The following is a 72089-nucleotide window of genomic DNA, read 5'->3' on the forward strand; positions in this document are numbered from 1 at the left end:
CTTTACGATTAAATTGTGCGTATAAAAATTAAATAACAATTAAATTTTTACCTTGAATCTCGAAACGAGATTATGGACACCAACAGATAACTCTGCTCTTGTTGTATATCCCAGGAACTGATGGACGAACAATTCTTCAATCAGGTCCACGAACAGAAGTTTAATCCCTCTGATAGACTGCACTAGAAAGTCTATCAGAAGTTTCTACGATGAGATAGAACAGATATGATCTGTTAAATCAGTCTGCAAATTCAAAAATTCACAGACTGGATTTTCGAACTCTGTAGGGGAGGGGGGCGGCCGAATTCTCAAGAGAGGAGGCTCTCTAGGTTTTCGAAATAATGACCTATGTTGTATAATTTATGTACTGCAATAACTTATTTATAATGTGGGCTGCTAACAGCTTAGGGCCCATTAGTCATAAGTTCAAGCCTGACAAGAAAAGCCCGCATGTTCAGAAATTAATATAAAATTCATCGTGACTCAGATTGATAAACCAATTTCACCAATGTGCACATAAACCATTTCTGCATCTTTTAGAGTCAAGATAAATTTTCTGAATTCGAATTCAGTGGTTTCCAAAAATGTCCATCACTATGTCATTTTAGGAAATCTTACTCCCTCTACTCTTAAATAAGAAGTCCCACTTCTTTATTCACTAAATTTAACTCTTTAAATTTAATTATCTCAACGGGGATTAAAAATCCATTAATTGTGTGACCCTCAATGGTTCAGGGATACAGCTAGCCGTGGGCTCACAACTCCTTGTGACTCGGAACAACAATTTCCGACTTGCCCATCGAATAATGGTAAGAGCACCTAGAAACATCGCCCCATGATTCCCTAGGTATCACTGATAGTGCCTGCAAGAACCAATAGATTTTGGTTAGCGTACAGTACGGTCCCTTCATCCATATATCCCGATCGAATCAACAACTATTGGTAAATCGAGAGTCGTTCGAGATTCGATAACTATGCAATGCATCTTGAAGATCAAATAGTGACATCGCATGTGCTACTAAGAAACCATTTCTTAAAACACATCATGTACTCTGTCCAGAGATTCGTCACACTAATATCTCCTCAGATTGCATAGGATATCCACACTAGCAAGTATGTGGTGAATCCTTGACAACAAAGCATCGACTCCTATATGTGTCATAACTGTACCCAATCCCGACACCTGATGACCCCAATAGAGTCGGTAAACGAGTCAAAGTACAGTACTAGTATATAGAGTCTCAATGATGTTTCAAGTAGTAAGGACTAATGGTGTACAACCAAAACCATGGACTTTATCCACTCGATAAGTGATAACCACTTGGAAAGTCCGGATAGGGTAGTTCGATCATTCATCGTATGAATATCCATTTGCATGCTTTGAACATATCTATGTTCCATACCAATGAAACGTGGTACTCGGCATCGCAAATGCTAGTCTCAATCTCGAGCGATCCTTATCCTTATTAACGGACGGCTCAATCGACTAGGAACTGTTTGGAATATACAGTGACTATAAGATGTGTTTCATGATAGCCATCCCCATGTGCCACCACATCTTACATACACTATAGTATATTCAAGGTCTTCATCTAAACATCTTATAGTATGTCACAACATAATAATATGATAAAAGATAAAGTAAATGCCATTATAAAAGTGTAAATTATATTAAACAAAAGATTGTTTATACATAGAGTCATAAAAGCCCTTAGCCACAAGTTGGCTCACCGGGCACCCACTCTTTCAATCTCCCACTTGCCCTAAAGCCAACTAGTCATACTACGTAGTCCCATTGCTTCGCGATGTTTGTCAAATAATGGTCCTGGCAAGGGCTTAGTAAGTGGATCAGCGATATTGTCTGCAGAGGCCACTCTCTCGACAGTGATGTCTCCTCTTTCCACGATCTCCCGGATGATGTGGTATTTCCTCAGTACGTGTTTGGATCTTTGATGAGACCTTGGTTCCTTTTCCTGAGCAACGGCACCCGTGTTGTCACAGTACACCGGGACTGGACCAACAGCTTCAGGAATAATGCCCAACTCTTGGACGAAATTCCTCATCCAAACGGCCTCTTTAGCAGCAGCTGATGCTGCAATGTATTCTGCCTCAGTGGTGGAATCCGCTGTGGTGTCCTGCTTGGAACTCTTCCAAGAGACAGCACCGCCATTGAGCATGAACACAAATCCAGAGGTTGACTTCGAGTCATCCACGTCACTTTGGAAGCTAGAGTCGGTATAGCCTTCTAATTTCAGTTCTCTTCCTCCATAAACCATGAATACATTCTTAGTTCTTCTCAAGTACTTAAGAATATCCTTCACGGCTTTCCAATGCATTTGACCGGGATTGGCTTGATATCTGCTCGTGACACTCAGAGCATAGGCCACATCCGGTCTAGTAGATATCATCCCATACATGATACTACCTATGGCTGACGCATATGGTATATGTGTCATTTTCTCTATCTCTTCGTCAGTCTTGGGACACATAGATTTGGATAGAGAAACTCCATGACACATAGGTAGATGTCCTCTCTTGGACTCATCCATTGAAAACCTTTTCAATATAGTGTCTATGTAGGTAGCTTGAGTAAGTTCTATCATTCTCTTAGATCTATCTCTATAGATCTGTATCCCTAGAATATAGGACGCCTCACCCAAATCCTTCATCTAGAATCTACCTGATAACCATATCTTTGTTGACTGCAACATCCCTACATCATTTCCAATGAGTAAGATGTCATCAACATAACGTACTAAGAATGTCACAGCATCCTTAACTACTTTCTTGTACACGCACGGTTTCTCCGGGTTCTTGATGAAACCAAAATCCTTTATTGTTTTATCAAATTTCTGGTTCCAACTTCTTGATGCTTGTTTGAGACCATAGATCGATCTCTGAAGCTTGCATACCTTATGCTCGCTTCCCATGGATGTGAATCCCTCGGGCTGCATCATATAGATTTCTTCCTTAATGTTTCCATTAAGAAATGCAGTCTTCACATCCATTTGCCATATCTCATAGTCATACCATGCTGCTATGGCAATAAGAATTCTTATGGACTTGAACATTGCGACTGGTGAAAAAGTTTCATCATAGTCAACTCCTTGTCTTTGAATATAACCTTTTGCCACCAATCGTGCCTTGTAGGTCAGTACCTTTCCATCAGGCCCAAGTTTTCTCTTATAGATCCATTTACACCCTATTGGAACAATTCCATCGGGAGGATCTACTAAAGTCCAAACTTGGTTTGTATGCATCGAATCTATTTCCGACTGCATAGCTTCAAGACATAAATTTGAATCCGCATCAGAAATTGCTTCCTTGAAGTTTCTTGGATCACATCCAACGTCGGGTTCATCTTGATCCCCTTCAAGAAGAAGACCATATCAAATAGGAGATCTAGAAGTCCTCTCGGATCTTCTAGGTATAGGCGTGTCCTCTGAAGATTCTTGAGGTATGGGATCATTATTTTGTATTTCGGGTTCTTCTCGAATTTCTTTGAGTTCCATCATCTTGCCTTTTTTATCCAATAAGAACTCCTTCTCCAAGAAGGTGGCATTCCTTGAAACAAATACTTTTGTTTCAGTAGGATGATAGAAATAATATCCGATTGAATTCTTCGGATACCCTACAAAATAACATAAGGTGGATCGACTATCCAACTTATCTCCCACTGTCTGCTTCACGTAAGCAGGACATCCCCAAATCCTCAAGTACGAATACTTAGGAGCTTTGCCATTCCATAACTCGTATGGTGTTTTGTTCACTGCTTTAGTGTGAACGTTGTTCAACAACAATACCGCCGTTTCAAGAGCATAGCCCCAAAACGAAGGTGGGAGCTCAGTGAAGCTCATCATGGATCGAACCATGTCCAACAAAGTTCGATTGCGACGCTCCGAAACACCATTAAGTTGAGGTGTCATAGGAGGAGTCCACTGAGAGAGAATCCCATTCTCTTTTAGATAGCTCAAAAACTCGGTACTCAAGTATTCTCCACCTCGATCAGATCGAAGTGTTTTAATCCTCTTACCTAGTTTGTTTTCTACTTCAGCCTTGAATTCTTTGAACTTTTCAAATGATTCAGACTTATATTTCATCAAATATAAGTACCCATACCTAGAATAATCATCAGTAAAGGTAATGAAGTAGGTGTGACCAAATTTTGTACCAATACTAAATGGTCCGCAAACATCCGTATGGATCAAATCCAATAGATTTTGACTACGCTCAGGTTTTCCTTTGAAAGGAGATTTAGTCATTTTTCCTTTCAGGCAGGACTCACAAGTAGGTAGAGAGTTAATATCAGACATATCAAACATGCCCTCTCCCACTAGCTTGTTCATCCTCCTTGATGAAATATGACCTAGCCTAGCATGCCAAAGGTTTGCCTGGTTTTGACTATCGATTTTCCTTTTGTTCGTTGTTACCGGTTTATCAACATAATTTATTGGAACGTCTTTTAATTTTAAGTTATATAGATCGTTTTCAAGTTGTTCATTTCCAATCAAACATTCATTCTTGTAAATATTGCAAATCTCATTCACAAAATTGCAAGAAAAAACCATCTCTATCAAGCATAGAAACAGAAATAATGTTTTTAATCAAGTCTGGAACAAATAAAACATCTCTCAAAAGTAACTTAAAATCGTTCTGCAAAATTAAATAAACGTCTCCCACAGCTTTGGCTTCAACTCTAGAACCATTTCCGAGCCTCAGCTGGGTCTCACCCATTCTAAGCTTGTGACTTCTTGTCATCACCTGCAAATCATTGCAAATGTGAGATCCACATCCGGTATCCAATACCCAAGAAGTAGTATTAAGTGAAACATTTATTTCAATATAAAACATACCCTTCGCAGTTCGCAACTGCTCTAGATATTCCTTGCAGTTACGTTTCCAATGACCGGGTTTCTTGCAGTGATGGCAAACATCCTTGGACTTTTCCATGTTTGAAGCCTTTGTCTTGTTCTTCTTCTCGGGTCCGGTTTTCTTGGATGGGACAGAACGTTTCTTACCCTTTGTACTTGGCCCCTTCTTAGCAGAAGAAGAGGAGCCCACCAAGAGAACGGTTTATCCTTCTTTAAAGTGGCTTCATAAGTTAAAAGCATATTGACCATCTCTTCAAGGGAGGCCTCTATCTTGTTCATATTGAAATTCACCACAAAACCGTCAAACGATGAAGGAAGAGAGAGAAGTAATAAGTCCACATTGAGTTCATGCTCCAATACCAAATCAAGCGTTACCAACTTCTGAATGAGCCAAATCACGCGTACCCCATGATCACGGACCGAAGTCCCTTCACGCATGCGACACGTCATTAACTCTTTTACAGTAGCGAACCTTTCAGCTCTTGATTGAGCCCCAAAAAGTTCCTTGAGTTGTACGTGAATGTCAGCAGCATTCACGGTATCCTCAAATCGCCTCTGGAGTTCATCAGACATCGAAGCTTGCATATAGCATTTGGCCTTGATATCATGGTCCCACCATTTATCAAGTTTGGCCAACTCTTCTGGACTTATATCAGCTGGTGCTTCCTTCGAAGGAGATTTTTCTAACACGTAGAACATCTTCTCCGAGGTCAAGACAATCTTCAACTTACGGAACCATTCCGTATAGTTTGCGCCAGTCAGTTTATTTTGTTCGAGAATAGAGAATAGTGGATTGCGTGAATTCATCTTAATGAAATACTGAAAAGAAACAGACAATAATCAGTGATTGTTTAATTAATTTACTAAGACATAAAATAGGCGAAATTTATTTTATGAATCTCACTCCCACTATTTTAATGATTTCACTACCCTCTAGTGAAAACGGAAAACTGTTTTCCTTAGTGGGAACATGGAGTCCAATTGACAAACTATGGTCCCGAATAATATCAGCCAACCATAATTTTCAAAAGGTAGAGCCCAATTGCTTCCAAAGCAACCTCCACGTTTTTACCTCATGTCCAATAAGGGCCCAATAATATGACGCCGTTTATTGTGACACGTCAAGATGACCCATCAATATTAAGTTGTGATGGACGGTCGCCATGTGGATCCCCAATAATATGAGCAAATCCCATGGGAGTTCCACCCAACTTACAACATGTGTCGATCCAATGTACAGCTTTCCGACGAACGGGCCCCCCCAATAATATGAGCCGGACCGTATCCGCGGGTAGCATCTCATACATTGATCGTTGATGGAAGGTAGGAACATTTAAACAATATTTAAATTCCCTTTTAATCTTGATATCAATTTTAAATCATATTTAAAATGAGGGATTTTAATTTTGAAAATTTGTCTCATCATTTAAAATTTGTATGCTTGCGGGATTCATACAATTTAGTCTAAACATGCATACAACGATAATATCATATATTATATTTTAGGATGATCGATTCCATTACTAATCGACCCGTGGTTGCCAATCACGAGTCTAAGTCCAATCCTAGGTGATATGCAAGTATGCAATGCAATCCTATTACATTGTGCTTCCAATTTACATTTTTTCAGTCTTTATTGTCTGCTGGGCCCACCTTCGTCTTCAAATCTTCATCTCCCACTAAGTATAATGTATTTACAATAAATAACTATGACAAGTAGGGGATACATTTTAAGGGGTGGGAACGGGACATAAACCAAGCCCACTTTTATTACATATGACAATTCATATTGGGCCATAAACCAGGCCCATTAATAAATTCAACAACAATAAAAACAAATGTAAATTCCCTAACATACACCTACAAAATTGGTCATGGTAATCGATCATCCTTATCCAATAATATTTAATTCAAAATTAATTTATTGGATAACATGCAATGACAATTAAATTAAAAAGGATAAAATCATATTCTATATATAAAATCTTATTTTACATACAAAATCATATTTTACCTTTTTATCAAATAAAATCATATTTTACATATAAAATCCAATTTTATACATAAAATCATATTTTACTCAATATTTCCATAAGATCATATCTTATCATCAATTGTACCAAAAATAATTAATTTCATAAAATCTGATTTAACGGATAAAATCTATAAATTTTTCAAAAATTCAAATTTATCCAAAAATCAATTTTAAAATTTTCGGACTCAAACAATTCGATCCGACGCCTCGTGGACCAATCAAAAACAATTTTCGATCGGACCAAAAATAGAATTTTAACATATTAAAATTTTAATTAAAAATAAAAATTAATTTTCCCGGGCCGCCCGGGACGATCTCGGGCAGCCCGCGCCCCAAAAGGGGCTCGGGCAGGGCAGCCCATCGCTGCCCCTTGGGCAATGATCAAATCGCTGCCCATGGGCAGCGATCCAATCGCTGCCCTTGGGCAGCGACGTTCGCTGCCCCGGGTTTGCCCATTAATTTTAAATTTTTAAAATCCTTTTGTTTCAAAAAACCAAGGCTTAAAAATTTTTTTACAATCTATTAATTTAATCGCTTGATCTGAGCAACCTGGCTCTGATACCACTGTTGGAAAACTGTGTTCAGATCAATCAGAATTGATACCCGGTGCAGCGGAAGTTTTAAAAATTTTATATGGAACGATTCCATATCATGGGTATCAAAACTTTACGATTAAATTGTGCGTGTAAAAATTAAATAACAATTAAATTTTTACCTTGAATCTCGAAACGAGATTATGGACACCAACAGATAACTCTGCTCTTGTTGTATATCCCAGGAACTGATGGACGAACAATTCTTCAATCAGGTCCACGAACAGAAGTTTAATCCCTCTGATAGACTGCACTAGAAAGTCTATCAGAAGTTTCTACGATGAGATAGAACAGATATGATCTGTTAAATCAGTCTGCAAATTCAAAAATTCACAGACTGGATTTTCGAACTCTGTAGGGGAGGGGGGCGGCCGAATTCTCAAGAGAGGAGGCTCTCTAGGTTTTCGAAATTATGACCTCTGTTGTATAATTTCTGTACTGCAATAACTTATTTATAATGTGGGCTGCTAACAGCTTAGGGCCCATTAGTCATAAGTTCAAGCCTGACAAGCAAAGCCCGCATGTTCAAAAATTAATATAAAATTCATCGTGACTCAGATTCATAAATAAATTTCACCAATGTGCACAGAAACCATTTCTGCATCTTTTAGAGTCAAGATAAATTTTCTGAATCCGAATTCAGTGGTTTCCAAAAATGTCCATCACTATGTCATTTTAGGAAATCTTACTCCCTCTACTCTTAAATAAGAAGTCCCACTTCTTTATTCACTAAATTTAACTCTTTAAATTTAATTATCTCAACGGGGATTAAAAATCCATTACTTGTGTGACCCTCAATGGTTCAGGGATACAGCTAGCCGTGGGCTCACAACTCCTTGTGACTCGGAACAACAATTTCCGACTTGCCCATAGAATCATGGTAAGAGCGCCTAGCAACATCGCCCCATGATTCCCTAGGTATCACTGATAGTGCCTGCAAGAACCAATAAATTTTGGTTAGCGTACAGTACGGTCCCTTCATCCATATATCCTGATCGAATCAACAACTATTGGTAAATCGAGAGTCGTTCGAGATTCGATAACTATGCAATGCATCTTGAAGATCAAATAGTGACATCGCATGTGCTACTAAGAAACCATTTCTTAAAACACATCATGTACTCTGGCCAGAGATTCGTCACACTAATATCTCCTCAGATTGCATAGGATATCCACACTAGCAAGTATGTGGTGAATCCTTGACAACAAAGCATCGACTCCTATATGTGTCGTAATTGTACCCAATCCCGACACCTGATGACCCCAATAGAGTCGGTAAACGAGTCAAAGTACAGTACTAGTATATAGAGTCTCAATGATGTTTCAAGTAGTAAGGACTAATGGTGTACAACCAAAACTGCGGACTTTATCCACTCGATAAGTGATAACCACTTGGAAAGTTCGGATAGGGTAGTTCGATCATTCATCGTATGAATATCCATTTGCATGCTTTGAACATCTCTATGTTCCATACCAATGAAACGTGGTACTCGGCATCGCAAATGCTAGTCTCAATCTCGAGCGATCCTTATCCTTATTAATGGACGGCTCAATCGACTAGGAACTGTTTGGAATATACAGTGACTATAAGATGTGTTTCATGATAGCCATCCCCATGTGCCACCACATCTTACATACACTATAGTATATTCAAGGTCTTCATCTAAACATCTTATAGTATGTCACAACATAATAATATGATAAAAGATAAAGTAAATGCCATTATAAAAGTGTAAATTATATTAAACAAAAGATTGTTTATACATAGAGTCATAAAAGCCCTTAGCCACAAGTTGGCTCACCGGGCACCCACTCTTTCAATTCCCGTTCACCTCAAATTACATTGGAGGAGCTTCTCCCTTCGCGATATTTAAGAACAAGTTGGAACTCTCCAGTACGTTGATGTCTTTGTTGCATCCTGGCACACCGAAATATGCATGCCAAATCCATAAATCTTTTGATGCAACCGCTTGTAGTATTATTGAAGGTTCTTTTTTATATCCACCTTGATATTGCTCTGCCCAAGCTATCGGACAATTTTTTCCTAGCCCAATGCATGCAATCAACATCCTCATGTGTTGGTTGCGTCAAATAATGTTCAAAAAAATATATCATACACCTCCCTAAAAAATATTTTCAAACACTCCAACGCTGTCGACACACCTATCCTCAAAGATTCATCAACAGCATCGCCTGCAACATCATATGCAAGCATCCGGACCACAGCCGTATCCTTTTAATGACAACCCGATTTTTACCGATTGCGTCCCTCCGTTGGACAAAGTAAGACACATTGGTTTGTAGAGCCTCCACAATTCTCAAAAACAAAGGTCTCCTCATACGGAATCGCCTTCTAAAATCATGCTCGTTGTAGATGGGACTTTAGGCGAAGTAATACTTAACTAATTTTTGAACCCCGAAAACACGTTCTCGGTTTTTTATTTCCGTTTGTAGCCACGTACACGACTTAACTCCCTCGATTAAAGCTCACAGACGTTCATTAATATTTTCTGGGTTAGTGAACGTGTTGGTGGACAGAGAAAGCCGTCCATCATCGGATCATGTGACATAATTTCATCATCCAATGATGAAGAACTCATGTATGCCAGAAAAAATATTTAAGATTGTGTGTGAAAATATGCAAACAAATTTGAGAGTGTGCGTAAAATGAAAAAAAATGAATGTATTTATAGAAAATTTTAATGAATTTTGAAAAATATAATCATTGGACTTTTTATTTTATTATTATTTATTATTATTTTTTTTGAATATTTTTAAAATTTATTTAATTTATTTTAAATTAAAAACATTTTTAAAAATTAAAATAATGGTTGAGATGATCTGAACTGTCAGATCATCTCAACCGTCCATTTATTATTTTAAAAAATAATAAAAAAGATTGGTGAGCTTCTCTGCACGGAACCTACCACATCCTCACATGCGGAAGGCTTGACCGCTAGTCTTACTCTCCCCTTGGGTGTGCTCTAAGGAGAGAATGAAGATACCGAGAGAATGCAATTGTGTTTTGATGGAGTAAGAAGAAAAAAAACCGGCCCGAGACATTTACTTCACTAATTAGAAATTAGAAATTTAATTTTAGCCTCTTTTACTTCATCAAATACATGCTCCGAAGTAAAATGTGACTTAAAAATTTAAATGAAGCTCATGTTTTTTTAATTGATGAAGTCTAAAATACACTTTACTTTATTAATTTTATTACCGCAATAAATATATATTACTTCGGAAATACTGTTCGCCGAAATAAAAACTGACGAAGTATATTGCATATTTTCTACTAGTGTATAGTCCATTTTTTATATTCGGTGTTCTCCAACTATTTTACCAATTTACCTGTATTAAACATAAGAGTTTTGCTATGTTGTTCACGTACCGTTTTCATCTAATGTGCCCATCATGAGGTGACACTCAACTATTTGATGTACAATTCATTATACCAATAGTTGAGTATCACCTCATGGTGGATAAATTGAGTGGGCACGGTGAGTGGGCAGCATAGCAAAATTGATATAATTAACTACTTATATAATTTTTTCACCATTACAATCTTCATTAAATAAGGATAAAATTTAAAATTTATTTTATAAAATGTACATTTTCAAACTCTTTGTTAATCTGTGTGAAAACATGTATAAGTCTAAATAAGCAAGACAAATAGAGTACTTGATAATGGATTCCTACTTTTGAATTAATTTTTTGTAATTTTGGATGTTCTTGCTAATTTACTTTTCATGTATTGCAAATATATAATCTGTGTTTCATGCAATAAACTGGCAGAGATCCGACGACAAATCCCTCGATCGCCACGACACTAATTGTTGTGGGAGGAAAAATCAAAGAGAGTATGTGCAAATTAAATAAACAGACATAAAATATGCATACATAATTTCATTGTAATTCAAGTAATAAATGAATGTTATAATCTAGGTCACATCAATGCTACTTATTGTTATTTCAAATTGAATTTATATTAAAATATGACCTGGTCCATTAAAAATCAGTTGCCAATACAATTATGATCACCTCAACTCGAAAAGAATTATTTAGTGTCTTGAAGGCAATTTTGTGAAGTTCCTCGTGGATTTGAAACGAAAATGATCTGGTGTGTGTTTTGTACATGTGTGATGCACACACAAATTAAGTGATACAAACATGCACGTAAATTAAGAAGAATATTGATCAGTTAGAGAGTGATAATACTGAGAGATCCACTTTGATATGATATTGACTTCTCTTTTCCTCACATGTTCAAGCCACTCTGGATCTTCACTTGTAGAGAATCTAAGGTCCACATGATGCGCACCTAATCAATGTAATGATAGCGCCAATCAATTTTTTTCTTTTTTTTTTTGGATGAATAATCACATTTTAATATTATATAGTATTTTTATATAGAAATTACATAAACTTAATTATTCTTTTGAGATTTATTACTTTTTTGCCAATTATTGTTTGACTGCAAAACCATTTTGGCTCCTCTCATCGGTGGTGTGTCAAAAATGTTTTTGATCACTCGACATTAATTCATCGCTAAAAACTAAAGAAATATTAAGAAATATGTTCTCCACCTTAATCTTAATACTTTGGTGAACAGGATAATTATAGTTTTTCGTCGCCATCGTTTGGGGTAAAAGCCTTTTTTGGTCCCTATTCATGTTGACGATCATAAGTCTAAAGGTTTGGTAAATAATTAAGTGTGACCAAAACCAATGATATATGAAAAAAGTAATTAATCCAAAGTGTGATTATCAAAATTAATATTCAAAACCATATATATGTGTAAGTACACTTACCTTCTTTAGCTACAATGGCAACTATGGTCTTCGATATATCCTTCAACACCCTGTCAAATAGGAGAGAATGGATTTATTTATTTTATTCAATATGATGCAGGATGGTTTTAAAAAGAGAAATGATTTTTTGGTCCAATAACTTATTCTATTTTTTTTGGTTAACTTTAAAAATTTTGATCTTAGTACAATAGCTTTTGAATTTTGGTTATTTTGGTCCATCTAATATCGGAATGTTCATTTTTTCGTCATAAAACAAAGATTAGACTGTTCTTAAAGCTAATGTTGCAAACAATTTTGCGAATTTCTTGATTTTATAGAAAATCAATTTATTTGAAAGCAAGTCAATATAAAAAAATGTTGAACAAACTAATCAAACTTTACAAGTTAATTTTATACATTTTATCAGAATCATTCCATGATTATGGCACCAAAATGTGCTTTACTCATCACCAAATAGAGTTTTTTTGGTACAAATTGAACATTCCGATGGAAGATGAACCAAAATAGTCAAAATTCAGTAGTTATTGCACTAAGACCAGAAATTGAAAAACCAGTAGTGAACAAAACAAAAAAACAGACAAATTATTGGACCAAAGAAAATATTCTCTCTTTTCAAATTAACCATCCATCCACAACGTTTTTGCAAAATAAATGTAACACCGATCATGTTTTTTTAATGAAATTGAGGTGATATATTTACAAAGTTGAGGGAATATAATTAATGTAATTTTTCAAAATGAACCCACAATGCAATGCATATAACAGTTAAAATCAGTCGCCTAGAGCACATGTATGCACAAATAGAGTTCGAGAGAAACAAATTTACCCTCCACCACTCCATGGATCCCTAAGTCCATTAAAGAAGATGATATTGCTTCCAAATCGCTTCAGAACTCTATGAATATGCTATACAATGCATCACATGCATAAGTTAGCAACACACAAAACGAAAAACCCAAAATAGACGACCATTTTTTTCATTGAGTTAGGGAAGGATACTCACGTGGCCTCCGAATTCGAGGGGAGCCCAGTCCGGCCTGGGATCGATATCGTACTTATAATTGCAGTATTCCATTCGATCAATGTAGCTGTAGTTTGAGGCTGGAAATATACTATCTTCCGTGTTCCCATCTGTTAGCAAAATCATCTCTGTACATGCCTGGAGTTGAACAAGACAACATCAAAATTATTTTAATTGTATTTGACACTTTCAAATAAAATAGGACTTTTCAAGCTACAACCTTCTCCAATCGCGTGCGTGCGTTACTGGTATATATAAAATAAGAGAGGCATATAGAAATTGTATGACGTTTTGATATGCCAACCTCAAACTACAGCTTCCCTCTATTGGAATATATATATTTTAAATATATTGTGCATATCTCTGGTATATTTTTATGTATTTGTAATTTTTTTTTTATCTTGATCTCTTAGGTTGTATATAAATATATATTGTATCATTATTTCAGAAATATATGAAATTATATTATCTCCATACATTTCTACATAGTATCAGAGCCTCTGGAATATGCCAAGTGATAAGTGTATTTTATACACTTAATTTATATATGATTTTAATAGTTAAATATTTGTTTCGAGCAGATTTATGTGGGTATTTTAGTGTTTTTGTGTTTACAGTGAATTATGTAATTTTGTGGAGAAAAGAAAAAATTGAAGAATAAAAGAAAGGAAAAAGAAAAGAAGAGAACTTGAGAGAAAAGAAAATAAAAAGAAAGAGAAAAGCAAAAGGAAAAGAAACGATCAGACAAAAGAAATGAGATTTGTTAATGGGCCTTTTTTATTTGGGCCAAGGTTCAGCGCTTGTTGTTAGCGCTTAATCTAGAGCAATCGCGCAATGCTATGTTTCTGAGAGAATTAAAATCGAGATTAAGGGGCGCCCGCGCCTTCACTAGAGCGCCTGCCCCGTCGCTGTGATTTGAAAATTTTATTATATCGGGAAATAATTTTCTTGGGCTTTTTGTGGGCTTTTGCTGAGCGATATAAAAGAGATTCTTTATCAGACAAATTGGAGGGGGAGCCGCCACAACAAATCATACGCATATCAGAGAAAGGGATTTGATCGTGAACGTTTGGGGAAGGATTTCTGGAGCTTAACTTGAAGAACGAAGACGGAGTTCGATAGACCGGACACGGCGTCGACGACGGATTTGTTTCTTTTATCTTTATTTATTTAATTCTGAATTTATGTTTGGATTTTTGAACATGTTTTGGTTTATTCATAATTTTATTATGAACTAAATTTTTAGAGTCTAGAGGTCGGATGGAACCTGGTGTAGACACTTTCATGAATTTTTGATTTTATTGAATTGAGTTTCTTCTAGATTAATTGTTTTTTCTAGAATTGATTGTCTTTTCAATTATCTGATCAATAATTGATTTGTTATATTTATTTGAAATCATTTCTCGGGAGAGGGGATTTTGAATAGGACATTAGAAACTACACAGTTAATTATTTATACAGCTTGGGAGAGTGTATGATTTTAACAGAGCTTTTAAAAAAAACATTGTTTTGTGATAGATCACTACGATAAATTCTTAATAGGAATATTGGAATTGAATTGTAGTTGATAAACATTATTTGTTGCTTGGGAGAGGGAAATAATATACGTAAGTGTTCTTGGCTATTAATTGATTGGAATTCATGAAGATTAATCATTTAGAATTGACTGTTGTTGAAACCAGGTGATATCTATATCTCTAGACCATTTTTCTCTGATTGATTTTTCCTGAAAGTTGTGTGCGTGCTATCAAAACTTCACTGATTATTTATTTTTATTGCAAAATTCTTGATTATTGATTTTCTAGATAAAGTTTAGACTATTTTAATTACAAGTACTAAATATTTTCATTTTACTCCCTGTGGGATCGATATCTGATTTAATCACTATATTAAAACTTGACACTCGTACGCTTGCGAGTAAATTTTCACAACAAGTTTTTGGCGCCGTTGCCGGGGAGTAATTATGATTATTTTTTTTTTAGTCTTGTTACCAATTAGTCTAAATTTTAATTTAGAGTTTTTTTTATTTTATTTTGAAGTTACTAATTAAATTCTTATTAATTTAATTGCAGTTTATGTGACGATCTCAAAGTGTGAATTCTCTATTTTTTGATCCGGAGATCGAACGAACTGCACGTGCTTTGAGAAGAGCGAGAAAAGAAGAAATTAATAACATGGCTGAAGAGAATGTGAATCAAGCTCCCCTGGTGCCTATCAGAGTTCACTTCAGGCCGACGATCCAGGCTCACTACTTTGGAATAGCTCGAGGAACAATCAATGCCAACAATTTTGAGCTAAAGCCGGCCTTGATCAATATGGTTCAATCGAACCAATTTAATGGGAGTGCCATAGCTGATCCTCACTTGCATCTCAGGACCTTTTTAGAAATTACTGATACGGTAAAATTTAACGGTGTTCCTGAGGATATTATTCGTTTACGCTTGTTTCTGTTTTCACTCAGGGATCAAGCCAGAAGTTAGTTGCAATCACTGCCGCTTGGAAGCATCACTACTTGGGAGGGGATGACAGAAAAATTTCTTGCTAAATATTTTCCACCTGCCAAATCCACCCAGTTGAAGATCGAGATCAGTACTTTCAGGCAGATGGATTCTGAACAGCTTTACGAGGCATGGGAAAGGTACAAAGAACTACTTAGACGTTGTCCTAACCATAAGTTTGCAGATTGGGAACAGATCGAGTGGTTTTACAACGGACTGAATGCGCCTACGAGGATGAACGTGGATTCTGCTTCTGGAGGAACTATTTTTACAAAGGACCCCGCTCAAGCCTATGATATGCTGGAACAGATGACGATAAACAGTTTTCAATGGCCATCTGAGCGAGTGGGAGTCAAGAAGCCAGCTGGAGTGTATGCAGTAGATCCTCTCACATCTATCACGGCCCAATTATCTGCACTGACTACACAGGTAGCTTCTTTGAATAAGATCACCGTTGCAGATTCCATTGGAGTTGAGGGATCACATAACCAAGAGGAAGTTAATTATATCCATCCTAATGGCTACCGAGGTTATGGAGCTTACAGAGGTAATTCTATTCCCAATACTTTTCACCCTAATTTGCGGAATAATGAAAATTTTTCATATGCTAACAATACTAATAAGGGTGATGGTAAGTTGTCTTTGGAGGATGTGGTTAGTAATTTTGTGCAGGAATCAGGTAAGAGGATGGCAAGAACTGAGTCTCGTCTTGACAGTTTGGAGACGCACATGGCCAACATGGGTGAGGTGTTGCAATCCATGGAGACTAGCATTGGGCAGTTGGCGAACGCACTAAAGGATAACAACCGCGGCCAGTTCCCTAGCAACACTGAGGTAAATACCAAAGAGCAGTGCAATGCTATCACGTTGAGGAGTGGAAAAGAATTTGAAGTCCAAGAACCTGCGGTTGAAGAGAAGGAAGTCGAGAAGAAGGAGCCTGAACTGGAGGCGAAACCGATGTACAAGCCTCCACTTCCCTACCCGCAAAGGTTCAAGAAGAAGGCGTTGGATGAGCAGTTCTCTAAGTTCTTGGAGATTTTCAAGAAAATTCACATCAACATCCCCTTTACTGATGCGTTGGAACAGATGTCAAACTATGCAAAGTTCATCAAAGAGGTGATGTCCAAGAAGAGGAGGCTGCTAGAGAACGAGGTGGTGAGCTTAACTGAAGAGTGCAGTGCCGTGCTTCAAAAGAAGATGCTACAAAAGTTGAACGATCCAGGGAGTTTTACTATTCCTTGCACAATTGGTTCTTCTTATTTTAATAATGCACTTTGCGATTTAGGAGCTAGCATTAATCTCATGCCTTTGTCTGTTTTCAGGAGCTTAGGACTTGGTGAGGTGAAGCCAACAATGATTGCGTTGCAGTTGGCTGATATATCTATCACATATCCGCTTGGAATCATTGAAGATGTTTTGGTAAAAGTAGATAAATTTATTTTTCTTGCGGATTTTTTTGTGTTTGATATGAAGGAGGATGCAAATATGCCCCTAATATTGGGGAGACCTTTCTTGGCCACTGCCGATGCCAAGATAGAGGTGAAGAATGGTTCGTTGTCGATGGGTGTGGACGGTGAGAGTGTAATTTTTAATATATTCATGAAGTCATCTAACACCCCTATTGAAAAATTGTGCTTGATAGAGCCGATTATGAAACTAGAGGGAGGTCAAAGAGCCGATATTAAGGTTGCAGCAAAGAGTAAAGCGCCAAGTTCAACAAAGAAGACCACGAAAAAGAGAGCAAAATTTAAAAGGCGGTTCGTAGAATTTATTTGGCGCGTGAAAGAGAAAGGGAAGATTTAAGACCGGTGAAAGTCGGGCTGACGACTTTACACCAAGCGCTACTTGGGAGGCAACCCAAGAATTTTATTTTATTTTCTTTTATTTTATTTTCAGTTTAATTAATTTTTGTTTTTAGTATTTTTAATTCCAATTTTTTAGCTTAATTTTGATTTTTTTAAAAATAAAAAATAAAAAATTTGCAGGCTCCAGAAATCTCAAATTAGAGCAGATGGCGCGCCCGCTCTTTGTTTGGCAGAAATTTTGGGTTGAGTTGTGAACTAAAGGCGCGCCCACGCCACTTGTCTTGCGCGCCCGCGCATACACTACGGTTCACTGAATTAAGAACAACCCAATCCATGCGCGATAGCGCCACTAAACCGCGCCAATTCAAGCGCAAATGCGCTCCCAAGCCGCGCTAAACAAGCGCAATCGCCCCTCACCATTAGCGCTAGACTAAGCGCTATCGCGCTTCCAATGTCTCCCATCTGCGCTTATCCTAGCGCTAACGCGCAAAGCCTTCCCCCCCAACCAGCGTAGCTCCATCACCCAGCCATCATGCGCAATCCTACAGCTCTTATTCCATGTAGCATCGAACAACATACAACACACACTCCTTGCATGATAGCAACCATGCGAAGTCACGCTTAACCTTCTCCCATCTGCGCCTTCTCTTGAGCGACTACTGATCTGCCTAATTCCAAGAGCCAAAAATTCCCACCTGCTGTGAGCATACAACATGTCACCAACAGCTCCAAGTACGCATGATCTTGAGCAAACGCGCAGGACCCCAGCTAGAAATTAAGCGCAAACGAGACCACCTTACCTGCACTTCTCATGCTCTTACACAACAACTTCTAGCAGCTTTCTCAATTCCATGCGCCATCAAAGCTCCGGAACAGCGCATGATGCCTCGCACTCTTCTTATTACCCCATACATTAAGCGAGTTATTTTGTTTTGATTGCTTTGGGCTTTACGTTTGTGTTTTAATCGTGTGCATGTCTTATTTTCAGGTTGAATTGGATGCTCAGTCGTATATCTCCACCACCTTCTCCAATGATTGCGGTTGCGAATTATTTTACATGAAATTTGATGACGCCGAGTCCTGATGCTCGGTGTCAAAGGTACGTGTCCCTTGTTCTTTTTATTGTTTTTAATCATTAGGGACAATGATTACATTAAGTTTGGGGGGTGAATCAATGTTTGATTTAGTTGTTTGGTTGAAAGTTGAGTTTTGAATTTCATAGATAAAATTTTTGTTGAGTTTAGTTGTTGTTGTTAGTTGAGTTGAATTGAGTCGAGAAAGAATTGGATGCATGGCTGTTGATGAAAAAATATTTTTTGTGCTATAACTGAAATCCATGATTGTCTTCTTATCTGACAAATATTTTTGAAAAAAATGGAACCAATTAGATGAATAATTTCCTATATACTCTGTGATGAATACTTGAATCTGATTTTTGAGACATACAGACATAGATATGATTGAGGCATTGTTTGAAATTTTTGGGCCTGATTTTCATTGAATTATTTTATCCTTAGTTGCCTATTTGAGCCTACACGTATATTAGTACATTGAGGTACGAGAAAATCTGAATTTTTTGTGAAAATCATCGTTTACTGCTGATGCTTATTTTTTCTGCATTGATTGAATTTGTATGATTTAATTGTGGATTGAGACTTGTCTAGAACTAGTTCGAACACTCTTCGAGGCGAAATACAGGCAATACTGAGATTAGGAATGATTTAGGCGATTTTTTTGAATTTGTTTGAGCCTTTTAAGCTACCTATTATATATGTTATCACTAGTACCTTGTTTGAGCTTTATTAAAAATCGAATGGCATGCATGTAAACGTGTGATTAAACCCCCATTCGTTATTATTTCAAGATCCTACATTGACTACCTGAATAACTTATACACTATTTTCTACCTTTAAGGAAGTAAGTTGAATGCTAAATTATTATATGCTCCTAGTTGATATTTGTGAAAAATGGAATGGTGTGGTGGATGAATTGAAAATATGAAAAGGGTAGTAGAAGAAAAAAAAAATGTGGTTGGAAAAGTTGTAAAAGAGAGTTGAAAGAAGTTGTAAGAAAAAGTTGAATCAGTGAAGTGAATTGAATTGAAAAAAAAGAATTAAGTGTGAAAGTGTGAAAGAAAAGGAGTTGAAATTAGAGCATAAATATAAATTACTCCTTATTTTGAATTCTTATCCTTTATTTGTAGCCATGAGCCAGGCCTTACACTACAAGCTGATTAAGTCCTATTGATCGAGTCTCAGTTGCCCAATATACTAGTGGAGAAGAGTTGCGAGAATTTAGCTTATGGACTGTTGATTGATGCTTTTAATGATTATGAATTTTGATTGAAACACGCACACACTATTATTCTTTGCATTTACCTAATTGTGAGTGTTTTTTATTTATATCCTAAATTTGATCCTATGTTATCCCTGAAAAGTCCTCATGATCTATGAATGTTTGAATTGAATTTGGAGAATGGTGTTTTGAACTTGAGTTGCGGAGATTGTGAGTTTATGCGGTTATTTTGTTATGACTGAAGCTTTCAAGTATTAGTAGGTTGGATGAGATTGGATTTGAAAATTCTTTGAAATCATTGTCGAGGCCATTGCTCCATAATATTTCTTGACTATTCTTGTGAGTTTATGATGAGTAGTAGTTTTTGAAGTAATTTGGTTTTGAATAGTTTTGCTCGGGACTAGCAAAAGTCTAAGTTTGGGGGTATTTGATAAGTGTATTTTATACACTTAATTTATATATGATTTTAATAGTTAAATATTTGTTTCGAGTAGATTTATGTGGGTATTTTAGTGTTTTTGTGTTTACAGTGAATTATGTAATTTTGTGGAGAAAAGAAGAAATTGAAGAATAAAAGAAAGGAAAAAGAAAAGAAGAGAAACTGAAGAGAGAAAAGAAAATAAAAAGAAAGAGAAAAGCAAAAGAAAAAGAAATGATCAGACAAAAGAAATGAGATTTGTTAATGGGCCTTTCTTATTTGGGCCAAGGTTCAGCGCTTGTTGTTAGCGCTTAATCTAGAGCAATCGCGCAATGCTATGTTTCTGAGAGAATTGAAATCGAGATTAAGGGGCGCCCGTGCCTTCACTAGAGCGCCCGCCCCGTCGCTGTGATTTGGAAATTTTATTATATCGGGAAATAATTTTCTTGGGCTTTTTGTGGGCTTTTGCTGAGCGATATAAAAGAGATTCTTTATCAGACAAATTGGAGGGGGAGCCGCCACAACAAATCATACGCATATCAGAGAAAGGGATTTGATCGTGAACTTTTGGGGAAGGATTTCTGGAGCTTAACTTGAAGAACGAAGACGGAGTTCGATAGACCGGACACGGCGTCGACGACGGATTTGTTTCTTTTATCTTTATTTATTTAATTCTGAATTTATGTTTGGATTTTTTAACATGTTTTGGTTTATTCAGAATTTTATTATGAACTAAATTTTTAGAGTCTAGAGGTCGGATGGAACCTGGTGTAGACACTTTCATGAATTTTTGATTTTATTGAATTGAGTTTCTTCTAGATTAATTGTTTTTTCTAGAATTGATTGTCTTTTCAATTATCTGATCAATAATTGATTTGTTATATTTATTTTAAATCATTGCTCGGGAGAGGAGATTTTGAATAGGACATTAGAAACTACACTGTTAATTATTTATATAGCTTGGGAGAGTGTATGATTTTAACAGAGCTTTTAAAAAGAACATTGTTTTGTGATAGATCACTGCGATAAATTCTTAATAGGAATATTGGAATTGAATTGTAGTTGATAAACATTATTTGTTACTCGGGAGAGGGAAATAATATATGTAAGTGTTCTTGGCTATTAATTGATTGGAATTCATAAAGATTAATCATTTAGGATTGACTGTTGTTGAAACCAGGTGAAATCTATACCTCTAGACCATTTTTCTCTGATTGATTTTTCCTGAAAGTTGTGTGCGTGCTATCAAAACTTCACTGATTATTTATTTTTATTGCAAAATTCTTGATTATTGATTTTCTAGATAAAGTTTAGACTATTTTAATTACAATTACTAAATATTTTTATTTTACTCCCTGTGGGATCGATATCTGATTTAATCACTATATTAAAACTTGACACTCGTACGCTTGCGAGTAAATTTTCACAACACCAAGAAACCTAACCCTAACCCTAACACAAAAAGTCGTTGCCGCCCTCGCTCTTCTGTCGAGCCGCCGCCGCTGCATCTATGGCTGCCACCACCACTCCAGCCGCCACCCCTACTACTCCGATCTCCTTCAATGCTGGTGCTCATGCACCCTTGAAGCTCACCTCTTCCAACTATCTCTCATGGCGTCAGCAGTTCACGACCCTCCTTACTGGTCATGATCTACTTGGATTTGTTGGTTCTCATCCTTGTCCGGCCAAATTCGTCACAACCGCCATCACTCAAATCCTGCGAACACCGCCTGGATCCTTCAGGATTAACTGATACTGAAAATCATCATTGGACCGTTGTCTCCATCCTTGATCCCGTTTATTTCTACTGCCACCACATCCGCCAATGCATGGAACACTCTTGCTCTCACCTATGGCAAGCTCTCTCATGGCCACATAACTCAGTTAAAGACGTAACTTCACAATCTGGTCAAGGGCTCTCAGTCCATCACCGAATTCATGCAGTTTGTCAAATCCAAAGTTGATGAACTGGCTCTCATGAATGCTACTATTGATATTGAGGATCTCATTATCAAAGTTCTTCATGGTTTAGATGATGACTATAAATAACTTGCATGTTATGTTCAAGCCTGAGATAATGCAATCTCGTTGGAGGAGTTACACGATAAGCTTCTCAATCATGAAGCTCATCTTTCTGACACGTCTCTTTTTATTTATCGTTCTAGCGACCTTACTATGTATCTACTTGTCAATGTTGATGATTTGATTCTCACAGGGAATGATTCTAGTGCTCTCCAGGGCTTCATTGATCGATTGAGCAGTCAATTTTCTGTCAAGGATCTAATTCCTTGTCTTACTTTCTAGGTGTTGAAGTTGATTACTATGTAGTGGACCTTTGTCTGTCGCAAAAAAATATCTTATTGATGTTCTTAATAGTATGAAAATGGTTGACTCAAACCTGCTCAGTCTCCTCTGGCCACGTCTTCGGCCCTGCATTTGCTAGATGGCTCACCCCCTGTGGATGCCACCTTGTATCGCCAAACGTTGGGTAGTCTGCAGTATCTGTCGTTTTACTCGTCCTGATATTGCATTTGCTTTTAACAAGTTATCTCAGTTTATGCACTCTTCTTCTCTCCACTAGGGTGTTGTTAAACGTCTCTTCTGCGCTATTTAAATGGTACGCGCTCTTCTTCTTCTTCTTTTTCTTCTTCTTCTTCTTCTTCTTCTTCTTCGACGGCATCGCTCTCCATCCCTGCAAGCCTATTGTGATGCGGATTGGGCAATTATCCATCAGGGTTCACTTAAGGATGGTGTCGTTTCTTGGTCTGCATCCATGCCATCTTCACCATTGGCTCTTTCTTCCTCTATCGTGTCACTGTCAGTCTGGCATAGTAGTCTGGGTCATCCGTCTGATCAAGTATTACGTTAGTTATTTGTGTCTAATCCGTTATCGCCCTTTAGTTCTCCATTGCGTCGTTTTAATTGTAAATCTTGACAGTGCAAGAAAAGTCATAAATTACCTTTTCATTATTCGACATCTCCCCTTGAACATATTTTCTTTAAAGTCTGGACTTCCCCAGTTCTCTCATGTTATGGATATAAATATTATGTTATCTTTATTGATCATTATAGTAAATACATTTGGCTATATCCTTTAAAAAATAATTCGGATTTTCCCACTGTCTTTCGATATTTCAAGTCGCTTGTGTAAAACGATTTGATCATCCTATTGTCACCCTATACACTGATAATGGTGGTGAATTCCTTGTTCTAAAAGAATTTCTTATTCGGCATGGGATTTCTCACCTGAACACCCCTCCCCAAAATCCTGAACATAATTGCTTCTCTGAACATCGTCATCGTCATCTTGTCGAGTATGGTCTGGCGCTTCTACATCATGCATCTGTCCCCCACCATGTTTTGGCCATTTTCCTTTTCTACAACATGTTACCTTATAAATTGGCTACCTAAGCGCAATCTATTCTACAAGTCATCCTTCGGATGCCTGTTCAATGTCCTACCGAATCTCTCCAAACTTCGTATCTTTTGCCGTCTTTTCTACCCTTGGCTTCGCCCATACTCCTCCCACAATCTTACACAACGCTCGTCCCTTTTTGTCTTCCTTGGCTACTCACTTACACAGAGTGCCTACCTGTGTTCATCATCTGGAAAAATCTTCGTCTCATGTCATTTTGTCTTTGTTGAGTCTGAATTTCCTTTCGCCAGTGGTGGTTATGATGTTGGTTCCTCTCCAGGAGTGTGGTCTGGTGTGCCGTTGGAGGATTCCCTATCTGCTGCTCCTTCACCTATCTGTTTCCCTGAGCAGTGCCCTATCCCACACACCATTCTTGTGCAACCACCTCTCGACCCGCAAATTGGTATGGCCACATCACCTCTCCCACCTGAGTCCATGGTCGTCCAACATCCCTCATCGTCCGACTCATGAACCAGCACACATCCTATGGATACCCAATCCAAAAATAATATTCAAGGTCAACCCTCGCTTTGTCCTCACCGTTTTCACTGACTCTACTCCATCTGAACCCACCACACATACTTCAGCTCTCAAGGATCCTTGCCGGCGTGCAGCCATATCTGAGGAGTTTGATTCTCTGCTTCCTAATAACACCTGGGATCTTGTTCCCTCTGAAATATCTCAGAATTTAGTTGGCTGCAAATGGGTGTTTCGAATTAAACGCAAACCGGATGGCTCTATTGACCGCTACAAGGTTCGTCTTGTTGCGAATGACTTTCATCAGTGTCTGGGTCTTGACTACACTGAGACTTTCAGTCCTGTGGCGAAGCCTACTACATTTCATATTATCTTATCGCTTGCGACAATGAGTGGTCTATTCATCATATTGATATGAGTAATGCTTTTCTTCAGGGTCAACTGGATGATTGTGTTTATATGGCTCAACCTCCAGGTTTTCTTGATATGTTTGTAATTTGAAAAAAGCGATCTATGTCCTTAAACAGGCGCTGCGTACCTGGTACACTGCAATTCATTAGTTTGTAATTTATGTTGGCTTTACTTGCTCTCTAGTTGACATATCTCTATTTATTTACCGTTCTGGAGGAATTACTATGTATCTAATTGTCTATGTTGATGATTTGATTCTCACAGGGAATGATTCTGGTGCTCTCCAGGGATTCATTGATCGATTGAGAAGTCGATTTTATGTCAAGGATCTGGGTTCCTTGTCTTACTTTCTAGGTGTTGAAGTTGATTACTATGAAGGGGGCCTTTTTCTGTCGCAGAAAAATTATCTTCTTGATGTTCTTAACAGGACGAACATGGCTGACTCAAAACTTGTTCAGTCTCCTCTGGCCACGTCCTCGGCCCTGCACTTTCTTGATGGCTCACCCCCTGTGGATGCCACCTTGTATCGACAAACTTTGGGTAGTCTGTAGTATCTATCATTTACTCGTCCTGATATTACATTTGTTGTTAACAAGTTATCTCAGTTTATGCACTCTCCTTCTTCTCTCCACTGGGGTGCTGTCAAACATCTCTTGCGCTATCTAAACAGTATGCGCTCCTATGTTATTCTTCGACGACATCTCTCTCTGTCCCTACATTCCTATTGTGATACGGATTGGGCTGGTGATCTTGATGATCGCACTTTCACTGGTGCCTATATTGTGTTCTTGGGTCCAAATCCCATCTCGTGGAGCTCCAAAAAGAAGGGCTATGTTGCTCTCTCTTCTACTGAAACGGAATATCGTGTCATTGCTTCTATGGTTGCTGAATTGTAATGGGTTCGCTCGCTCCTTGCTGAACTTAGAGTTGTTGTTGAGCCTTCACCAGTTTCTATCTACTGCGACAACATTGGAGCTACCTATTTATGTGCAAATCATGTATTCCATTCCCGCAGTAAACATATTTCCCTGGATTGTCATTTTGTTCATGAGTTGGTTCAGATTAACAAAATTCGCATCTCTCATGTCTTGTCGTTTGACCAGCTAGCTGATGCTTTGACAAATTCGCTCCCTAGTGCTCGTCTGCGTCTACTCTGTTAAGATTAGTGTCTCCTCGAGCTCACCATATTAATTAAGGGAGCCTATTGAAAAATATATTTAAATATATTGTGCATATATCTTGTATATTTTTGTATATTTATTTTTTTTTTTTATCTTGATCTCTTAGGTTGTATATAAATATACATTTTATCATTATTTCATAGATGTATGAAATCATATTCTCTCCATATGTTTCTACACCATCTATCACAATTTCAATGTTTGGACGGCAAATCAAACTACTCAATCAAGTGGAGAAAATGAAATCAATGGGAATAGTTTTCTTCTACATCCTATGATTCTGTTTGGACATGTACTTTAAAAATATTTTTAGTGTTTGATACCTAAAAAAAATTAAAGTATGTGTTTATATAATATTTTTTGCAAAATGTACGTTTTATAAAAATATTTTTAAAAAGTGTCTCCAAGTATAGGATTTAAAGAACAGTTGGGGGATGTTTTTAGAATGGAAGACAATGGTGCATGAAAATTTAAACACATTACTTTTGAAATGTTAAAATGTGTTTATAGAATAGTTATCCAAATACATATTTAATATTCAAACAAATTTTAAAATATTTTAGAAATTTTTTTGAAAAACACTTTCATAAAAATATTTTATAAATAGTTGTCCAAAAGGAACTTAAAACAACATTTTCCTACTTCACATATCATATACATATTCATGTTGCTGAAATTTCACAGTGAGAAGAAATTCTAAATTCAGTCATATTTGTCTTATCTATCGATCAAGGAATATTCTTTTTCGATGTACTTTTATTTGTTGATCTAGGAATTCATACTTTTTGTATCTAATTTTTTTTGCCATTTACATAACACCTAAAATTTATTTTGGGATTCGGAACGAGATTGTTTCATTATTTGTTGCATATTATTCCTCAATTAATTATGTAAATTGTAGTTTTGAGTGCTTACAGGTCTTTTGACGGTGAGATTTGGGTCCACATAATGTCGGTGCTTACAGTTAATTGGATTCCTTAATTTGCTTTGTAGTTAAAAGAATTTAATTTTTAATGTTGTGCTTGGATTGATGAATTTTAAATATATTCAAAAATATTTTTTGTTATTTAGATAAGTAATATCATAAACTTCTAGTCCACCTCTTACATTTTTATATAGTATGTCATGTTGATCACAATGGATTTCAAATTCACCCTATATATAATAGTGTCATTGATATTCATTCTAATTTGCATTTTTTATTTGTAAATATATAATTAAGGTTTGGATTTAAAATTTAATCTTATTTCATTGTAAAAAAATAAAACTATAATCGAAATATATGGATTGCAAGTTCATGATCTCCATAAATATGGATATCCTAATATAATTGTGTTGTTTGGTGGATTTCTTTCTTGAATCCACCAAACAAAGATTTCATGGTAAGCCTTTGACATAAGTTGATGATATTGAAGGAATTTCGTTTTCGGATAAATCCTGAAAATTCTTCTCCGTCAACATATTCTATTGTTAAAATGAAAAGAAATCCACAAAGCTTTTAGTGCAGGCCTTTGACACAAGTTGATGATATCGAAAGAATTTCTTTTTTGGATAGATTCTGAAAATTCTTCTCCTTGAACAAATTATAATTGTTACAATGCATTCAGAACCTATTAATAAAATTAAAAAAAAAATACTTATCCCTTTTTTTGAAAGTACTTTTGCCATATAAAAAGTCAATTTTTTCATCACCCTCCATATCGTTTTATAATGATTGTGTTTTTAATAAAGTTTGATGTTTTAAGTCTACTTTCCTATTATGAAATTAAACAGTACATCATTCCTTCTTTCTGATTTAGTTGGGTTCTAATGTATAGTCGTGTCTTTCTATTTCACCCCAAATACATTGATGTCATGATTGATTCGAATTATGAGTGATTCGAATTATGAGAGTATTTGTAGTAACTCGTATTCCATTTTACAAGCTTAAATTGTAAAAATTTGATTAAAAAATTTTCATATGATTAATCAGACCTAGAAATCACTTTAGGATGTCAGAAAATGGTTCAAGAGTCAAGGTTGACTCGTGTAGTTCGGAAGGTACGAAAGTGAACCAGAGGAGATCGGAAGATCTGAAGTGATCAGGGATTTTTGGGATTATTTAGATAAGTTAATTTTGGTGTTTATCAACGATATTTTGATTTACTCGCACAGTGTTGATGAGCATGCACAACATTTGAGGAATGTACTGCAGACTCTCTGAGAGAAACAGTTGTATGCAAAACTTAGCAAGTGCGAGTTCTGGATTGACAGAGTGGTGATCCTTGGTCATGTCATTTCTCAAGATGGTGTTTCTGCTGGTCCTAGTAAGACAAAGGCTATCCTAAATTTGTCACGTCCGATGATAAATTCAGAGATTCATAGTTTTCTGGGCTAAGTCGTGTACTATCAGAGGTTTATCAAGAATTTCTTGCAGATTTCTAAACCACTGACACAGTTGACAAGGAAAGAAGTTCCTTTTTTTTGGTCAGCTAAATGTGAGCAGAGCTTCCTTGAGTTAAGACAACTACTGACTATCGCGCTTGTACTAGCTTTGCCATCTGGATTCGATGGTTTTGTGGTTTATACATATGCTTTTATCCAGGGTTTGGAATGTGTGCTAACATATAATGGGCATGTTATTGCTTATCCTTCCCGACAGCTGAAATTTCATGAGGATAATTACCCAATGCATGATTTGGAGCTTGCAGCGATTGTCTTCGCACTCAAGATCTGACGACATTACTTGCACGGAGAGCGTTTTGAAATATACTCTGATCACAAGAGTTTTAAATACTTGTTCACTCAGGCTGAGGTGAACATGAGGCAGTGCCATTGGATGTATATTTTCAAGGATTATGACTGTGAAATCAAGTATCATCCAAGTTCGCGAATCCGGTAGCAGACGCGCTTAGCCGTAAAGTGTATGTGATTTCTCTTTGCACCAGTCTAGTATGAAAGTGGTGTTCTTTAGGTTTCACTTTCCGCCATAAGAAAGAACATAATAGAATTCGAGTCTTTTCGGTATTTTCTGAGCCAACATTGTATGCCTGTGTTCGGCAAGTTCGACATTCAGATCCGAAGACGTAGAAGTTGGCCCAGCTTGTACAGGGAAATAGAACTTCTGGTTTTCATCTTCAGGCATATGGGTTTTGGTGTTTTCTGATAGGGTAGTTATACCCGATGATCTAACGTTGCGTGAGGAGATTATATCTTAGGCCTATTGTAGTAGATTCACCTTACACACAGGCAGTACAAAGATATATGTACAAGATTCTGGTGGAAGAGATTGAAGCGCAGTGTGTGTCAGTTTGTTTCCAGGTGACTTTTTCCAGCAAGTCAAGGCTGAGCATTGCCAACCTGGGGTTTGATTTAGAGTTTGGAGATTCCCGAATGGAAGTGGGAGCATGTGATTATGGATTTCGTCACCCACTTGCCTACGTTCTCCAGACATTATGATTCCATTTGGGTTATTGTGGACTGGTTGTCCAATTCAGCGCATTTTCGTCCGTATAACTAGGATTTCACTTTTAAACATATGGCCCGATTGTACATTCAAGAGATTGTACGGCTTCATGGGATACCGTTGAGTATAGACATTGACAATGATCCGAGGTTCACATCACGGTTCTGGGGTAGCTTTCAATGAGCCTTGGGAACCACCTTGAGTATGAGTACATCATTTCACCTAGAGACTGACGGGTAGTCGAAGAGGACCATTCATACACTTGAGGATATGCTGAGGGTTCAATTATGGATTTTGGTTTATCCTGGCCAGATCATTTGTTGATAATAGAATTTGCATATAATAATAGTTATCATCATAGTATTGGCATGACATCGTTTGAGGCTCTTTATGGTCTTTGTTGTCGTACATCCCTATTCTAGGATAAAGTGCGAGAGCGACAAGTTGAGGGACTAGATTTGATTCAATAGATTTCCAATAAATTTGATTTGATCAAGAAAAGAGTCAGAACCACACAATACAAATAAGCCAATTATGCCAGAACCAAGTGCAGACCTTTGCATTTTGAGCCAGGAGAGCATGTTTTCTTGCATTTTCACTTTTTCTAAAGGTGATGAGGTTTGGTCTGAAGGAAAAGTTAGCACTGAGATTCATTGGCCTGTTTCAAACTCTAGAGAAGGTCGGAGATGTTGCTTACTGTAAGAGTGGGTGCCCAGTGAGCCAACTGTGTGGCTATGGGCTTTGATGACTCTTTGTATAAACAATCTTTTGTTTAATATTATTTACACTTTTATGGCAATGACTTTATATTACTTCATATTGTTATATTGTGATATACTATTGTTGTTTTGATAAAGACCTTGAATATACTATAGTGTATGTAAGATGTGGTAGAACATGGAGATGTCTATCATGAAATACATCTTATAGTCACTGTATATTCTAAAAACCGGTCCTAGTCGATTGAGCCGTCCGATAATAAGGATAAGGATCGCTCGAGTTTGAGACTAGCATTTGCGATGCGGAGTACCACGTTTCATTGGTAGGGAACATGGAGATGTTCGAAGCATGCAAATGGATATTCATAGGATGAATAATCGAACTACCCTATCCGGACTTTCCAAGTGGTTATCACTTATCGAGTGGATAAAGTCCGCGGTTTTGGTTGTACACCATTAGTCCTTACGACTTGAAACATCATGGAGACTCTATATGCTAGTGCTGTGCTTTGACTCGTTTACCGACTCTATGGGGGTCATCAGGTGTCGAGATTGGGTACAGTTACGACACATATAGGAGTCAATGCATTGTTGTCAAGGATTCACCACATACTTGCGAGTGTGGATATCCTATGCAATCTGAGGAGATATTAGTGTGACAAATCTCTGGCCAGAGTACTTGATGTGATTTAAGAAATGGTTTCTTAGTAGCACATGCGATGTCACTAATTTGATCTTCAAGATGTATTGCATAGTTATCGAATCTTGAGCGACTCTCGATATACCAATGGTTGTTGATTCGATCGGGATATATGGATGAAGGGACCGTACTGTACGCTAACCAAAATCTACTGGTTCTTGTAGGCACTATCAGTGATACCTAGGGAATCATGGGGCGATGTTGCTAGGCGCTTTACCATGATTCGTTGGGCAAGTCGGAAAGTGTTGTTCCGAGTCACAAGGAGTTGTGAGCCCACGGCTAGCTGTATCCCTGAACCATTGAGGGTCACACAGTGTAATGGAGTTTTAATCCCCGTTGAGATAGTTAAATTTAAAGAGTTAAATTTAATGAACTAAGGAGTTGGACTTCTTAAATAAGAGTAAGGGAGTAGGATTTCCTAAAATGACATAGGGATGGACATTTTAGGAAACCAATGAATTCGGATTCAGGAAAATTTATTTTGACTTTAAAATGTGCAGAAATGGTTTCTGTGCACATTGGTAAAATCGGTTTATCAATCGGAGTCACGATGAATTTTATATTAATTTCTGAACAAGCGGGCTTTGCTTGTCGGGCCTCAACTTATGACTAATGGGCCCTAAGGTGTTAGTGGCCTGCATTATAAATAAGTTATTGCAGTACAGAAATTAAAAACAACAGCTCATAATTTTTGAGACAGAAAATCGAAACCCTCCTCTCTCTCAAAAGTTTTCGGCCGTCCCCTCCCTGTTCTCTGCCCGAGAAATTTCGGTCTGTGATTTTGAATCGCAGTCAGGAATAACGAATCAGATTCGTTTAATCTCTTCGCAGAAAAACTTCTGATAGATTTTCTAGTGCAATCTATCAGAGGGATTTAAACCCCATTCGTGGACCTGATTGAAGGAGTTCATCAGTTCCTGGGAGATACAAGAAGCGCAGAGAAATCTGTGTGGTGTCCATTAATCTCGATTCGAGATTGAAGGTAAAATTTAATTAATTGTTATTTGAATTTTACACACACAATAATTTAATCGTTGAATGGTTGATACCCACACCATGGAATTGTTCCATGATAAAATTTTTAAACTTCCGCTGCACCGGGTATCAATCGTGATTGATCTGACCGCCAGATTTTTTCCAACAGTGGTATCAAAGCCAGGTTGCTCAGATCAAACGATTGAATTAATCAATTGTACAAAATTTTTGAGTCTCGGTTTTTGAAACAAAATAAATATTTTTAAATAAAATTTTTTTTTTTTTTTCGGGGCAAAACCCGGGCAGCGATTGGATCGCTGCCCGGAGGGGGCGGCGATGGTCGCTGCCCCCGGGGGAGGCGCACGGCGCCGCCCAAAGGGGGCGCACGGCGCCGCCCAGGGCAGCGCTGGGCGCTGCGCAGGGCAGCGCTCGGCGCTGCCCAGGGGCGGCGCACGGCGCCGCCCAGGGCGCCGCACGGCGCCACCCAACTGGCGGCGCCAGGCGCCGCCAGGGCCGCAAGTGGTGCTGCCCGCAGGGGCAGCCGGGCGGCCCCCGGCCCGCGCCCGGGTGCGGGCCGGCCCGGGAGTGTCCCGGGCGGCCCGCGGGAAAAATTAAATTTTTATTTAAAATTAATTTTAATGTGATAAAATTTTATTTTTGGTCGGTCAAAAATTGTTTTTGATTGGTTCACGAGATTTCGGATCGAATTGTTCGAGTCCGTAAATTTTAAAATTGATTTTTTGGATAAATTTGAATTTTTGGAAAATTTTAATGTTTTATCCGTAAATTGAATTTTGAAATCAATTATTTTTGTACAATTGATGATAAGATATGATCTTATGATATATTGAGTAAAATATGATTTTATTTGTAAAATTGGATTTTATAGATAAAATATGATTTTATTTGATATAGAGATAAAATATGATTTTATATGTGAAATGAGATTTTATATATAAAATATGATTTTATCTTGTTTAAATTTGAATTGCCACTGCATGTTATCCAATAAATTAATTTTGAATTAAATGTTATTGGATAAGGATGATCGATTGCCATGACCAATTTTGTAGGTGTATGTTAGGAATTTACATTTTGTTTTTATTGTTGTTGGTTTTATTAATGGGCCTGGTTTATGGCCCGATATGAATGTCATATGTAATAAAAGTGGGCTTGGTTTATAGCCCGTTCCCACCCCTAAAAATGTATCCCCTACTTGTCATTGTTATTTATTGTAAATGCATTAGATTTAGTGGGAGATCAAGATTTGAAGATGGTGGGCCCAGCAGACAATAAAGACTGAAGAAATGTAAATTGGAAGCACATGTAATAGGATTGCATTGCATACTGCATATTACCTAGGATTGGACTAAGACCCGTGATTGGCAACCACGGGTCAATTAGAAATGGAATCGATCATCCTATATAATATTTGATATTATGATTGTATGCATGTTTAGACATAAATTGCGTGAATCCGGCAAGCATGCAATAAAATGAATATGATGAGACAAATATTTTTATAATTAAAAATCCCTCATTTTAAATATGATTTAAAATTTATATCAAGATAAATAAAGGAAATTTAAATTTGTTTAAATGTTCCCACCTTCCATCAACGGTCAATGTATGTGATGCTACCCGCGGATACGGTCCGGCTCATATTATTGGGGGGGCCCGTCCGTCGGAAAGCTGTACATTGGATCGACAAATGTTGTAAGTTGGGTGGAACTCCATGGGATCGGCTCATATTATTGGGGGATCCACATGGCGACCGTCCATCACAACTTAATATTGATGGGTCATCTTGACATGTCACTTTAAACGGCGTCATATTATTGGGCCCTTATTGGACATGAGGTAAACACATGGGGGTTGCTTAGGAAGCAATTGGGCTCTACCTTTTGAGAATTATGGTTGGCTGATATTATTCGGGACCATAAGTTTGTCAATTGGACTCCATGTTCTCACTAAGGAAAAAGTTTCCCGTTTTCACTAGAGGGTGGTGAAATCGTTAAAATAGTGGGAGTGAGATTCATAAAATTAAATTCGCCTATTTTATGTCTTAGTAAATTGTTAAACAATCATTGATATATGTCTGTTTTTCTTTTCAGTATTTCATACAATGAATTCGCGAAATCCATTATTCTCGATCCTCGAACAAAACAAGTTGACTGGCGCAAACTATACGGAATGGTTCCGGAAGTTGAAGATTGTCTTAACTTCGGAGAAAATGCTCTACGTGTTAGAGAAAGCACCTCCGAAGGAAGCACCAGCTGACATAAGTCCGGAGGAATTGGCCAAACTTGATGCATGGTGTGACCATGACATCAAGACCAAATGCTATATGCAAGCCTCGATGTCTGATGAACTCCAGAGGCGATTTGAGGACACGGTGAATGCTGCTGACATTCACGCGCAACTCAAGGAACTTTTTGGGGCTCAGTCGAGGGCTGAAAGGTTCGCTACTGTTAAGGAGTTGATGACGTGCCGCATGCGTGAAGGGACTTCGGTCCGTGATCATGGGGTACGAGTGATTTGGCTCATACAGAAGTTGGCGACCCTAGATTTGGTGTTGGAGCATGAACTCAATGTGGATTTATTGCTTCTGTCTCTTCCTTCTTCATTTGATGGATTTGTGATAAATTTTAATATGAACAAGATAGAGGCCACCCTAGAAGAGATGGTCAATATGCTCGTTACATATGAATCCACACTTAAGAAGGATAAGTCAGCTTTCTTGGTGGGCTCCTCATCTTCTGCTAAGAAGGGGCCAAGTATGAAGGGCAAGAAACGTTCTACCCCACCCAAGAAAGTCGAGCCCGAGAAGAAGCAAAAGACAAAGGCTTCAAACAATGGAAAATCCAAGGATGTTTGCCATTACTGCAAGAAGCCGGGTCATTGGAAGCGCAACTGCAAGGAATATCTTGAGCAGTTGGGAACTGCAAAGGGTATGTTCTATATTGAAATAAACATGTCACTTAATACAACTTCTTGGGTATTGGATACCGGATGTGGATCTCACATTTGCAATGATTTGCAGGTGATGACAAGAAGTCGCAGGCTTAGAATGGGTGAGACCCAGCTGAGGCTCGGGAATGGTTCCAGAGTTGAAGCTACGGCCATTGGAGATGTTTGTTTGACTTTGCAGAACGGTTTTAAATTATTGTTAAGAGATGTTTTATTTGTGCCAGATTTAATTAAAAACATTATTTCTATTTCTATGCTTGATAGAGATGGTTATTCTTGCAATTTTGTGAATGGGATTTGCAATATTTACAAGAATGAATGTTTAATTGGAAATGGACAACTTGAAAACGATCTATACAACTTAAAACTAAAAGACGTTCCAGTGAATTATGTTGATAAACCGGCGACAACAAACAAAAGGAAAATCGATAGTCAAAACCCGGCAAACCTTTGGCATGCTAGGCTAGGTCATATTTCCTCAAGGAGGATGAACAAGCTAGTGGGAGAGGGCATGTTTGATATGTCTGATATTAATTCTCTACCTACTTGTGAATCCTGCCTAAAAGGAAAAATGACTAAATCTCCTTTTAAGGGGAAACTGAGCGTAGTCAGAATCTGTTGGATTTGATCCATACAGATGTTTGTGGTCCATTTAGAGTAGGGACTCAACATGGCCACACCTACTTCATTACCTTTACTGATGATTATTCAAGGTATGGGTATTTATATTTAATGAAATATAAGTCTGAAGCATTTGAAAAGTTCAAAGAATTCAGGGCTGAAGTAGAAAACAAGCTAGGTAAAAGTATTAAAGCACTTCGATCGGATCGAGGTGGAGAATACTTGAGTACCGAGTTTTTGGACTATCTGAAAGAGAATGGGATTCTCTCTCAGTGGACTCCTCCTATGACACCACAGCTTAATGGTGTATCGGAGCGTCGTAATCGAACTTTGTTGGACATGGTTCGATCTATGATGAGCTTCACTGAGCTTCCACCTTTGTTTTGGGGCTATGCGCTTGAAACGGCGGTATTGTTGTTGAACAACGTCCACACTAAAGCAGTGGACAAAACACCATACGAGTTATGGAATGGCAAAGCTCCTAAGTATTCGTACTTGAGGATTTGGGGATGTCCTGCTTACGTGAAGCGGACAGTGGGAGATAAGTTGGATAGTCGATCCAGCTTATGTTATTTTGTAGGGTATCCGAAGAATTCAATCGGATATTATTTCTATTATCCTGCTGAAACAAAGGTGTTTGTTTCTAGGAATGCCACCTTCTTGGAGAAGGAGTTCTTATTGGATAAGAAAGGCGAGATGATGGAACTCGAAGAAGTTCGAGAAGAACCCGAAATACAAAATAACGATCCTACACCTCAGGAACCATTGCTGGACACGCCTGCACCTAGAAGATCCGAAAGGACTTCTAGACCTCCAGTTCGATATGGTCTTCTTCTTGAAGGGGATCAAGATGAACCCGACATTGGATGTGATCCAAGAAACTTCAAGGAAGCAATTTCTGATGCGGATTCGAATTTATGGCTTGAAGCTATGCAGTCAGAATTGGATTCGATGCATACAAACCAAGTTTGGTCTTTAGTAGATCCTCCCGATGGAATTGTTCCAATAGGGTGTAAATGGATCTACAAGAGAAAGCTTGGGCCTGATGGTAAGGTATTGACCTACAAGGCGCGATTGGTGGCGAAAGGTTATACTCAAAGGCAAGGAGTTGACTATGATGAAACCTTTTCACCAGTTGCAATGTTCAAGTCCATAAGAATCCTGATTGCCATAGCTGCATGGTATGACTATGAGATATGGCAAATGGATGTGAAGACTGCTTTTCTTAATGGAGACATTAAGGAAGAAATCTATATGAAGCAGCCTGAGGGGTACACATCCATGGGAAGCGAGCATAAGGTATGCAAGCTTCAGAGATCAATTTATGGTCTAAAACAAGCATCAAGAAGTTGGAACCAGAAATTTGATGAAACAATAAAAGATTTTGGTTTCATCAAGAACCCGGAGGAACCTTGCGTGTACAAGAAAGTAGTTAAGGATGCGGTGACATTCTTAGTACTTTATGTTGATGACATCCTACTCATTGGGAATGATGTAGGGATGTTGCAGTCAACAAAGATATGGTTATCAGGTAGATTTTCGATGAAGGATTTGGGAGAGGCATCCTACATTCTTGGGATACAGATCTATAGAGATAGGTCTAAGAGAATGATAGGACTCACTCAATCAACCTACATCGATACCATATTGAAACGGTTTTCAATGGATGGGTCCAAAAGAGGACATCTACCCATGTGTCATGGAGTTTCTCTATCCAAGTCTATGTGTCCCAAGACTGATGCAGAGATAGAGAATATGACACATGTACCATATGCGTCAGCTATAGGTAGTATCATGTATGGGATGATATCTACCAGACCGGATGTAGCATTTGCTCTGAGTGTCACGAGCAGATATCAGTCTAATCCTGGTCAAATGCATTGGAAAGCCGTGAAGGACATTCTTAAGTACTTGCGAAGGACTAAGAATATGTTCATGGTGTATGGAGGACGAGATCTCAAATTGGAAGGCTATACCGACTCTAGCTTCCAAAGTGATGTGGATGACTCGAAGTCAACCTCTGGATTTGTGTTCATGCTCAATGGCGGTGCTGTCTCTTGGAAGAGTTCCAAGCAGGACACCACAGCGGATTCCACCACTGAGGCTGAATACATTGCAGCATCAGCTGCTGCTAAAGAGGCCGTTTGGATGAGGAAGTTCGTCCAAGAGTTGGGCGTTATTCCTGAATTTGTTGGTCCAGTCCCGGTGTACTGTGACAACACGGGTGCCGTTGCTCAAGCAAAGGAACCAAGGTCTCATCAAAGATCCAAACACGTACTGAGGAAATACCACATAATCCGGGAGATTGTGGAAAGAGGAGACATCATTGTCGAACGAGTGGCCTCTGCAGACAATATCGCTGATCCGCTTACTAAGCCCTTGCCAGGACCATTGTTTGACAAACATCGCGAAGCAATGGGTCTACGTAGTATGACTAGTTGGCTATAGGGCAAGTCGGAGATTGTAAGAGTGGGTGCCCAGTGAGCCAACTGTGTGGCTATGGGCTTTGATGACTCTTTGTATAAACAATCTTTTGTTTAATATTATTTACACTTTTATGGCAATGACTTTATATTACTTCATATTGTTATATTGTGATATACTATTGTTGTTTTGATAAAGACCTTGAATATACTATAGTGTATGTAAGATGTGGTAGAACATGGAGATGTCTATCATGAAATACATCTTATAGTCACTGTATATTAAAAACCGTTCCTAGTCGATTGAGCCGTCCGATAATAAGGATAAGGATCGCTCGAGTTTGAGACTAGCATTTGCGATGCGGAGTACCACGTTTCATTGGTAGGGAACATGGAGATGTTCGAAGCATGCAAATGGATATTCATATGATGAATAATCGAACTACCCTATCCGGACTTTCCAAGTGGTTATCACTTATCGAGTGGATAAAGTCCGCGGTTTTGGTTGTACACCATTAGTCCTTACGACTTGAAACATCATGGAGACTCTATATGCTAGTGCTGTGCTTTGACTCGTTTACCGACTCTATGGGGGTCATCAGGTGTCGAGATTGGGTACAGTTACGACACATATAGGAGTCAATGCATTGTTGTCAAGGATTCACCACATACTTGCGAGTGTGGATATCCTATGCAATCTGAGGAGATATTAGTGTGACAAATCTCTGGCCAGAGTACTTGATGTGATTTAAGAAATGGTTTCTTAGTAGCACATGCGATGTCACTAATTTGATCTTCAAGATGTATTGCATAGTTATCGAATCTTGAGCGACTCTCGATATACCAATGGTTGTTGATTCGATCGGGATATATGGATGAAGGGACCGTACTGTACGCTAACCAAAATCTACTGGTTCTTGTAGGCACTATCAGTGATACCTAGGGAATCATGGGGCGATGTTGCTAGGCGCTTTACCATGATTCGTTGGGCAAGTCGGAAAGTGTTGTTCCGAGTCACAAGGAGTTGTGAGCCCACGGCTAGCTGTATCCCTGAACCATTGAGGGTCACACAGTGTAATGGAGTTTTAATCCCCGTTGAGATAGTTAAATTTAAAGAGTTAAATTTAATGAACTAAGGAGTTGGACTTCTTAAATAAGAGTAAGGGAGTAGGATTTCCTAAAATGACATAGGGATGGACATTTTAGGAAACCAATGAATTCGGATTCAGGAAAATTTATTTTGACTTTAAAATGTGCAGAAATGGTTTCTGTGCACATTGGTAAAATCGGTTTATCAATCGGAGTCACGATGAATTTTATATTAATTTCTGAACAAGCGGGCTTTGCTTGTCGGGCCTCAACTTATGACTAATGGGCCCTAAGGTGTTAGTGGCCTGCATTATAAATAAGTTATTGCAGTACAGAAATTAAAAACAACAGCTCATAATTTTTGAGACAGAAAATCGAAACCCTCCTCTCTCTCAAAAGTTTTCGGCCGTCCCCTCCCTGTTCTCTGCCCGAGAAATTTCGGTCTGTGATTTTGAATCGCAGTCAGGAATAACGAATCAGATTCGTTTAATCTCTTCGCAGAAAAACTTCTGATAGATTTTCTAGTGCAATCTATCAGAGGGATTTAAACCCCATTCGTGGACCTGATTGAAGGAGTTCATCAGTTCCTGGGAGATACAAGAAGCGCAGAGAAATCTGTGTGGTGTCCATTAATCTCGATTCGAGATTGAAGGTAAAATTTAATTAATTGTTATTTGAATTTTACACACACAATAATTTAATCGTTGAATGGTTGATACCCACATCATGGAATTGTTCCATGATAAAATTTTTAAACTTCCGCTGCACCGGGTATCAATCGTGATTGATCTGACCGCCAGATTTTTCCAACACTTACCATTTTTTGTTACCACCGTATCTTTACGACATTCACCATGTATTTTATGTATATATTTTTCATCAGTATGTGGCATACAGGTCGCATGTATTGCATCCAACGGAGGTACAGTTAGAGTCTGACTTGTCATACGTTCAGAGACCGCTTAAGATCATTGGCAAGAAATACAAGGTGCTGCGGAACAAGCGCATTCCTCTAGTCATGGTCCAGTGGCAACGTCGAGGCACTGAGGAGGTGACTTGGGAGTTAGAGACTCTTATGCATTCTGAGCATCCTGAGTTATTTTCATCGTACTTTATTTTGATCAGTTCAGTTGTATTTGTAAACTGAAATGATGTTATAAAGCATGTTTTCGGGAATCCTTTGATTTGTTACTCTAGTTTGGATTTCGAGGAAAAATCTCTTAAGTGGGAGATAATGTAGTAACCTGATTCCCATTTTAAGATGATTAAATTTAAACAAGATTAGGGGTTATTAATTATAACAAATCTATGTCTTAAACAAGTTTAGAAATTAATTCCAGGCTTCGGACCCTTCGAACTCTTCGGAGGGTCCGAAGAGAGTTTGGAAGCACCGAACAGATCAGAAGAAAGATCGGAAGCAAAGGCAGATTTCAGAAGATCAAAAATGAGATCTAAATGTCCAATCTCTGTTAGGCCATGTAGATTTTGAGATGTCAACTACACACAGACACATGGAAGTTCGGAAAGTTCGAACTAGGGTTCGGAAGGTCCGAACTGGAGTAGCCACTTAGGTGTCAAGAGTCTTTTGACATGTCGATGCATGCCTGCGATTAGAAGGTCCGAAGTGGAGTTCAAAGCTTTGGAAGTGGACCGTTCGGAACGTGGAATGCATGCAGAGATTGGAACTTCCGATCCAGAGATCGAAGCTTCTGATCGACGCTTATAAATAGGCCATTCGAGGGCCATTATTCCTTGATCATTTCCACATCCCCTCACTTGTATTTAATACATTCTTGGGCATCTAGTCTGCGGTTTGAGGGTCGGGAACTAGTGGGGCGATTTCGGAGTAGCGGCGGAGCTGTGTCCAAGAGGCAAGTTCTTTGACTTCAAAGGAATGACGACGGACGTAGGTATAAGTCTAGACTCTAAATAGCTTTTGGGAGTAGCTATTATTCTAGTTAATGCTTTTAATAACCAATAAGTGATATGGTAATTACTTTCTTGTAGGTCTGGACTTGTGAGCCAGAGTTGCGAGGTTACTGTTTAGAGGTACATACGTACAATACGAGATATCCTGGTTGAGTATACATGTTCTATGTGTTGCAAGTTTATCTAGCATGTTTATGTGCATTTATTATGTCGCGATTGTCATGATGCATTATCATGTTGAGACTATATCTTGTTATAGCCTGTAGTGAGGTCTCTCTGCCTGTTATTTCTTATTGGATGGTTGGACCCGTTAGTACAGGATCAAGTCACCTATATCCACAGACTTTTCTGGTGTGTGACCAATCTCTTGATGCGACGGCCCAGAATGTTACATACCATGGCACCACCTGACTGAGCATATTTCTACCGTCATAGGTTTTTTGTACCCTGTACATTTGCATTCATGCACTCATACCTTGTGTATACTCAAACTTTGGTGTTGAGCGTTCTTATCGCTCACATCCTTGGTTTTTTTTTTGGACACCCTATTCCACTAGGCAGGACTTAGGTTGGATGGATCAGTGGGAGCGATCGTTGAAGCTGAGGTCGCAGCTGTTTCTCAGGATCGATGTTTATTTTATGGTATTTTTAGTTGAGGATATTTCTTTACTATTTCGATTTAGTTGTATAACTTTATCACTTTGGTTTTAGTATCGGATGTATTCTACCAGTTGTACTGTTATTTGGTTAAGTTTTCGTTGGATTTATCTATTTTCGTTTTTAATAAGTTAATAGCATGCTCATAGCTTCTTAAGTAGATGATTCGGGAGCGGGTCGCTACACCAGTTCAGCTCTGAATTACTTCTAGGAGTGGCAGAAACACCAAGATCAATGGGAAAGAAAATCATCCCCAAAGGACTGACGACGGACAAAATATGATCCATAAGCCATAGTTGTGTTGTCTAGGACCAAAGATTTGGTTTCTAGATCAGTTTGGGGAGGTATGTAATTATTGTCTGAGATATCCAACTAAGCATGCTTATATGTTTCATTATCTATTGCATTATTCTCTGTCAGATGATGCATGTTTATTCTGTCATGATATATATGTGCATATCACGTTAAGCCTGATATACCTTAAGATAGCCAATTGAGTGGGGTCACTCAACCATTGTTTCTTGTCTAATCAAATGCCATGAGACACCCACTAAATCTACGGATCAACATGTGCAGTTACCTAGGACAATGTTAGTCCAAGATCATAGTCAGTATGTGTGGCACCCACTAGATCTTCGAAAAAGCGTATGCATACTTAGGGCGCCTATAGTCTAAGAATGATATTCCAAAGTTTGATCCATGTTTATGAGATATTCATGTTTCATGAATTTCATATAGACTTGTATATTCATATATTACGTACAGAGCAATTTTCCGCTCACATTCTTAGGTTTATCTTGGATATATACCTCATTCGATGAGGCAATACTTAGGTTGGACCAAACAGGAGGCTCGAGGTAAGTTTAGTTGTGGAGTTGAAGTTCTCTGAGGAGTTTCCTTTTATTTTTGTTTCAATTGGATTTGAATACTACTTTCAATTGTGTTGTATAACAATTATTTTTGCTTTATTAACGGTTGTATTCTAACGGGTGGTTTTATCAGATTTGCTATTTTTTGTAGAAACTTCTTCAGCCATAGAAGTTCTTTGCATGCTTCGGTTGTGGCTATGTACTCAGCTTCTGTTGTGGATAATGCCACACTTCTGAAATTTTGATTTCCATGAGACTGCTCCCCCTAAAAATGTCATCAAGTATCCAGATGTGGAATTTCTAGAATCAACATCACCAGCCATATTTGCATCAGTGTACCCTTCTAACACAGGTTGACCAGTTTCAAATCTCAAATATAATCTAGAATTTCCTCTTAGATATCAAAATATCCATTTCACTGTTGTCCAGTTATCTTTGCCAGGATTTGAGAGAAATCGACTTACCACGCCAACTGCATGAGCAAGGTCAGGTCTTGTACACACCATTTCATACATCAAACTGACGTCTACTGAAGCATAAGGAACACTTTCCATTTCTTTCTTTTCTTCATTACTTGTGGAAAATTGGACTGAACTTAGTTTGAAATGCCCCGCAAGTGGAGTACCAATAGTCTTTGCCTTGTCCATTTTTAATCTTTCAAGAAATTTCTCAATATATTGTTCTTGAGATAACCACCGTTTCTTATTTGTCCTATCACTGGAGATCTTCATTCCAAGAATCTGTTTTGCTGGTCCTAAGTCTTTCATTGCAAAAAACTTATCAAGCTCCCCCTTAAGCTTGTTTATCTTGCTTGAATCATGATCAAATATCAACATATCATCAACATACAATAATAGTATTATGATATTTCTTAATAAATACGCAGTGATCGGAGCTGGTTCTCCTTTACCCGTGATTCATCATGAATGAATCAAAATTTTTGTAGCTCTGCCTTGGGGCATGCTTTAATTCATACAAGCTTTTGTTCAACCAACACACCATGTTCTCTTTACCTTTGGCTCTAAATCTTTTTGGCTGGTCCATATATATTTCTTCATCTATATCACCATGAAGAAATGCAGTCTTAACATCGAGTTGTTCTATTTCCAAATCCATACTAGCGGCAAGTCCAAAAACAACTCAGATAGAAGACATCTTCACCACTTGTGAGAAAATTACATCAAAATCAACACCTTGATTTTGGTTGAAACCTTTTATAACTAGCCTCGCTTTGTACCTTAGTCGTGATCCATTTTCTTCAGTCTTAAACCTATAAACCCATTTAATTTTAAGTGATCTCTTACCTTTTGGTAGCTTTACCAATTTATGTGTGTGATTGTCATGAAGTGGTTGTATCTCATCCTTCATTGCTTCGATCCACTTATCTTTTTGGGAACTTGATACAGCTTCTTTAACACTTTATGGTTCTCCGCCATCAGTAAGCATCACATATTCATGTGATTGTATCTTGGAAAATGTATTCTTTGACTGGTTGACCTTCTAATCCCTGTTTCAGAAGGTGAATCTGAAGATTTGTCTTGAGTATCATCTAGCTCAACAAAATCTTGATGTTCAGTTTGCATATCTCCCTCGTGATCATGAACTATGAGTGAATGAACTGGATCTAGATTCACGGGGATTTCTGAACTAGATGATTGTGATTCTTTATTGTTTTCAACATCACAACCAATCTCATCTTCAAGAAATACAACGTCTCAGCTTTTAACAGCTTCTAAAAATCTTTTGATTTACTGGATCTCATAGCCTGTATCCTAACTCTTCATGGCCATAACCCAAAATATGCACTTTTTGGATTTATTATCAAGCTTGGATCTTTCATATTTTGGAATATGAACAAATGCCCTGCATCCAAACACTCTCAAGTTTTTTGTAAGATACATCTTTCCCAATCCAAACTCTATCAGGAACATCACCATCTAATGGAGCTGATGGAGAATGTTTGATCAAATCAATCGCAGTTCTCATAACTTCACCCCAAAAAGAATTGGAAAATTTAAAATGAGATAACATACACTTTATCCTCTCACAAATTATTCAGTTCATTCTTTCAACCACACCATTGTACTAAGGTGTTTTTGGAACACTTTTCTCTAGCCTAATACCATGAGTTGAGCAATATTGTTCAAATGGACCCCTGTCAGCATTGTCTGTGTGAACACATTTCAATTTCATTCCAATTTCTCTTTCAACTTTTGCGTGAAAATTATTAAAGATCTGAAGAACATGATCATTATATTTTGGCGCAAAACACCAGACCTTTCGAGAGAAATCATCGATAAAGGTCACAAAATATAGAGGACCACCAAAAGTTCTGCCTTTCATGTGACACAAGTCTGTGTGCACTAAATCCAAGCATTGAGTTTTTATAGATGGAGAAAAACTTTGAAATGCAACTCTGTGTTGTTTTCTAGCTAAACAATCAAAACAGGTTTCCAAGTGCATACCAGATACTTCAGATAGGAGTTTCTTTCTAGCCAAAAAGTTTTCATTCCCTTTTGGCTTATATAGTTATATGCCCAAGTCTTTTGTCCCATAATTCAATGGAGGCATTTTTAGTAGATGCATTAACCTCTCCACTGGATACTTTAGTCTGCATCAGATAGAGAGAATTCTGCTTCATACCTCTAGAAATAATGAGAGAACCTTTGGTGAATTTCCATTTTCCTTCACCAAAGTGACTGGCACAACCTTCATCATCAATATTTCCAATAAAATGATATTAATTCGAATATCTGAAACATGGAAAACTTTTTTGAGATTGAGAAGAGATCATGTATATGTCTCCAAAACAATACTTCCCATACCAATGACTTCTGTCAAACCTTGGTTGGCCATTATAACTTTGCTAAAGTTTTCACTTGAGTAGGACGCAAATATATCTCTGTGTGGAGTGATATGATATGAAGCTCCAGAATCAATAATCCAATCAGTTTGTTGGTATGATATGCTTAAACATGCGTCATCTCCAAGAATGATAATGTCTCCATCAGATGTAACTGCAGCTAAGTCTTTCTATTCCAACTTTGTACCATTCATTTGATCTCTCTTCTTTTTCATGTACTCTCTTTTATAATGGTTTGGACCTCCACAATAATGGCACTTGAATTTTTTTTCTAGTCTTAGACTTCCCCCTGGATTTGTATCTTCCTTTCTGAGGTCTCTGGTGTAATTTCGTCCTCGATTATAATTTGTTTCTGTAACCAATGCCTTAGTTTTAAAGTTATATTCTTGCTCCTTTCTTCTAGACTCTTCATTGAGAAGACAATCTTTGACTGTTTGTAATGTCATTTTTCCATCAGGAGCAGAATTACTGAGCGATACCACAAGAGTATCCCAACTATCTGGCAAAGAGCTCAGTAATAACAGGGTTGTAACTTCATCATCTAGGGCAATCTTCATGGTGGTGGATTTGTTGATTAAACCCTGGTAAGAATTTAGGTGCTCCGTCATATTTTCGCCTTCTTTGTTTCTCAGTCGTACGATATTTTTGATAAGTGAAGCTTTGTTAATTGTTGGAATTCAAACTCATTTTTGACATTACATAAAACAAATTTCAACCATTATGGCTACAAACTCTTGAAGGCCATTCACACCAATGTTTTCACACTTCACCAACCCCAAAACTTTGCCTATAAACAGAGTCACTTTGCATTGCACAAAATCAACCCAAGAAATCAAAGGAAATACAAACAATATTTAGTGTTGTATAGCCTATTCATTTAGATAAATTTTAGTATGCTATGTGGTTTCGGCACTGTCTGATCTTCCACATCATAAAGAATTTTTTACGTGATTAGAGTTGTGTGAGTTCCACTTGTAAAGTGAGATTGAGTGTGTCATCCAAGAATTATTATTTTTGAAATTCTTGGTATCCCCTAAGTTGTTCTAGGGAGATTTACTGTTATATCCTATTATTGTAGGAATTCTTTGTACCCATTATTGATATAGTGGAGATTTTTCTTGATGAACTTCGGTCCCATGGTTTTTTCCTATTTTGAGTTTTCCACGTAAAATCCTTGTGTCATTTTTCTTCGTGCTTATTATCTCGATTGATATTGATACCATGGAAATATTTTGATCTGATATCATCACTGAAGGGGAAAAAAATCAAATGCTTCCACTATACAAAACGTCAATTAAATTTGACTATCTTTCCCAACTAATGGACCACAATTATTCTCTTGGTCAGGTCTCTACTCAAGCCTATCTGTCTTTCAATCGAGTCCCGGTCATTTTCACTTTGTTGGGAGCACACTCCTTATGTGAAATACTTGGAGCACCACCGGTCTTTAGAGCTAATCATAGATTTACTAAGAGCCTGCACCTCTTTCATTTGTAAGTATTCAAGGATTTTATTATCATGGCTCGATCTAACCTGGTTTTGATACCACTTGTTGTACAATGGAATTCACATATCTTCATAATGATATGATATTCTTCACTTTGGGTCTAAGCCCTCACAGATTTGTTTTTGAACGTTACTCAAAAGCCCTCATATGAAAATATATTTCCGTTTTATTAGCAAACGATCTTCCCTGTGTATTTTCAATATGGGATTTTGGTTGCATTCCCAACCGTCAGTCATATTTTATGGGTATGGGTATCAACATTGTATTGGGATTGAACAATTTAATTTTGAGTCATTTTACAGGTACAACAATGTGTACAAAAGTTCTTACACCACAAAAGTTTGATATAAAATTTTTATTTATCAAAATCTCATGATAAATTTCTTACAGAATCTAACGATATAATTGATGTAAATATCGATATATAATATATGTTGTACAGTTGCTACCTGAGCTGTGATTTGTGGTCCAGTATAACATAGGAAATGGTAAATGAGTGATGTTTTATTATGTACGTCAAATAAGATATACTTCACCTTTACACACAAAAAATGGTAGATAGGATGGTAATTTGGGCGAACACCTATGGGAGTATATGATTCTATCATATATATGCATGTATCTTATGATCACTCAGTACCTAGAAGTCAAAGATGAAGTTTTGTTCGTAGCACAGATAGAGCTGCCAAAATAAGTTAGACTGCTAGATTGGCTCATCCAGCCTCTAAAAATATGTGGGTTGAGTTATGATTTTAGTAACCTATTTGAAAGGGGTACCAAAATGGACCAGTCCATTTGGATTGAGAGTTGGGATAGAAAGGGATCGGGTAAAATGACCCACCACTTATTAAAATACTTAAAATTTCTAATTTTTCATTAATTTTTTTTGAATTGTGGTGTATCAAAACACTTGATGTTAGATTTTTTTTTGGGGAATTCATGACTAGGTTTTGATGTGCTTTTAATGTATTATATTTTAACTTTTTTTTACAAATAAATTTCTCTTTAATTTTTTATGATGTGAGAATCCGCAACCTCTACCTTTCGATAAGCACTATATAAACCCCCGAACTAACGTAACAGCCTGCAAATCACGCTAACCAAATAAACCGCACTAAGTGATTGGAAGACTAATGTGCAACATCGATCATTAATGTTTTTGTTTGAAACCCCATCTATTCAATTGACGTTGCTTTCGTATTTTTACATAATTAATTATTTTATTTCTGACGGGTTAATCCCCTAACTCACAACCCGAAGCGAGACAAGGCGGATTGAGGTTTTTTCAACCCACCAAATTCGCAAACAGCCAGCCAGTTTAATTGTGAGACGAGACAAACCCATTTGACAGCACTAAAACTCAATAAAGAAAATCATTAAAATTTAATTCTACAAAATAGAGGATACTGTTTTACCTGCCATGTCCAACCGCCGAGACCGTGGGGATCCGAATCATCGTTCAAGTCGAAACACGTGGCATTACCAGTGTAATTGTAGTAGATATTCACTGCAGCATATATTTTCTCAAAAGTACTGTTCCCAGGTTTGGAATCATCAATCGCTCGGCACATCTACAATTAATCACCATTAATTGAGAAATTATTTCCTCATTATGTATGTATGATGAGTATCTTATTTTTAGATAAATATAATTTTAGTTAATGAAGTTGGAAATAGAATAAATGTACCAACAGAAGGGCTGATTAATAATATTTAGCCTAAAGAACGATCTTTTTGCCTTTTAAAGCCATTCACATCACATATAAATACCATTAAATTGCTCCAATCAAAGTAAGTGACTTTTGATTCCAAAAAAAAAAAAAACTCTCTCCTTCTGGTTATTTCAAAGAGGTGATCGCTTACTTAACCGTCGAAAGTTTTTCCCCCAATAATTTCATGAAGTAGGTGATAGCCCCGAAGAAATCAATCGCGGAATTTCGATTCTATAGCTGGTCTACTAGAGCAAGAGACCATTCGAGTAAATTGATTCCCTGACTCGGTGGACTACCCGAATCCCTTAGTTTCAGGTAGCATTAATTTTAATTCGAGTAAATGTATATTTGACGTATGTATGTTTATTACCTGTTTGACAGGATACGCAGGCAATGGATTGAGGAAATTGGTGGGCGTGGGATAATCCGTCATGGCCGTGTAAGTGAGAGCTGTACCGATCCAGCTTTCCAGAGATCCTGCAGAAATATAATTTCTGTGGGGAACAAAAGTATATGTATGATTATTAATTAAAGTAATGGTGAAATGTAACAAAATGAAATTTAATTCCTGTGCTCCAATTTGCAAATTCATTTAGTATAAAACAAACATATGATTGTTGCTAGTGTTCTTACTTGCATATTCGGAACGACTTTCGGAGTGTTTCCAACCCGCCTGGTTTTGTTGCCGTGTCTTGGATTTCTTGCCATGATCCTTTGATCACTTTGTAACAATTCTCACTCTCACTCTATTTTTAAAATTTACATAACAATAAGAGGTACGAATGAATATAAGATTTATGACATTCTTGACATTTAATAATCAAAATATATCTGTTCAAATTGAGATATGATGTTATTGAGGTATAATATTTTCTTTTTAAATTTAAAGGGGGGGAAAAAAAAAGAAAGAAAGAAAGAAAGAGATGCATCTCTAAAATTTGTAGCTCGTGGAAACCTCACTGACCCGATTTTGTGACACTAATTAAATTTTACGAAATGCCTGATCTATCAACATAGAACAGTATTTTTTTCATTTAGTAAAAGAAATGTAGTACAAAAAACCTATTTTAATAAATTTGTGACTTACTCTGTTACTCATAGCTACCATAATACCTAAGATATTTTTCAAAAAAGTTATTTGTACTAAATATCCGTGTGAAATATTGAAAATATACAATTCACTCATGTGAAATTTTAATAGGTATCTTCAACCCTGACCTTTTATAAAATAGCACACGTGCCCCTTCATGTGAGTGATTGGTTGAGCACGCGCCACTCATGCGACTGGACAAACATTTTGAGTTATTTTTTTGTACCAAATACCTTGTGAAATATTGAAAATGCGTACTTGATCCATTGAGAGTATACTTTTTAAATCTATTCAACTCATAATACACAATTTTTATTAAGAACCAATTACAAAATATTTATCAAATATTTTTCATTTTATTAATTATTAATCTTTTCATATTATTAATTTTTCAGAAATTTTTTAGATATTATAAACAAAATTAATTTAATAAAAAATCAGCGTACTTGATCACTCATATGAAGGGTCACGTGTGTTAAATTTATAAAAAATCAGGGTTTGAGATGCCTAAAATTTTCACATGATTGAAGTGTGTATTTTCAATATTTCACAGGGTCCGGGTATTTGGTGCAGATAACTCCTTTTCAAAATTGAAAAGTTCACATGCTCTCTCGGATATGTAGAGCGCCTATCAATATGAGTTGGATTTGTTGGTTTGGCATGTCCCGGAAAACAATATAAGTGAGTTGAGTTGAAATTTTGTCAACTCATTTAAAGGTGTGCCTAAATGTGTATGTGCCATCCTGTGGGGGTCGTGGGCTTGGACGGGCTCGAGTTGGCTTGCGGGAATGTAAGAAGAGCTTAATATCTTTCTTTTTTTGGTTGTATTATGGATTTATTGTGATATATGTTTTTTAGTGAAAATTGTGATTTTCTTGTATTAGTTACTGTATATAAAATGTTCGATTGTAAAATTAATAATTAAATATTTTATGGATATTTTTTTTACAAATACTTATTTATGAAATAAAATTTTAATTAATTCTAAGGATTTTTTTTGGGCCGGCCATCCAACCCGCAATCTACCTTGGGTTTGGGATTTCTTGCTCCAATGATATGTTGGCCAAACCCATTCATGCAAATCTATCTTTAAGTACTATCTGTAAAATTTTCTTGCGGAAAATAAAACATAAAGAAAAAAAAACTTGATATATTAAGTCCAGCTGCATGGTAAAATCCAACAATCATGTCCAGATGGGAGTTTGGCTTTTGATTAGTCAAGATTTTCTTTTGTACAATAAAATACTGCCAATACTGGCAGGTTACCGAAAATTATTGATGTAATTCTAAATATTTAAAAAAAAAGGATTGACCCCGAAGGGGACCCCATCCCACATGAGTCAGAGGCTTATTGGCTCATGCTAGAATTAAATTGAGGGGTGTGCACGAGTAGGCAGGGATCTGAGGGAGGGAACAACATGGTCCAACTCCCAGAGCATACCCCCAAATATTTCAATGAGGAATATGCTCCACACGAGGATCGAATCCGTAACGCTGGGGAATTTCTTCCCACATCATCTCAGCCTTACCAACTCGCCTATGCCTCTGTGGGATGTAATTCTAATATTGCTAACATATTCAGTGTCAGACTACACTCGATAAAAAAAAAAAAGAATTTAATGTGTAAAAGAAGCAATTTAAACAGAGAACCAACTATTTGTATATACCAATTCACAGAACCAATTTTAGAACTTATCTTCTTGGATTATCCCATCGTTGTGAGAAAATATCGAAATTTTTCACTACAAAAAAAAACGGCATTTGCCACGGTTCTACCGTGATAAAAACCGTGGCAAAATTGAATTTGCCACGGTTTTGCCATGGTTTAACGAAACCGTCTGGAAAGGCATCGTGGCAAACGTTTGCCAAGATTAATTTATCCGTGACAAATATTGTCACGGTTTAAAATATACCGTTACAAATTATTGTCATGGTTTAAGTAATATAGTTGCAATACATTTCCACGGTTACTAAAACCGTGGCTATATATTGCCACGGTTTCCCATACCGTGACAAATTATTCGCACGGTTTTTATTACACCGTGGCAAACATTGCCACGCTTTACATAAACCGTTACAATATATTGCCCCGGTTGTAATTAAACCGTGGCAATATATTGCCACGGTTTTAATTGAACCGTGGCAATACATTTCCACCGTTTCCACGGTTAATACAATATATTTCCAATAATTTTTCACGGTTTAGAAAAACCGTGGAAAAAATATGATTATTATATTAAAAAAATTTGCTTATATATCTTATTATTAATAATTAAAAATAATTTTGAAATATTAATAAAATCATAAAATTCACACAAATTGTCAAAATTACATGCATATATTAAAACCAAAATACACACAAAATATCCAAATTTCAATGCATGAAGTAGTCTACTGACAGAACTGTGACCAATCCGAAGTCGGCTGGGTCTCATCGTCATCGTCAGCGTCCTCGTGGTCGAGTTGAGTGGGCTCCTGAATACGCAGCGAATAAGATGGAATGGAAGACGTAGCAGCACGAGTGCCTTCTGTAGATTGTTTCTTCTTCCTGTTGATCGCAGAGCATATAGTAGCCATCATCTTTTCCATCTTACTCAGACGTGCCTGAGTCTGCTCATGCTCTGCTCGAAGCCGTTACTGAGTCTGCTCGTGCTCTGCTCGAAGATGCTGCGTCTCCAGTCTCGCTGCTGGGTCTTCTCTCTCGCAACCTGGGTCTCCTCCCTCGCAGCCCGCGCATCAGATCTAGAGGCCTGTATTGCCTCGTTCTATGACGCCATCATCGACTTCATCTGACACCTCGTCCTCGCGAGTGTAGTCAGATGAAGTCGACGATGGCGTCACAGAACGAGGCGATACAGGCCGCTAGATCTGATGTGCGGGCTGCGAGGAAGGAGACCCAGGTTGCGAGAGAGGAGACCCAGACAGCGAGACTGGAGACGCAGCAGCTTCGAGCAGAGCACGAGCAGACTCAGGCACGGCTTCGAGCAGAGCACGAGCAGACTCAGGCACGGCTGAGTAAGATGGAGAAGATGATGGCTACTATATGCTCTGCGATCAACAGGAAGAAGAAACAATCCACAGAAGGCACTCGTGTTGCTACGTCTTCCGTTCCATCTTATTCGCTGCTTATTCAGGAGCCCACTCAGCCTGACCACAAGGAAGCTGACGATGACGACGAGACCCAGCAGGCTTCGGATTGGTCACAGTTCTGTCAGTAGACTACTGCATGTATTGAAATTTGGATATTTTGTGTGTATTTTGGTTTTAATATATGCATTTAATTTGGACAATTTGTGTGAATTTTATGATTTTATTAATATTTCAAACTTATTTTTAATTATTAATAATAAGATATATAAGCAATTTTTTTATTATAATAATCATATTTTTTCCACGGTTTTTCTAAACCGTGAAAAATTATTGGAAATATATTGTATTAACGGTGGAAATATTTTGTCACGATTTTTGGAAGCGTGGCAATGTATTGCCACGGTTCAATTAAAACCGTGGCAATATATTGCCACGGTTTAATTACAACCGTGGCAATTTATTGTAACGGTTTATGTAAAGCGTGGCAATGTTTGCCACGGTGTAATAAAAATCGTGCGAATAATTTGTCACGGTATGGGAAACCGTGGCAATATATTGCCACGGTTTTAGTAACCGTGGCAATGTATTGCAACGATATTACTTAAATTGTGACAATAATTTGTAACGGTATATTTTAAACCGTGACAATATTTGTCACGGATAAATTAATCGTGGCAAACGTTTGCCACAATGCCTTTCCAGATAGTTTCGTTAAACCGTGGCAAAACCGTGGCAAATTCAATTTTGCCACGGTTTTTGTCACGGTAGAACCGTGACAAATGCCATTTTTTTTTTGTAGTGTAAATTTAGGTAATACAAAGTATTTTTCTTTTATGTGACTTTATGATTTCTTGGAAAACCCAACCCTCTCGAACATTTGATTTGATTATTGTTCTTTGATTCAGTTATGTGCGTATTTTATTGTTTTTAATATTTTGAAAGATTAGCTACCCTTGAATTTTATGTAATAATATAATTAAGATCGAGAGATGATGTAATAACTTGGTTAACATTTAAGATGATTAAAATTTAAACACGATCGAGGTTATTAATTTAAACAAATCAAATGCATAATTGAGATAATTAGAATAGAGATTTCAGGCTTCGAACTCCGAACTGTTCGGAAAGTTTGAAGGTAGTTTGGAAGCACCGAACTGATCAAAGTCGATATCGGAAGTAGAGGTAAAGTTTGGAAGATCCAAACTAGGATTAGGAGATCCGATCAAAGTTAGACCATGCAGATTGTGAGTTGTCAACTACACACAGACACGTGGGAGTTCGGACGGTTCGAACTCAGCCAACCACTTAGATGTCAAGAGGATTTAGACACGTTAGTGCATGCATGAGATCGAAAAGGTCCGAAGATGGTGATCGGATCTCTCAAATTAGCCAGTTCGGAACGTGACTTGCATGCAGAGATCGGAGCGTCTGATCCATGTATCGAAACTTCTGATCATCGCATATAAAAAGGCCATCCTAGACCACATTTCCTTGCCAATTTCCAACTGTTCCCTCTCATATTCAGTGTTTACTTGGGCGTTCTAGACATCCAATCGAGGGTCAGACACTAGTGGGGCGATTTTGGGATTGTCGCGGAGTTGTCGCCTAGAGGCAAGGCTTTCGACACCAAAGGGCTAATGAGGGACACAGATATTTAGACTCTTAATAGCTTTTTGGAGTAGCTATTATTCTAGTTAAGACTTTTAGCAACCAATAGGTTATATGGTAATTGCTTTTAGGCTTGGACTTGTGAGCCAGAGTTGCTAGGTTGCTGTTTAGAGGTACGAAAGCACTATCCGAGATATCTTGATTTAGTATGCATATTCTATGCTTGGATGTTTATCAAGCATGGTTTATGTGCATATATTATGTCACGATTATTATGCTGCATGCATTATCATGTTGAGCCTGTACCCTTGATATAGTTTGTAGTGGGGTCGCTAAGCCCTTTATTCCTTAGTGGATGGTTGGACCCGCTAATACGAGATCAAGTCACTTATATCCACATATTATTTCTGGTGTGTGAGCCACCTCCTGATGCGATGGCCTAGAGTACTGCAATATACCATGGCGTCTTACTGACTTAGCAGAGTTTGACTGTGATATGTTTTCGGTACCCTGTACATTTTCTTTCATGCAATCATAGCACGTGTATACTCGTATTTTCGTATTAAGAGTTGTTATCGTTGACATCCTCGCTTTTGTCTTGGACACCCCATTCCACAGAACAAGTCTTAGGTTGGATGAACCTAGCGAGAGTGGTCATTGAGGTAGAGTCTACAGCGATTTCAAGGAGTTGGTTGCGGGTTTCCTTTTAGTTGTTGTATTTCATACTCCTTCGATATGGTTGTATTATTAATTTGTTGGGTATCTTTATACTTTTGATTGGGCTGTATTAACTCAAGTTTCTGTTGTTTTATTTGAATGTTTATCTTAGATTAATTGCATGTTTTAGTCTCGTTAAGTAAGTGATCCAGGACGTGCTACTACAGATGAAATTATATATGCTATAATGATTCATGTAGTGTATTTAGATTCATACCGAGATATAAAATCAAATACATATGTGCTATCGATAGGTATAGATTATTTAATCAAAGTCTAGTGATTTTCAACCTAGTAATTTTCATAAATATTTAATATGATATTTTTTGTTAAATAAATGAACGAGAGTTAGTTGTTGCAATTCGATATTAGATTTGATAAGAATATTAAATAAATTATGAGAACCCATCACCTTAGAAATAAATGAAATTTCAAATAAAAATAATATGAGAATGGTTGGAGATTGCAACTGTGTGAACAGAAATCTTGATAGTTTTTTCATTGTGACTTTTTTCTTCATAGTTTTGAGTTTTTTTGTTGGAATTTGAGTTTTTGTCTTGTTTTATTTTAGTTTAGTTTATTTAATTAAGTTGTCCAGCCATCTTTCATAGGTTAAATATAGTTTAAATAATTTTATTTGTTACTTGTTATTTAGTGTTAGTGGAACGACAACCCTTATTTTCTCATCTATAAAATAATTTGACACCTTACACTTGCGAATTAATTCTTTCTATTCTGGCTATTCTATTAAATTAGTGTATTGAAATTTTTATTATTTTTGAGTTAAGGAAAAACAAGATCAGTTCGAAATATTCCAAATTAAGAGTTCAACAATAGATGGGAAAATTGTATTTTTTTTTTGTTATTTTGAAATTTTGGTTCATTGTTTTGCTAAGTTTAATCTTAAATTTTCTGATTTTCGTCAATTTTAGATTCTTTTCATCAGTAGTGTTGATGTGACATGACATGTCAGCATCACATATGTGTCACTTAATCTTTTACTTTATGTCAGAAAAGGGTTAAAATTATATAAAAAAAATAGCATACCGATAATGAAATCTAAAAACATAAAAGACCGAAATTGGAAAAAAAATTCGAAGACAAAAAACAATTTTCTCATAAAAAATAATCAAGATTCCTTGTAAATGGCAAAAAAACTCAGGTTTTAGGGATGAGAATATCAGTGCTAATCCGTCATTTAATTATGCTTTTCCACGCATTAACTACAGCTTAAATCCGGTCCCATATATGGTCCCCGACGGCCGACGCTCCAGCTAATTTTATCGTTTGATGCAATGCATTTAGGACCATTGGGTGCATAGTGATTATTTAGGTACTAAGGTTGCTTTCCCTCTTTTTAAAAAAAAAAAAAAAAATACTAAGGTTGCTTTCCCTCTAAATAATTTTTTTTTTATAAAAAAAACTAAGGTTGCTTTCAATCTTTATTTTGACATTTTTGGCATAATGACTAGTACCACACCACCACTCAACTAGTCTAAACTGCACATGGGGTGTATCTTTATGATTGAATAATAGACATATATGCTAATACAAATTTTAAAGATATTCGCATTGGTGTATACAGATCGAATAGTTCAAAATTTTTCCTCGAATTCAACTCGAATAAGAGGATAAGTTCGAGTTCGTCTCTAAAGATATAAATATATTCGTGAGCTATTCGAAACATTTATCGAAATTAAATACTCGAGAGGTTCAAAATATATTTATTTAATATATCATTATATTATGGTCGGAAACTATCGAAAAAAGTAATTTGTCTTTGAATTTGGTTTGAAAATAATTCCAACACGTTCAAATTTTGCTCAAATATTTTTATAGCCGGCTCAATTCAAATGCGCATTGTGTTGAAATCATGGGCAAAATCCCGGTTCAGTTCTAAATATTTGGACACATTTTCGGTTCAGTCCTAAATGTTTGGATGTTACCGGTTTGGTCCTAAATCTTTCCTAAAAGTTCTCGGTTCAGTCCTAAATGTTTATATGTTTCTCGGTTTGGTCCTAAATATTTCCCAAAAGTTTTCAGTTCAGTCCTAAATATTTTTACATTGCCGATTTCGTGCCAAATATTTCTCAAAAGTTTCCGGTTTGATCCTTCCATCTACTCGTATGTTAAAACTAGCATCGCCTAGTGTTATATCATTTATAATTGAGTTTAATATTATTTATTATATATTTAGCATTAAACAAGTTGTAAATAAAACACAAATTTATTAGAGTTTTTATCCAAATTTAAATCAATTTTACACAATGTTCAAAATAAAAATATTAAATTCATGATGCTACAAATAAAAACATAAATAAAATAAACGAAACTTGAGGAATTAAAATTTAATGATGTTATTTCACATTTCTATTAATTTTGTTATATTCTCATTCATGATACTTGCACATTTAAGAAAAAATTTGAAAGTTGGAAAAAGATTTATATCTTTTTAAAACTCTTTTTATAATTTATAAAATATTATTTGAGAAAAATTTACTATTAAATAAAACTTAATTTCATATCACTACTTCAACGGTGGTCAAATACTTCATTATATTTTCTCAATTGTTAACCATACGTATTCTTCTCTTGAAAAATTTGATGAAAATTTCAAATATTTTGTGAAATAAGTAAATACTAGTTATTTGCTAAAACATTTGTTTATTTGTTTGTGATTGATAATGTTTTTAACTATAAGATTGCACGGTTCAATTATTTTTTTATTTTATAATTTTATTTTGCATAATTTATATTATATTTTCATTTAAAATAAATTCTTGTTCATTCATTTATTATTATTATTATTATTATTATTATTATTATTATTATTATTATTATTATTATTATTATTATTAGCTTCTATTTTATTTAACTTTGTCTTTTGTTTGTAAGTTTTTTTTATCACGCTTTGTTTATAGATGAAAGTACCAAACCGAGAACTTTTGAAAAATATTTAGGACGAAATTTGAAACGTAAAACATTTAGGACTGAACCGGCAATTTTTTAAAACATTTGGGACCAAATCGAGAACATAAAAACATTTAGGACTGAACCAAGAATTTTTGAAAAATATTTCGGACTAAACCGAGAACATTCAAATATTTAGAACTGAATCGAAAATATGTCCAAACATTTAGGACTGAACCGGGATTTTCCGCGAAATTATATTTTCAATTGGAAGAAACCAATATAGATTCCGTCAAATAAAAATTTCATGTGGGCCCACTCCTCTCTTCTATTTTATATGGATATATTACTATTTTCTACGCTATTTTTATAATAAAATTAATAATCAAATCAGTCCATTTTTAAAAAACAGTTCAACGGTCACCTTGGAAAACTATTATATTATACTAATATTCCGCTGCACGCGTTGCATGCTCGTACTGTCGTACATTTCGTTTTTTTTAAAAGACAATAAATAATAAATTATAAATAAAAAAAATTAAACAATTAATAATAAATTTTAAAATTAAAAAAATAAAAATATAACGTTTTCCTAAACAAATATTCACAAATATATATATATATATATATTATAAAGTGAGTGTCATATTTATAAATAAAATAATATCAAAGGGCACAAAGTGAGCGTTTAATGGCTAGAAAAGAGGAAACTGTATAAAATGACTATATTGCCCAATAATTTTGGTTTTATTTAAAATTAAGTTAGGAGATAATGATAATTTTAAATCAAGTTTCACCAATTAATTGAAAATTTATTAATTAGAGGGTCTCTACTTTAATAATATTATATTATATAAAATAATAATATAATATAATAAATTATAAATTATAAATTTTAAACATCTTAAAGTGTTTCAAATAATAAATATATATATATATATTTAACAAATTTTAAATCAACACAACACCATACATAAAATCAAAATAAAAATATAATTATATATATATTTTAAAATAAAAAAATCAAATTTAAATTCAAATATTAATAAAATAATATTTTAACAAAGTTTAAAATCACTTAATCATACACATATAACCAAAAATAAAATTTTAATATAAGAAATATATATATATTTTTTTTTTTGGGGGGGGGGGGTGGGTGGGGAAGGATATATAAGATAATAAAATCCAAAAAAAATTAGAAGTTTTTTAAAACGGTGAACTGGTTCAAGGCCGGCCAACTGATTCCTGATCGATTTCGGGCTGTTTACCCGTAAAATAGTTTATAGGATTGATTCGGACCAGACCCATCGTCTGTTCTTGGTTGCAATAATCGGCCCGATCCGATATTGAAAACACTGATTTTATATCATGTTTCACAAGAAAATTTCAAAATTGATCTTGTATGTTAGCATATTTGTAGATTTTTATACTGCCAATCGTCAAAGTTTGGTCTTATGAAATAAGTCGATTTCTTTTGGAATTTTTGTTTTCTCTCTTCTTTGTTCCAAAACATTGAGCATTCTGACAGAAATAAAAAAATGCAAAATAAACCAACTTATGTTACGGAGATCAAACTTTGACTATCTAAACTATTTGAATTGAATGAGCCAAGCTATAAGATAAGTCTTATAATTTTCTCCAGAGTTTCACTCACAATGACTTTCCCTAAAAATAAATAAACTAGTATTTTAACAAAAGCAAGAAAGGCATAAGAATCCATTATGGATTAAAAAAATTGATCTTTTTCAAACAAGAATATTTTTTACCTAAAAATAATTCTTTAAATTAAGCAATTAATTAATTTGCTATATATTTTATATACTTGTTAAATACTTATAATGCTTGATTATATAATTATATATGATATAATATATACAATGTATGTAGAATGGAGTTTTTCAAATAATTAAGAGCTAGGAATCAAAGAGCCTTACCCTAAAGTCTCGAGTGATGATATCGTTGAAACTATAAGCAGAGGTGATGTTATCAAAGTTGAGGATTGGCGCAGAAGATGACAATGCCCCGATAGCAACATGAGGATATTTCAGTCTAAACCATGCTGCCAACACTGCCAAATATATATATATATATAATAATTCAATTTATTGTAATTTCCAAATACCAAAAACAGATCAAATAATAAAGAATTCAAGAAAAGTGTCATACTTCCGCCATAAGAACCTCCGAACACCACCACAGGAGAGTCATTTGCTGTCAAATTCTTCTTCAGATCAACAATCAGTGTCGCATAATCTGCCAGTGCCTGTGTTGAGCTCAGATGGCCGAGGGTTGTCGAATTCGAATACGCTATCTCTTTACTCCCCCCATAAGGCATGGATTTCCCGTAATATCTGTGCTGAAATTAAACATGGAACTACACATGAATATATGTCGGACCCCGGAAATTTCTTGATTTTGTTAATTACCTCAATGAAAACCAAGAGTGCTCGAAAACGAGGCGCGGTTTCGAACATGAAACCTGTGTTCTGAGCGAACCATTCGATGTCGCCTTCGTTCCCGGTGTAGACGAAGATCGGAGAGTTGTTCTTAGCTCCACCCCAGTAGTTTTCATTGATCAAATACCTTTGTTGGAAGGTCTGGTAGCTCTGAGGATTGTAGTTGAAGTGGTCGAGTATTTGGGTGTGGAACTTCTGTGTGTAAAGATTAGAGGTTTGGGTGGCGAGATTGAGGTGTTCGGGGTGGATGATCGAAGAAGGGAAGCCATGTTTGAGATTGGCTATGGCGGAAGAAGGTGAAAAGATGAGAAGGGAGAGTGAATATGTGAAGAAGAGTAGAGTGATTGTGTGTGTTTCTTGCATCATGTGTGGGGGAATGGAGGATTTGACTTAGCTGGTTTTTGGTGCGTCTCTTTTTGAAAAGTCTACAACTCAAAAGTTAAGTCATTGGTACCTTTGAAAAGTTGACTGGTCGGTAAAGAGAGTCGGATGGGCCGGGCATAGCAAAAACGGAAGAATTTTATAATTAATATATATTATATTATATTATATATAAAAGAGGATGATTTGATTGGATTTTCTATCATCGGTAATTTGTTTTCTATTAAGGTGTTTTATTTCTATACTAGTAGTGATCCGATTTAACAATTTTAGAGAAGGCGATACTCTAAAAAAATTGAGTAAATTGCATATATCACCCTTGTGAAATCCCGTATTAGCTAATAACCCTCTGTGAAAAATTTTTAAGCTAATAACCCACTGTGATTCTAGATTTGTAGCATACACACCTCTTTTTAATGCTTTTCATTCTATTAAATGTCATGCGGACACCTCTGATTGTTTTAAGATTGATGCTACTGAAGAGTTGGTTGAGTGTAATTTGCTGGAACAGTTATCTAGAGACCCGCTCGAGATCTGCATGACAAGATCAGCTACTGAGGAAGTCGATAGTGAAGAGGCGACAGAGTGTGCGCTCTACTTGGATGGAATCAAACCACTATCTAAACTGGTAAATTCAAAAATAGGGTATCTTGGGCACACCCCAAATCCATTGAAGCCATCTACTGAAGATACCCCTATTCTCGAACTTAAACCCCTTTTTTCCAATTTGAAATATTTGTATTTGGTTGATGATAATAAGCATCCAATAAGCTGTTCATCATCTTTGACAGGAAGAGATGAGGAAAAATTATTGAGGGTGATTCGAGTTCACATTAGAGCGATTGGATGGAGCATTGCTGAAATCAAGGCAATCAGTCCATCCATGTGCATGCACAAGATCCTCATGGAAGCGAAACATAAGACCTCAACTCAGCCACAACGATGCCTCAATCCTGCAATGCAAGAAGTGGTAAAGAAAGAGGTGATTAAATTACTCGATGCAGGTATTATCTTTCATATATCTAATAGTGAATGGGTTAGTCCAGTCCAGGTGGTACCGAAAAAAGGTGGGATAACTGTAAGGCCCAGAAATATGAAACGAATAATTATGGGATTTGAGAATTTAATTCCATATTATGAGTTATTATTGAATTGAGAAGTTGAAGAAAATATAAATTTAATTTCCAAGCCAAAAATATTTAATTTGAGAATTTACGGATTGTGAGAATTAAATTCTGATAATTCTTAAATTAAAAGAATAAATATTCGATTTGAATATTTATGGAATTTAAGATTTAATTCCATGTTTCGAGAATTAATATGATTATTTCAAAGATGAAACCCGATCAGAAACTGATTTGTAAATATCGAAGTTTGAAGGGTTAAGTGCAAAAGGCCGGGATTAAGTAATTTAATCCGAATTTATTTAATTTTAATCCGAGTATATTTAATTTGGGAATATTTAGAGTTTTGATTTAAATTTTAATATTCTTACATTATTTAGGATTGAAATTGAATTAAAAAGAGGGCTGAGGACTGAATTGCAATTTATGAAGTTTTAGGGACTAAATTGCAATTAAGAAATACATATCCGATTATTACATATAATAATCAGATTGTAAACGTGTTGGAAGCTATGCTCTTCAGAATATTGAAACAGAGGGCCGATCCTCTTCTTCTTTTCATTTGATTTCTTGGTTTCAAATTGTCGTATCTTTTGATCTGGTTATCCGATTTCGATTCCAAAAAATGTTTTGGAATCCTCGCGACGAGGCCTTCGAGTTGATGTAAGTTTTTATGTTTTTCATTATGGTTTGAGAATTCGGAAATGGCAGAGATCAGTACATTGGTTTTTGTTGGAGTTTTTGAAGTGTTGTATTGTTTATTTTCAAAACCGAATCGACGAACAGCTATTGATTGTAATTCTTATGAATTCCAGCGTGTGAAATGAACTATATACCTACTGATATGTTGGGTTTTGATTGATATACAACTAATAGAAGATGTATTTGATTGTTAGAATTGTTGTAGTGAAGTTTCGGTTGCCAAAGTTATACCGTTATGCCACCGAACTTATGAATTGGAGTTGTTTTGCTATTGTATATTGGACTGAGATGTTGCTGAGTTTTAGCTGATGTTTCCTTGGTAAATATGCTGTGATTTCAGTTCATAATCAGGGGACGTCAACTCGAGAATTCCGACTTCGCAACCGATAAAAGAAAGAACAAAGTTTGTAGCCTTTTTGCCTTGAAGTTGGGCTGAAACTTGAGCAGAATTTTAATGCAAGATGGTGTGGTAATTTGTATAAATTTGGACAGCTGGAAGACACCTTAAACATCACATTTGAAAGGTAAAAGTGGACTACTACTTGAATGGGATTAAAACTCGAGATGGTTTGTATCGAGTTCCCTAAATCACATACTTTTTTGATTACTTGTTTTTATATGAATTCTTGAATGAGGCTATGATGTGAATGAATGCTATATCGATGTTATATGTTGAATTTATCTTGTGAGACTTGTTCTTTGATTTTGAAATGAACGGAAACGTTCGAATAGACGATTTGAGGAACTATATGTGTATGGCCTGGGTGGTTGAGATAGCCTAGCATCTGATTTACATGTATGGTGGCTTCAAAGTCTAGAGAAGCAAGATAAGTAGCCCCACCTCGATCGGGAGAGTCGGTGGTTTAGTTACGATATCTTCTTCTCGGGATCCCAACCGACGAAATGTGAGAGTTCTTGAGGGAAGCCTATTTTTAATCATGCATTGTCTTTTATTTATATCATGAATTTGATATATAACTTGATTTGCATGTTAGTTGCTTTTACTGGGAAATATGTTTCTTACCGGAGTTATCCGACTGTTGTCGTGTTTGTATGTGTGCATGGCAACAGGTGGTTTAGGATCAGGGCAACGACGAGCTTGAGGAATTGAGACTTGAGAGATTACAGTGATGATCCGATTTAGATGATGAGCTGCTATCATATTATGCTTGTATAGATCTTAGACTTGAACTTTAGTCTAGAATGTTGCTTCATGATCTTGTAATCATATTCGAAGTTCTTGTTGTTAATGTTATTAACTCTTTTGTTGAGATGTTGAGATATGGACTTAGCAAGATCACATCTTTTGCTGCTGAATAACAGAGCTCGGGACTGTCCAGGATGAGCCCGAGCTGCAGAAAACTGCAGCTCGAGCTCTCCCTTTGGTGCTCACACCCGAGGGTGGGCGCTCGAGCGGCTGAAAAGTGCCGCCCGAGCGCACCCCATCTCTAAAAAAAAAAAAATTTCTTTTAAGCTTTAGATGCTTGTTGATTGCTTATCTTTAATTCATGATCTTGGATTAATTTTATGATTTGAGAGATTAAGAACCGGGTCGTCACAACAGGTGGTATCAGAGCGTAAGTTCTTGGACTGAGATAGAAACTGAGCGGGGTAGATTGAGTCACATGCATTTATAGTATTGCATGATTATGCATTACTCGATTTGATGATTGATGATTTGATAAATTGCATGTGAGCATGATCTATCTTTGAAATTCAACTGCCTGATTTATTGATTTGTAAATAGTTGAATTTTCTTATTGATGTTATTATATGATGCTTCGGGTGATGTAAGCACCCAGAATTGAATAGAACAATATTCTTTGGGTAACGTAAGCACCCCAGACTGAACAGAATTGTATGGCCAAACTGAACAGAACTGTATTGCTCAGTTGAATGAAGTATCTGCGATTGAACAAATTAGTATATCAACGAATGAATAGATGTTCTTGCAGGTAAAAGTTGGTTTACAGAGCTGGATCAGTTGTGCAAATCTTTTGAATATACAGATGTATGTTGCATTAGATCGATTATATACCAACTTCAAGACCTAGCTGAAAGAGTAGGTGCCCAGTGAGCCAACTTGTGGCTAAGGGCTTTGATGACTCTTTGTATAAACAATATTTTGTTTAATATAATTTACACTTTTATTAATGGCAATGACTTTATCTTTCTTCATATTGTTATATTGTGATATACTATTGTTGTTTTGATAAAGACCTTGAATATACTATAGTGTATGTAAGATGTGGTAGAACATGGGGATGTCTATCATGAAACACATCTTATAGTCACTGTATATTCTAAACTGTTCCTAGTCGATTGAGCCGTCCGATAATAAGGATAAGGATCGCTCGAGTTTGAGACTAGCATTTGCGATGCAGAGTACCACGTTTCATTGGTAAGGAACATAAAGATGTTCGAAGCATGCAAATGGATATTCATACGATGAATGATCGAACTACCCTATCCGGACATTCCAAGTGGTTATCACTTATCGAGTGGATAAAGTCCGCGGTTTTGGTTGTACACCATTAGTCCTTACTACTTGAAATATCATTGAGACTCTATATGCTAGTACTGTGCTTTGACTCATTTACCGACTCTATTGGGGTCATCAGGTGTCGGGATTGAGTACAGTTACAACACATATAGGAGTCGATGGTTTGTTGTCAAGGATTCACCACATACTTGCGAGTGTGGATATCCTATGCGATCTGAGAAGATATTAGTGTGACGAATCTCTGGCCAGAGTACATGATGTGTTTTAAGAAATGGTTTCTTAGTAGCACATGCGATGTCACTATTTGATCTTCAAGATGTATTGCATAGTTATCGAATCTCGAACGACTCTCGATTTACCAATGGTTGTTGATTCGATCGGGATATATGGATGAAGGGACCGTACTGTACGCTAACCAAAATCTATTGGTTCTTGCAGGCACTATCAGTGATACCTAGGGAATCATGGGGCGATGTTGCTAGGCGCTCTTACCATGATTCGATGGGCAAGTCGGAAATTGTTGTTCCGAGTCACAAGGAGTTGTGAGCCCACGGCTAGCTGTATCCCTGAACCATTGAGGGTCACACAGAGTAATGGATTTTTAATCCCCGTTGAGATAGTTAAATTTTAAAGAGTTAAATTTAATGAACAAAGAAGTTGGACTTCTTATTTAAGAGTAGAGGAGTAAGATTTCCTAAAATGACATAGGGATGGACATTTTTGGAAATCACTGAATTCGGATTCAGAAAAATTTATCTTGACTTTAAAAGGTGCAGAAATGGTTTCTGTGCACATTGGTGAAATCGGTTTATCAATCAGAGTCATGATGAATTTTATATTAATTTCTGAACATGCGAGCTTTGCTTGTCGGGCTTGAACTTATGACTAATGGGCCCTAAGCTGTTAGCGGCCTACATTATAAATAAGTTATTGCAGTACAGAAATTACACACAACAGGTCACAAAATAATTTTCGAAAAACCCTAATTTTATTAAGTGTGGCCGCCGCCCCCCTCCCCTCTGCTCGGAAAAATCCAGTCTGTGAATTTTGAATTACAGTCTAGTTTAACGGATCAAATTCGTTAATTCTCTTCGTAGAAACTTCTGATAGATTTTCTAGTGCAATCTATCAGAGGGATTAATTATCCGTTCGTGGACCTGATTGAAGAACAGTTCGTCCATCAGTTCCAGGGATATACAACAAGAGCAGAGCAATCTGTTGGTGTCCATAATCTCGATTCGAGATTGGAGGTAAAAATTTATAATTGTTATTTAATTTTTACACACACAATTTAATCGTTAAGTTTTGATACCCATTATGGAATCGTTCCATATAAAATTTTTAAACTTCCGCTGCACCGGGTATCAATTCTGATTGATCTGATCGCCGCGTTCTCCAACAGTGGTATCAGAGACAGGTTGCTCAGATCAAGCGATTAAATTAATCGATTGTACAAAAATTTTTTAAGCCTCGGTTTTTGAAACAAAATAAATATTTTAAAATAAAAATTTTTTTTCGGGCGAAACCCGGGCAGCGATTGGATCGCTGCCCATGAGCAGCGACGTGATCGCTGCCCAGGGCAGCAATCGTCGCTGCCCTAGGGGCAGCCGGGCTGCCCGGGAGTGTCCCGGGCGGCCCGCGAAAAATTATTTTTAATTTTTAAATTAAAATTTTAATATGTTAAAATTCTATTTTTGGTCCGATCGAAAATTGTTTTTGATTGGTCCACGAGGCGTCGGATCGAATTGTTCGAGTTCGAAAATTTTAAAATTGATTTTTGGATAAATTTGAATTTTTGAAAAATTTAAATATTTTATCCGTTAAATTGAATTTTGAAATTAATTATTTTTGGTACAATTGATGATAAGATATGATCTTATGGATATATTGAGTAAAATATGATTTTATGTATAAAATTGGATTTTATAGATAAAATATGATTTTATTTGATAAAAAGATAAAATATGATTTTGTATGTAAAATAAGATTTTATATATGGAATATGATTTTATCCTTTTAAATTTAAATTGCCATTGCATGTTATCCAATAAATTAATTTTGAATTAATGTTATTGGATAAGGATGATCGATTGCCATGACCAATTTTGTAGGTGTATGTTAGGAATTTATATTTGTTTTTTATTGTTGTTGGATTTATTAATGGGCCTGGTTTATGGCCCAATATGAATTGTCATATGTAATAAAAGTGGGCTTGGTTTATGGCCCGTTCCCATCCCTTAAAAATGTATCCCCTACTTGTCATTGTTATTTATTGTAAATACATTAGATTTAGTGGGAGATGAAGATTTGAAGATGGAGGTGGGCCCAGCAGACAATAAAGACAGAATAAATGTAAATTGGAAGCACAATGTAATAGGATTGGACTAAGACTCGTGATTGGCAACCACGGGTCGATTAGAAATGGAATCGATCATCCTATATAATATGTGATATTATTGTTTGTATGCATGTTTTAGACAAAATTGTGTGAATCCGGCAAGCATACAAAATTTTAAAAATGATGAGACAAATTTTCAAAATTAAAATCCCTCATTTTAAATATGATTTAAAATTGATATCAAGATAAATAAAGGAAATTTAAATTTGTTTAAATGTTCCTACCTTCCATCAACGATCAATGTATGAGATGCTACCCGCGGATACGGTCCGGCTCATATTATTGGGGGGGCCCGTTCGTCGGAAAGCTGTACATTGGATCGACAAATGTTGTAAGTTGGGTGGAACTCCCATGGGATCGGCTCATATTATTGGGGGATCCACATGGCGACCGTCCATCACAACTTAATATTGATGGGTCATCTTGACATGTCACAATAAACGGCGTCATATTATTGGGCCCTTATTGGACATGAGGTAAAAACGTGGAGGTTGCTTTGGAAGCAATTGGGCTCTACCTTTTGAAAATTATGGTTGGCTGATATTATTCGGGACCATAGTTTGTCAATTGGACTCCATGTTCTCACTAAGGAAAACAGTTTCCCGTTTTCATTAGAGGGTAGTGAAATCGTTAAAATAGTGGGAGTGAGATTCATAAAATAAATTTCGCCTATTTTATGTCTTAGTAAATTAATTAAACAATCACTGATATTTGTCTGTTTCTTTTCAGTATTTCATAAAGATGAATTCGCGTAATCCACTTTTCTCGATCCTCGAACAAAATAAATTGACTGGCGCAAACTATACGGAATGGTTCCGTAAGTTGAAGATTGTCTTGACTTCGGAGAAGATGCTCTACGTGTTAGAAAAATCTCCTCCGAAGGAAGCACCAGCTGACATAAGTCCGGAAGAGTTAGCCAAACTTGATACATGGTGGGACCATGATATCAAGGCCAAATGCTATATGCAAGCCTCGATGTCTGATGAACTCCAGAGGCGATTTGAGGACACCGTGAATGCTGTTGACATTCACGTACAACTCAAGAAACTTTTTGGGGCTCAATCGAGAGCTGAAAGGTTCGCTACTGTAAAGGAGCTAATGACGTGTCGCATACGTGAAGGGACTTCGGTCCGTGATCATGGGGTACGAGTGATTTGGCTCATACAGAAGTTGGTAACGCTTGATTTGGTGTTGGAGGATGAACTCAACGTGGACTTACTACTTCTATCTCTTCCTTCTTCGTTTGACGGATTTGTGGTGAATTTCAATATGAACAAGATAGGGGCCTCCCTTGAAGAGATGGTCAATATGCTTGTGACATATGAATCCACCTTAAAGAAGGATAAACCGGCTTTCTAGGTGGGCTCCTCTTCTTCTGCTAAGAAGGGGCCAAGTACAAAGGGTAAGAAACGTTCTGCCCCACCCAAGAAAATCGAACCCGAGAAGAAGTACAAGACAAAGGCTTCAAACATGGAAAAGTCCAAGAATGTTTGCCATTACTGCAAGAAGCCCGGTCATTGGAAGCGTAACTGCAAGGAATATCTAGAGCAGTTGCGAACTGCGAAGGGTATGTTCTATATTGAAATAAATGTTTCACTTAATACTACTTCTTGGGTATTAGATACCGGATGTGGATCTCACATTTGCAATGATTTGCAGGTGATGACAAGAAGTCGCAAGCTTAGAATGGGTGAGACCCAGCTGAGGCTCGGGAATGGTTCCAGAGTTGAAGCTAAAGCTGTGGGAGATGTTTATTTAATTTTGTAGAACAATTTTAAGTTAATTTTGAGAGATGTTTTATTTGTTCCAGATTTGATTAAAAATATTATTTCTGTTTCTATGCTTGATAGAGATGGTTGTTCTTGCAATTTTGTGAATGAGATTTGCAATATTTACAAGAATGAATGTTTGATTGGAAATGGACAACTTGAAAACGATCTATATAACTTAAAAAATTGAAAGACGTTCCAATAAATTATGTTGATAAACCGGCAACAACAAACAAAAGGAAAATCGATAGTCAAAACCCGGCAAACCTTTGGCATGCTAGGCTAGGTCATATTTCCTCAAGGAGGATGAACAAGCTAGTGGGAGAGAGCATGTTTGATATGTCTGATATTAACTCTCTACCTACTTGTGAATCCTGCCTGAAAGGAAAAATGACTAAATCTCCTTTTAAGGGGAAACCTGAGCGTAGTCAAAATCTTTTGGATTTGATCCATATAGATGTTTGTGGTCCATTTAGAGTTGGTACTCAATATGGCCACACCTACTTCATTACCTTTACTGATGATTATTCTAGGTATGGGTATTTATATTTAATGAAATATAAGTCTGAAGCATTTGAAAAGTTCAAAGAATTCAAGGCTGAAGTAGAAAACAAGCTAGGTAAAAGTATTAAAGCACTTCGATCGGATCGAGGTGGAGAATACTTAAGTACCGAGTTTTTGGACTATCTAAAAGAGAATGGGATTCTCTCTCAGTGGACTCCTCCTATGACACCACAGCTGAATGGTGTATCGGAGCGTCGTAATCGAACTTTTTTGGACATGGTTCGATCCATGATGAGCTTCACTGAGCTTCCACCTTCGTTTTGGGGCTATGCGCTTGAAACGGCGGTATTGTTGTTGAACAATGTCCACACTAAAGCAGTGGACAAAACACCATATGAGTTATGGGATGGCAAAGCTCCTAAGTATTCGTACTTGAGGATTTGGGGATGTCCTGCTTACGTGAAGCAGACAGTGGGAGATAAGTTGGATAGTCGATCCACCTTATGTTATTTTGTAGGGTATCCGAAGAATTCAATCGGATATTATTTCTATTATCCTGCTGAAACAAAGGTGTTTGTTTCAAGGAATGCCACCTTCTTGGAGAAGGAGTTCTTATTGGATAAGAAAGGCGAGATGATGGAACTCGAAGAAATTCGAGAAGAACCCGAAATACAAAATAATGATCCTACACCTCAGGAACCATTGATAGACACGCCTATACCTAGAAGATCCGAGAGGACTTCTAGACCTCCTATTTGATATGGTCTTCTTCTTGAAGGGGATCAAGATGAACCCGACGTTGGATGTGATCCAAGAAACTTCAAAGAAGCAATTTCTGATGCGGATTCAAATTTATGGCTTGAAGCTATGCAGTCGGAAATAGATTCGATGCATACAAACCAAGTTTGGTCTTTAGTAGATCCTCCCGATGGAATTGTTCCAATAGGGTGTAAATGGATCTACAAGAGAAATCTTGGGCCTGATGGTAAGGTATTGACCTACAAGGCGCGATTGGTGGCGAAAGGTTATACTCAAAGACAAGGAGTTGACTATGATGAAACCTTTTCACCAGTTGCAATTTTCAAGTCCATAAGAATCCTTATTGCCATAGCTGCTTGGTATGACTATGAGATATGGCAAATGGATGTGAAGACTGCTTTTCTTAATGGAGACATTAAGGAAGAAATCTATATGACGCAGCCTGAGGGATACACATCTATGGGAAGCGAGCATAAGGTATGCAAGCTTCAGAGATCAATCTATGGTCTAAAACAAGCATCAAGAAGTTGGAACCAGAAATTTGATGAAACAATAAAGGATTTTGGTTTCATCAAGAACCCGGAGGAACCATGCGTGTACAAGAAAGTAGTTAAGGATGCTGTGACATTCTTAGTACTTTATGTTGATGACATCCTACTCATTGGGAATGACGTAGGGATGTTGCAGTCAACAAAGATATGGTTATTAGGTAGATTCTCGATGAAGGATTTGGGTGAGGCATCCTATATTCTAGGGATACAGATCTATAGAGATAGATCTAAGAGAATGATAGGACTCACTCAAGCAACCTACATTGACACCATATTGAAACGGTTTTCAATGGATGGGTCCAAGAGAGGACATCTACCCATGTGTCATGGAGTTTCTCTATCCAAGTCTATGTGTCCAAAGACTGATGAAGAGATAGAGAAAATGACACATGTACCATATGCGTCAGCCATAGGTAGTATCATGTATGGGATGATATCTACCAGACCGGATGTAGCATTTGCTCTGAGTGTCACGAGTAGATATCAAGCTAATCCCGGTCAAATGCATTGGAAAGCCGTGAAGGACATTCTTAAGTACTTACGAAGGACTAAGAATATGTTCATGGTATATGGAGGAAGAGAACTAAAATTGGAAGGCTATACCGACTCTAGCTTCCAAAGTAACGTGGATGACTCGAAATCAACCTCTGGATTTGTGTTCATGCTCAATGGCGGTGCTGTCTCTTGGAAGAGTTCCAAGCAGGACACCACAGCGGATTCCACCACTGAGGCAGAATACATTGCAGCATCAGCTGCTGCTAAAGAGGCCGTTTGGATGAGGAATTTCGTCCAAGAGTTGGGCGTTATTCCTGAAGTTGTTGGTCCAGTCCCGGTGTACTGCGACAACACGGGTGCCGTTGCTCAGGCAAAGGAACCAAGGTCTCATCAAAGATCCAAACACGTACTGAGGAAATACCACATCATCCGGGAGATTGTGGAAAGAGGAGACATCACTGTCGAAAGAGTGGCCTCTGCAGACAATATCGCTGATCCACTTACTAAGCCCTTGCCAGGACCATTATTTGACAAACATCGCGAAGCAATGGGTCTACGTAGTATGACTAGTTGGCTTTAGGGCAAGTGGGAGATTGAAAGAGTAGGTGCCCGGTGAGCCAACTTGTGGCTAAGGGCTTTGATGACTCTTTGTATAAACAATCTTTTGTTTAATATAATTTGCACTTTTATTAATGGCAATGACTTTATCTTTCTTCATA

The 72089-nt window shown here is 36.8% G+C and overlaps 1 protein-coding gene across 2 annotated transcripts; it reads right to left on the reverse strand.

Annotated features, from left to right (window-relative positions):
* Nucleotides 1-11626: 11626 nt before the first annotated feature.
* LOC140890598 (uncharacterized) lies at nucleotides 11627-60583 on the reverse strand. 2 transcript variants are annotated; one of them, XM_073298504.1, is made up of 10 exons: nucleotides 60155-60583; nucleotides 59895-60084; nucleotides 59663-59796; nucleotides 48944-49056; nucleotides 48681-48804; nucleotides 48014-48169; nucleotides 13314-13469; nucleotides 13137-13216; nucleotides 12311-12360; nucleotides 11627-11820 (listed from the first exon to the last, which is right to left on the reverse strand). In XM_073298504.1, exons 1-10 carry the CDS (start codon nucleotides 60548-60550, stop codon nucleotides 11681-11683), a joined length of 1539 nt encoding a protein of 512 aa, XP_073154605.1. In that variant the 5' UTR covers nucleotides 60551-60583; the 3' UTR covers nucleotides 11627-11680. The 2 variants fall into 2 exon arrangements, with proteins under 2 accessions (XP_073154605.1, XP_073154606.1); XM_073298505.1 differs by having other exon boundaries at nucleotides 59895-60079; nucleotides 60155-60437.
* Nucleotides 60584-72089: the final 11506 nt, after the last annotated feature.

Source organism: Henckelia pumila, chromosome 3 (assembly GCF_033568475.1).
Source record: "Henckelia pumila isolate YLH828 chromosome 3, ASM3356847v2, whole genome shotgun sequence".
Taxonomy (NCBI): domain Eukaryota; kingdom Viridiplantae; phylum Streptophyta; class Magnoliopsida; order Lamiales; family Gesneriaceae; genus Henckelia; species Henckelia pumila.

What these genes read in the sequence shown, in the direction of transcription:
- LOC140890598 (XM_073298504.1), bottom strand. Translation starts at nt 60,550, where the DNA reads ATGATGCAAGAAACACACACAATCACTCTACTCTTCTTCACATATTCA. An exon ending in CACTCTTGGTTTTCATTGAG is followed by an intron (nt 60,085 to 60,154) that starts GTAATTAACAAA and finishes GTTTAATTTCAG; the next exon opens with CACAGATATTACGGGAAATC. An exon ending in CTGCGTATCCTGTCAAACAG is followed by an intron (nt 48,170 to 48,680) that starts GTAATAAACATA and finishes GATTAATTGTAG; the next exon opens with ATGTGCCGAGCGATTGATGA.